This window comes from Ovis canadensis, chromosome 8 (genome assembly GCF_042477335.2).
Source record: "Ovis canadensis isolate MfBH-ARS-UI-01 breed Bighorn chromosome 8, ARS-UI_OviCan_v2, whole genome shotgun sequence".
Classification (NCBI taxonomy): Eukaryota; Metazoa; Chordata; class Mammalia; order Artiodactyla; family Bovidae; genus Ovis; species Ovis canadensis.
In genome coordinates, this window is record NC_091252.1 from 1,426,665 (window position 1) to 1,497,634 (window position 70,970).

Here is a 70,970-nt window from a genome sequence, read left to right on the forward strand (position 1 = left end):
TCTGGAGGAAAGCGCAAGTGCATGCCCGCATTCGAGACGAGGACTGACTCCCCTGGGGAGACTCCAGAAGTACCCCAAGATCCATGTCAGCACTGGAGAGGAATCCTCAGGTTCCGGCCCCGACTCCACACAAGGCCTTAGGCCCCGGCATCGACGGGAGAGGAATCCCGAGAGGCCCCCGAGGAGCTCCCATGGGGACTGGCCTTTCCTGAGGCCACCAGAGCGGGTCCCTGAGGTCCCCGTCGTAAGTCGAGAGCACCTGCCGCAACTCGAGAAAATCCATGAGGTTTTGCCCTCCAGGCGAGATGAGGCCCATTTCCGCTGAGGCTTCTCGAGGCTAATCACGTCTAACCACTGGAACTTCCAAAGGGTCCTTCACACCCTTGCTGCAACTCAAGAAGTTACCCGACATACCCGTCTCCACTCGAGAGGAAGCACGTGGGTCCCGCACACATCCAGGGGAGCCCCGTTTCCGCCTCCTAGCTCGAGATGAGGGATCCTTTCCCTGTTTCGTAGGGTAAGAATTCCCGGCGTTCCCGTCGCATCTCAAGAGGAGGCGCTCTCCACAGGAAAGGCGAGAGGAACTCCAGGGTCGTGCCACCATTCCAAGAGTCCCCCAGATGTGTCAGTCCATTCCAGAGGAACCTGTTTTCCCTGCACTGCCTTGACGTTCAAGCCGAGGATCGACTCCCACCACGTGTGCACGTGGGACAGCCCTGTGGGAAAGCCTCGTGGGAAAGACTCGAGGGAAAACCAAACATCCTTTGATCCACGCGGCGGACTGCGTGACACTGCTGCTAACGCTCTGGAGGAAAGCGCAATGCATGCCCGTATTCGAGACGAGGACTGACTCCCCTGGGGAGACTCCAGAAGTACCCCAAGATCCATGTCAGCACTGGAGAGGAATCCTCAGGTTCCTGCCCCGACTCCACACAAGGTCTTAGGCCCCGGCATCGATGGGAGAGGAATCCCGAGAGGCCCCCGAGGAACTCGCATGGGGACTGGCCTTTCCTGAGGCCACCAGAGCGGGTCCCTGAGGTCCCCGTCGTAAGTCGAGAGCACCTGCCGCAACTCGAGAAAATCCAGGAGGTTTTGCCCTCCAGGCGAGATGAGACCCATTTCCGCTGAGGCTTCTCGAGGCCAATCACATCTAACCACTGGAACTTCCAAAGGGTTCTTCACACCATTGCTGCAACTCAAGAAGTTCCCCGAGATACCAGTCTGCACTCGAGAGGAAGCACGTGGGTTCCCGCACACATCCAGGGGAGCCCCGTTTCCGCCTCCTAGCTCGAGATGAGGGATCCTTTCCCTGTTTCGTAGGGAAAGAATTCCCGGCGTTCGCGTCGCATCTCAAGAGGAGGCGCTCTCCACAGGAAAGGCGAGAGGAACTCCAGGGTCGTGCCACCATTCCAAGAGTCCGCCAGATGTGTCAGTCCATTCCAGAGGAACCTGTTTTCCCTGCACTGCCTTGACGTTCAAGCCGAGGATCGACTCCCACCACGTGTGCACGTGGGACAGCCCTGTGGGAAAGCCTCGTGGGAAAGACTCGAGGGAAAACCATAGATCCTTTGATCCACGCGGCGGACTGCGTGACACTGATGCTACCGCTCTGGAGGAAAGCGCAAGTGCATGCCCGCATTCGAGACGAGGACTGACTCCCCTGGGGAGACTCCAAACGTACCCCAAGATCCATGTCAGCACTGGAGAGGAATCCTCAGGTTCCGGCCCCGACTCCACACAAGGTCTTAGGCCCCGGCATCGACGGGAGAGGAATCCCGGGAGGCCCCCGAGGAACTGGCATGGGGACTGGCCTTTCCTGAGGCCAACAGAGCGGGTCCCTGAGGTCCCCGTCGTAAGTCGAGAGCACCTGCCGCAACTCGAGAAAATCCAGGAGGTTTTGCCCTCCAGGCGAGATGAGGCCCATTTCCGCTGAGGCTTCTCGAGGCTAATCACGTCTAACAACTGGAACTTCCAAAGGGTCCTTCACACCCTTGCTGCAACTCAAGAAGTTCCCCGACATACCCGTCTCCACTCGAGAGGAAGCACGTGGTGTCCCGCACACATCCAGGGGAGCCCCGTTTCCGCCTCCTAGCTCGAGATGAGGGATCCTTTCCCTGTTTCGTAGGGAAAGAATTCCCGGCGTTCCCGTCGCATCTCAAGAGGAGGCGCTCTCCACAGGAAAGGCGAGAGGAACTCCAGGGTCGTGCCACCATTCCAAGAGTCCCCCAGATGTGTCAGTCCATTCCAGAGGAACCTGTTTTCCCTGCACTGCCTTGACGTTCAAGCCGAAGATCGACTCCCACCACGTGTGCACGTGGGACAGCCCTGTGGGAAAGCCTCGTGGGAAAGCCTCGTGGGAAAGACTCGAGGGAAAACCATAGATCCTTTGATCCACGCGGCGGACTGCGTGACACTGATGCTACCGCTCTGGAGGAAAGCGCAAGTGCATGCCCGCATTCGAGACGAGGACTGACTCCCCTGGGGAGACTCCAGAAGTAACCCAAGATCCATGTCAGCACTGGAGAGAAATCCTCAGGTTCCGGCCCCGACTCCACACAATGTCTTAGGCCCCGGTATCGACGGGAGAGGAATCCCGAGACGCCCCCGAGGAACTCGCATGGGGACTGGCCTTTCCTGAGGCCACCAGAGCGGTTCCCTGAGGTCCCCGTCGTAAGTCGAGAGCACCTGCCGCAATTCGAGAAAATCCAGGAGGTTTTGCCCTCCAGGCGAGATGAGGCCCATTTCCGCTGAGGCTTCTCGAGGCCAATCACGTCTAACCACTGGAACTTCCAAAGGGTCCTTCACACCCTTGCTGCAACTCAAGAAGTTCCCTGACATACCCGTCTGCACTCGAGAGGAAGCACGTGGTGTCCCGCACACATCCAGGGGAGACCCGCTTCCGCCTCCTAGCTCGAGATGAGGGATCCTTTCCCTGTTTCGTAGGGAAAGAATTCCCGGCGTTCCCGTCGCATCTCAAGAGGAGGCGCTCTCCACAGGAAAGGCGAGAGGAACTCCAGGGTCATGCCACCATTCCAAGAGTCCACCAGATGTGTCAGTCCATTTCAGAGGAACCTGTTTTCCCTGCACTGCCTTGACGTTCAAGCCGAGGATCGACTCCCACCACGTGTGCACGTGGGACAGCCCTGTGGGAAAGCCTCGTGGGAAAGCCTCGTGGGAAAGACTCGAGGGAAAACCATAGATCTTTTGATCCACGCGGCGGACTGCGTGCCACTGCTGCTACCTCTCTGGAGGAAAGCGCAAGTGCATGCCCGCATTCGAGACGAGGACTGACTCCCCTGGGGAGACTCCAGAAGTACCCCAAGATCGATGTCAGCACTGGAGAGGAATCCTCAGGTTCCGGCCCCGACTCCACACAAGGCCTTAGGCCCCGGCATCGACGGGAGAGGAATCCCGAGAGGCCCCCGAGGAACTCGCATGGGGACTGGCCTTTCCTGAGGCCACCAGAGCGGGTCCCTGAGGTCCCGGTCGTAAGTCGAGAGCACCTGCCGCAACTCGAGAAAATCCAGGAGGTTTTGCCCTCCAGGCGAGATGAGGCCCATTTCCGCTGAGGCTTCTCGAGGCTAATCACGTCTAACCACTGGAACTTCCAAAGGGTCCTTCCACCCTTGCTGCAACTCAAGAAGTTCCCCGACATACCCGTCTCCACTCGAGAGGAAGCACGTGGGTCCCGCACACATCCAGGGGAGCCCCGTTTCCGCCTCCTAGCTCGAGATGAGGGATCCTTTCCCTGTTTCGTAGGGAAAGAATTCCCGGCGTTCCCGTCGCATCTCAAGAGGAGGCGCTCTCCACAGGAAAGGCGAGAGGAACTCCAGGGTCGTGCCACCATTCCAAGAGTCCCCCAGATGTGTCAGTCCATTCCAGACGAACATGTTTTCCCTGCACTGCCTTGACGTTCAAGCCGAGGATCGACTCCCACCACGTGTGCACGTGGGACAGCCCTGTGGGAAAGCCTCGTGGGAAAGCCTCGTGGGAAAGACTCGAGGGAAAAACATAGATCCTTTGATCCACGCGGCGGACTGCGTGACACTGATGCTACCGCTCTGGAGGAAAGCGCAAGTGCATGCCCGCATTCGAGACGAGGACTGACTCCCCTGGGGAGACTCCAGAAGTACCCCAAGATCCATGTCAGCACTGGAGAGAAATCCTCAGGTTCCGGCCCCGACTCCACACAAGGTCTTAGGCCCCGGCATCGACGGGAGAGGAATCCCGAGACGCCCCCGAGGAACTCGCATGGGGACTGGCCTTTCCTGAGGCCACCAAAGCGGTTCCCTGAGGTCCCCGTCGTAAGTCGAGAGCACCTGCCGCAACTCGAGAAAATCCAGGAGGTTTTGCCCTCCAGGCGAGATGAGGCCCATTTCCGCTGAGGCTTCTCGAGGCCAATCACGTCTAACCACTGGAACTACCAAAGGGTCCTTCACACCCTTGCTGCAACTCAAGAAGTTCCCCGACATACCCGTCTCCACTCGAGAGGAAGCACGTGGGTCCCGCACACATCGAGGGGAGCCCCGTTTCCGCCTCCTAGCTCGAGATGAGGGATCCTTTCCCTGTTTCGTAGGGAAAGAATTCCCGGCGTTCCCGTCGCATCTCAAGAGGAGGCGCTCTCCACAGGAAAGGCGAGAGGAACTCCAGGGTCGTGCCACCATTCCAAGAGTCCCCCAGATGTGTCAGTCCATTCCAGAGGAACCTGTTTTCCCTGCACTGCCTTGACGTTCAAGCCGAGGATCGACTCCCACCACGTGTGCACGTGGGACAGCCCTGTGGGAAAGCCTCGTGGGAAAGCCTCGTGGGAAAGACTCGAGGGAAAACCATAGATCCTTTGATCCACGCGGCGGACTGCGTGACACTGATGCTACCGCTCTGGAGGAAAGCGCAAGTGCATGCCCGCATTCGAGACGAGGACTGACTCCCCTGGGGAGACTCCAGAAGTACCCCAAGATCCATGTCAGCACTGGAGAGGAATCCTCAGGTTCCGGCCCCGACTCCACACAAGGCCTTAGGCCCCGGCATCGACGGGAGAGGAATCCCGAGAGGCCCCCGAGGAGCTCCCATGGGGACTGGCCTTTCCTGAGGCCACCAGAGCGGGTCCCTGAGGTCCCCGTCGTAAGTCGAGAGCACCTGCCGCAACTCGAGAAAATCCAGGAGGTTTTGCCCTCCAGGCGAGATGAGGCCCATTTCCGCTGAGGCTTCTCGAGGCTAATCACGTCTAACCACTGGAACTTCCAAAGGGTCCTTCACACCCTTGCTGCAACTCAAGAAGTTACCCGACATACCCGTCTCCACTCGAGAGGAAGCACGTGGGTCCCGCACACATCCAGGGGAGCCCCGTTTCCGCCTCCTAGCTCGAGATGAGGGATCCTTTCCCTGTTTCGTAGGGTAAGAATTCCCGGCGTTCCCGTCGCATCTCAAGAGGAGGCGCTCTCCACAGGAAAGGCGAGAGGAACTCCAGGGTCGTGCCACCATTCCAAGAGTCCCCCAGATGTGTCAGTCCATTCCAGAGGAACCTGTTTTCCCTGCACTGCCTTGACGTTCAAGCCGAGGATCGACTCCCACCACGTGTGCACGTGGGACAGCCCTGTGGGAAAGCCTCGTGGGAAAGACTCGAGGGAAAACCAAACATCCTTTGATCCACGCGGCGGACTGCGTGACACTGCTGCTAACGCTCTGGAGGAAAGCGCAATGCATGCCCGTATTCGAGACGAGGACTGACTCCCCTGGGGAGACTCCAGAAGTACCCCAAGATCCATGTCAGCACTGGAGAGGAATCCTCAGGTTCCTGCCCCGACTCCACACAAGGTCTTAGGCCCCGGCATCGATGGGAGAGGAATCCCGAGAGGCCCCCGAGGAACTCGCATGGGGACTGGCCTTTCCTGAGGCCACCAGAGCGGGTCCCTGAGGTCCCCGTCGTAAGTCGAGAGCACCTGCCGCAACTCGAGAAAATCCAGGAGGTTTTGCCCTCCAGGCGAGATGAGACCCATTTCCGCTGAGGCTTCTCGAGGCCAATCACATCTAACCACTGGAACTTCCAAAGGGTCCTTCACACCATTGCTGCAACTCAAGAAGTTCCCCGAGATACCAGTCTGCACTCGAGAGGAAGCACGTGGGTTCCCGCACACATCCAGGGGAGCCCCGTTTCCGCCTCCTAGCTCGAGATGAGGGATCCTTTCCCTGTTTCGTAGGGAAAGAATTCCCGGCGTTCGCGTCGCATCTCAAGAGGAGGCGCTCTCCACAGGAAAGGCGAGAGGAACTCCAGGGTCGTGCCACCATTCCAAGAGTCCGCCAGATGTGTCAGTCCATTCCAGAGGAACCTGTTTTCCCTGCACTGCCTTGACGTTCAAGCCGAGGATCGACTCCCACCACGTGTGCACGTGGGACAGCCCTGTGGGAAAGCCTCGTGGGAAAGACTCGAGGGAAAACCATAGATCCTTTGATCCACGCGGCGGACTGCGTGACACTGATGCTACCGCTCTGGAGGAAAGCGCAAGTGCATGCCCGCATTCGAGACGAGGACTGACTCCCCTGGGGAGACTCCAGAAGTACCCCAAGATCCATGTCAGCACTGGAGAGAAATCCTCAGGTTCCGGCCTCGACTCCACACAAGGTCTTAGGCCCCGGCATCGACGGGAGAGGAATCCCGAGACGCCCCCGAGGAACTCGCATGGGGACTGGCCTTTCCTGAGGCCACCAGAGCGGTTCCCTGAGGTCCCCGTCGTAAGTCGAGAGCACCTGCCGCAACTCGAGAAAATCCAGGAGGTTTTGCCCTCCAGGCGAGATGAGGCCCATTTCCGCTGAGGCTTCTCGAGGCCAATCACGTCTAACCACTGGAACTTCCAAAGGGTCCTTCACACCCTTGCTGCAACTCAAGAAGTTCCCCGACATACCCGTCTGCACTCGAGAGGAAGCACGTGGTGTCCCGCACACATCCAGGGGAGCCCCGCTTCCGCCTCCTAGCTCGAGATGAGGGATCCTTTCCCTGTTTCGTAGGGAAAGAATTCCCGGCGTTCCCGTCGCATCTCAAGAGGAGGCGCTCTCCACAGGAAAGGCGAGAGGAACTCCAGGGTCATGCCACCATTCCAAGAGTCCCCCAGATGTGTCAGTCCATTCCAGAGGAACCTGTTTTCCCTGCACTGCCTTGACGTTCAAGCCGAGGATCGACTCCCACCACGTGTGCACGTGGGACAGCCCTGTGGGAAAGCCTCGTGGGAAAGCCTCATGGGAAAGACTCGAGGGAAAACCATAGATCTTTTGATCAACGCGGCGGACTGCGTGCCACTGCTGCTACCTCTCTGGAGGAAAGCGCAAGTGCATGCCCGCATTCGAGACGAGGACTGACTCCCCTGGGGAGACTCCAGAAGTACCCCAAGATCCATGTCAGCACTGGAGAGGAATCCTCAGGTTCCGGCCCCGACTCCACACAAGGCCTTAGGCCCAGGCATCGACGGGAGAGGAATCCCGAGAGGCCCCCGAGGAACTCGCATGGGGACTGGCCTTTCCTGAGGCCACCAGAGCGGGTCCCTGAGGTCCCCGTCGTAAGTCGAGAGCACCTGCCGCAACTCGAGAAAATCCAGGAGGTTTTGCCCTCCAGGCGAGATGAGGCCCATTTCCGCTGAGGCTTCTCGAGGCTAATCACGTCTAACCACTGGAACTTCCAAAGGGTCCTTCACACCCTTGCTGCAACTCAAGAAGTTCCCCGACATACCCGTCTCCACTCGAGAGGAAGCACGTGGGGTCCCGCACACATCCAGGGGAGCCCCGTTTCCGCCTCCTAGCTCGAGATGAGGGATCCTTTCCCTGTTTCGTAGGGAAAGAATTCCCGGCGTTCCCGTCGCATCTCAAGAGGAGGCGCTCTCCACAGGAAAGTCGAGAGGAACTCCAGGATCGTGCCACCATTCCAAGAGTCCCCCAGATGTGTCAGTCCATTCCAGAGGAACCTGTTTTCCCTGCACTGCCTTGACGTTCAAGCCGAGGATCGACTCCCACCACGTGTGCACGTGGGACTGCCCTGTGGGAAAGCCTCGTGGGAAAGCCTCGTGGGAAAGTCTCGAGGGAAAACCATAGATCCTTTGATCCACGCGGCAGACTGCGTGACACTGCTGCTACCGCTCTGGAGGAAAGCGCAAGTGCATGCCCGCATTCGAGACGAGGACTGACTCCCCTGGGGAGACTCCATAAGTACCCCTAGATCCATGTCAGCACTGGAGAGGAATCCTCAGGTTCCGGCCCCAACTCCACACAAGGTCTTAGGCCCCGGTATCGAAGGGAGAGGAATCCCGAGAGGCCCCCGAGGAACTCGCATGGGGACTGGCCTTTCCTGAGGCCACCAGAGCGGTTCCCTGAGGTCCCCGTCGTAAGTCGAGATCACCTGCCGCAACTCGAGAAAATCCAGGAGGTTTTGCCCTCCAGGCGAGATGAGGCTAATTTCCGCTGATGCTTCTCGAGGCTAATCACGTCTAAACACTGGAACTTCCAAAGGGTCCTTCACACCCTTGCTGCAACTCAAGAAGTTCCCCGACATACCTGTCTCCACTCGAGAGGAAGCACGTGGTGTCCCGCACACATCCAGGGGAGCCCCGTTTCCACCTCCCAGCTCGAGATGAGGGATCCTTTACCTGTTTCGTAGGGAAAGAATCCCCGGCGTTCCCGTCGCATCTCAAGAGGAGGCGCTCTCCACAGGAAAGGCGAGAGGAACTCCAGGGTCGTGCCACCATTCCAAGAGTCCCCCAGATGTGTCAGTCCATTCCAGAGGAACCTGTTTTCCCTGCACTGCCTTGACGTTCAAGCCAAGGATCGACTCCCACCCGTGTGCACGTGGGACAGCCCTGTGGGAAAGCCTCGTGGAAAGCCTCGTGGGAAAGACTCGAGGGAAAACCTTAGATCATTTGATCCATGCGGCGGACTGCGTGACACTGCTGCTACCGCTCTGGAGGAAAGCGCAAGTGCATGCCCGCATTCGAGACGAGGACTGACTGCCCTGGGGAGACTCCAGAAGTACCCCAAGATCCATGGCAGCACTGGAGAGGAATCCTCAGGTTCCGGCCCCGACTCCACACAAGGTCTTAGGCCCCGGCATCGACGGGAGAAGAATCCCGAGAGGCCCCCGAGGAACTCGCATGGGGACTGGCCTTTCCTGAGGCCACCAGAGCGGGTCCCTGAGGTCCCCGTCGTAAGTCGAGAGCACCTGCCGCAACTCGAGAAAATCCAGGAGGTTTTGCCCTCCAGGCGAGATGAGGCCCATTTCCGCTGAGGCTTCTCGAGGCCAATCACGTCTAACCACTGGAACTTCCAAAGGGTCCTTCACACCCTTCCTGCAACTCAAGAAGTTCCCCGACATACCCGTCTCCACTCGAGAGGAAGCACGTGGTGTCCCGCACACATCCAGGGGAGCCCCGTTTCCGCCTCCTATCTCGAGATGAGGGATCCTTTCCCTGTTTCGTAGGGAAAGAATTCCCGGCGTTCCCGTCGCATCTCAAGAGGAGGCGCTCTCCACAGGAAAGGCGAGAGGAACTCCAGGGTCATGCCACCATTCCAAGAGTCCCCCAGATGTGTCAGTCCATTCCAGACGAACCTGTTTTCCCTGCACTGCCTTGACGTTCAAGCCGAGGATCGACTCCCACCACGTGTGCACGTGGGACAGCCCTGTGGGAAAGCCTCGTGGGAAAGACTCGAGGGAAAACCATAGATCCTTTGATCCACGCGGCGGACTGCGTGACACTGCTGCTACCGCTCTGGAGGAAAGCGCAAGTGCATGCCCGCATTCGAGACGAGGACTGACTCCCCTGGGGAGACTCCAGAAGTACCCCAAGATCCATGTCAGCACTGGAGAGGAATCCTCAGGTTCCGGCCCCGACTCCACACAAGGTCTTAGGCCCCGGCATCGACGGGAGAGGAATCCCGAGAGGCCCCCGAGGAACTCGCATGGGGACTGGCCTTTCCTGAGGCCACCAGAGCGGGTCCCTGAGGTCCCCGTCGTAAGTCGAGAGCACCTGCCGCAACTCGAGAAAATCCAGGAGGTTTTGCCCTCCAGGCGATATGAGGCCCATTTCCGCTGAGGCTTCTCGAGGCCAATCACGTCTAACCACTGGAACTTCCAAAGGGTCCTTCACACCCTTGCTGCAACTCAAGAAGTTCCCCGACATACCCGTCTCCACTCGAGAGGAAGCTCGTGGTGTCCCGCACACATCCAGGGGAGCCCCGTTTCCGCCTCCTAGCTCGAGATGAGGGATCCTTTCCCTGTTTCGTAGGGAAAGAATTCCCGGCGTTCCCGTCGCATCTCAAGAGGAGGCGCTCTCCACAGGAAAGGCGAGAGGAACTCCAGGGTCATGCCACCATTCCAAGAGTCCCCCAGATGTGTCAGTCCATTCCAGTGGAACCTGTTTTCCCTGCACTGCCTTGACGTTCAAGCCAAGGATCGACTCCCACCCGTGTGCACGTGGGACAGCCCTGTGGGAAAGCCTCGTGGAAAGCCTCGTGGGAAAGACTCGAGGGAAAACCTTAGATCATTTGATCCACGCGGCGGACTGCGTGACACTGCTGCTACCGCTCTGGAGGAAAGCGCAAGTGCATGCCCGCATTCGAGACGAGGACTGACTCCCCTGGGGAGACTCCAGAAGTACCCCAAGATCCACGTCAGCACTGGAGAGGAATCCTCAGGTTCCGGCCCTGACTCCACACAAGGTCTTAGGCCCCGGCATCGACGGGAGAGGGATCCCGAGAGGCCCCCGAGGAACTCGCATGGGGACTGGCTTTTCCTGAAGCCACCAGAGCGGGTCCCTGAGGTCCCCGTCGTAAGTCGAAATCACCTGCCGCAACTCGAGAAAATCCAGGAGCTTTTGCCCTCCAGGCTAGATGAGGCTCATTTCCGCTGAGGCTTCTCGAGGCTAATCACGTCTAAACACTGGAACTTCCAAAGGGTCCTTCACACCCTTGCTGCAACTCAAGAAGTTCCCCGACATACCCGTCTGCACTCGAGAGGAAGCACGTAGGGTCCCGCACACATCCAGGGGAGCCCCGTTTCCGCCTCCTAGCTCGAGATGAGGGATCCTTTCCCTGTTTCGTAGGGAAAAAATTCCCGGCGTTCCCGTCGCATCTCAAGAGGAGGCGCTCTCCACAGGAAAGGCGAGAGGAACTCCAGGGTCGTGCCACCATTCCAAGAGTCCCCCAGATGTGTCAGTCCATTCCAGAGGAACCTGTTTTCCCTGCACTGCCTTGACGTTCAAGCCGAGGATCGACTCCCACCACGTGTGCACGTGGGACAGCCCTGTGGAAAAGCCTCTTGGGAAAGCCTCGTGGGAAAGACTCGAGGGAAAACCATAGATCCTTTGATCCACGCGGCGGACTGCGTGACACTGCTGCTACCGCTCTGGAGGAAAGCGCAAGTGCATGCCCGCATTCGAGACGAGGACTGACTCCCCTGGGGAGACTCCAGAAGTACCCCAAGATCCATGTCAGCACTGGAGAGGAATCCTCAGGTTCCGGCCCCGACTCCACACAAGGTCTTAGGCCCCGGCATCGACGGGAGAGGAATCCCGATATTCCCCCGAGGAACTCGCATGGGGACTGGCCTTTCCTGAGGCCACCAGAGCGGGTCCCTGAGGTCCCCGTCGTAAGTCGAGAGCACCTGCCGCAACTCGAGAAAATCCAGGAGGTTTTGCCCTCCAGGCGATATGAGGCCCATTTCCGCTGAGGCTTCTCGAGGCCAATCACGTCTAACCACTGGAACTTCCAAAGGGTCCTTCACACCCTTGCTGCAACTCAAGAAGTTCCCCGACATACCCGTCTCCACTCGAGAGGAAGCTCGTGGTGTCCCGCACACATCCAGGGGAGCCCCGTTTCCGCCTCCTAGCTCGAGATGAGGGATCCTTTCCCTGTTTCGTAGGGAAAGAATTCCCGGCGTTCCCGTCGCATCTCAAGAGGAGGCGCTCTCCACAGGAAAGGCGAGAGGAACTCCAGGGTCATGCCACCATGCCAAGAGTCCCCCAGATGTGTCAGTCCATTCCAGAGGAACCTGTTTTCCCTGCACTGCCTTGACGTTCAAGCCGAGGATCGACTCCCACCACGTGTGCACGTGGGACAGCCCTGTGGGAAAGCCTCGTGGGAAAGACTCGAGGGAAAACCATAGATCCTTTGATCCACGCGGCGGACTGCGTGACACTGCTGCTACCGCTCTGGAGGAAAGCGCAAGTGCATGCCCGCATTCGAAACGAGGACTGACTCCCTTGGGGAGACTCCAGAAGTACCCCAAGATCCACGTCAGCACTGGAGAGGAATCCTCAGGTTCCGGCCCCGACTCCACACAAAGTCTTAGGCCCCGGCATCGACGGGAGAGGGATCCCGAGAGGCCCCCGAGGAACTCGCATGGGGACTGGCTTTTCCTGAGGCCACCAGAGCGGGTCCCTGAGGTCCCCGTCGTAAGTCGAGATCACCTGCCGCAACTCGAGAAAATCCAGGAGCTTTTGCCCTCCAGGCGAGATGAGGCTCATTTCCGCTGAGGCTTCTCGAGGCTAATCACGTCTAAACACTGGAACTTCCAAAGGGTCCTTCACACCCTTGCTGCAACTCAAGAAGTTCCCCGACATACCCGTCTGCACTCGAGAGGAAGCACTTAGGGTCCCGCACACATCCAGGGGAGCCCCGTTTCCGCCTCCTAGCTCGAGATGAGGGATCCTTTCCCTGTTTCGTAGGGAAAAAATTCCCGGCGTTCCCGTCGCATCTCAAGAGGAGGCGCTCTCCACAGGAAAGGCGAGAGGAACTCCAGGGTCGTGCCACCATTCCAAGAGTCCCCCAGATGTATCAGTCCATTCCAGAGGAACCTGTTTTCCCTGCACTGCCTTGACGTTCAAGCCGAGGATCGACTCCCACCACGTGTGCACGTGGGACAGCCCTGTGGGAAAGCCTCGTGGGAAAGCCTCGTGGGAAAGACTCGAGGGAGAACCATAGATCCTTTGATCCACGCGGCGGACTGAGTGACACTGCTGCTACCGCTCTGGAGGAAAGCGCAAGTGCATGCATGCATTCGAGACGAGGACTGACTCCCCTGGGGAGACTCCAGAAGTACCCCAAGATCCATGTCAGCACTGGAGAGGAATCCTCAGGTTCCGGCCCTGACTCCACACAAGGTCTTAGGCCCTGGCATCGACGGGAGAGGAATCCCGAGAGGCCCCCGAGGAACTCGCATGGGGACTGGCCTTTCCTGAGGCCACCAGAGCGGTTCCCTGAGGTCCCCGTCGTAAGTCGAGAGCACCTGCCGCAACTCGAGAAAATCCAGGAGGTTTTGCCCTCCAGGCGAGATGAGGCCCATTTCCGCTGAGGCTTCTCGAGGCCAATCACATCTAACCACTGGAACTTCCAAAGGGTCCTTCACACCCTTGCTGCAACTCAAGAAGTTCCCCGACATACCCGTCTCCACTCGAGAGGAAGCATGTGCGGTCCCGCACACATCCAGGGGAGCCCCGTTTCCACCTCCTAGCTCGAGATGAGGGATCCTTTCCCTGTTTCGTAGGGAAAGAATTCCCGGCGTTCCCGTCGCATCTCAAGAGGAGGCGCTCTCCACAGGAAAGGCGAGAGGAACTCCAGGGTCGAGACAGCATTCCAAGAGTCCACAAGATGTGTCAGTCCTTTCCAGAGGAACCTGTTTTCCCTGCACTGCCTTGACGTTCAAGCCAAGGATCGACTCCCACCCGTGTGCACGTGGGACAGCCCTGTGGGAAAGCCTCGTGGGAAAGACTCGAGGGAAAACCTTAGATCCTTTGATCCACGCGGCGGACTGCGTGACACTGCTGCTACCGCTCTGGAGGAAAGCGCAAGTGCATGCCCGCATTCGAGACGAGGACTGACTCCCCTGGGGAGACTCCAGAAGTACCCCAAGATCCATGGCAGCACTGGAGAGGAATCCTCAGGTTCCGGCCCCGACTCCACACAAGGTCTTAGGCCCCGGCATCGACGGGAGAAGAATCCCGAGAGGTCCCCGAGGAACTCGCATGGGGACTGGCCTTTCCTGAGGCCACCAGAGCGGGTCCCTGAGGTCCCCGTCGTAAGTCGAGAGCACCTGCCGCAACTCGAGAAAATCCAGGAGGTTTTGCCCTCCAGGCGAGATGAGGCCCATTTCCGCTGAGGCTTCTCGAGGCCAATCACGTCTAACCACTGGAACTTCCAAAGGGTCCTTCACACCCTTGCTGCAACTCAAGAAGTTCCCCGACATACCCGTCTCCACTCGAGCGGAAGCACGTGGGTTCCCGCACACATCCAGGGGAGCCCCGTTTCCGCCTCCTAGCTCGAGATGAGGGATCCTTTCCCTGTTTCGTAGGGAAAGAATTCCCGGCGTTCCCGTCGCATCTCAAGAGGAGGCGCTCTCCACAGGAAAGGCGAGAGGAACTCCAGGGTCATGCCACCATTCCAAGAGTCCCCCAGATGTGTCAGTCCATTCCAGACGAACCTGTTTTCCCTGCACTGCCTTGACGTTCAAGCCGAGGATCGACTCCCACCACGTGTGCACGTGGGACAGCCCTGTGGGAAAGCCTCGTGGGAAAGACTGGAGGGAAAACCATAGATCCTTTGATCCACGCGGCGGACTGCGTGACACTGCTGCTACCGCTCTGGAGGAAAGCGCAAGTGCATGCCCGCATTCGAGACGAGGACTGACTCCCCTGGGGAGACTCCAGAAGTACCCCAAGATCCACGTCAGCACTGGAGAGGAATCCTCAGGTTATGGCCCTGACTCCACACAAGGTCTTAGGCCCCGGCATCGACGGGAGAGGGATCCCGAGAGGCCCCCGAGGAACTCGCATGGGGACTGGCTTTTCCTGAAGCCACCAGAGCGGGTCCCTGAGGTCCCCGTCGTAAGTCGAGATCACCTGCCGCAACTCGAGAAAATCCAGGAGCTTTTGCCCTCCAGGCGAGATGAGGCTCATTTCCGCTGAGGCTTCTCGAGGCTAATCACGTCTAAACACTGGAACTTCCAAAGGGTCCTTCACACCCTTGCTGCAACTCAAGAAGTTCCCCGACATACCCGTCTGCACTCGAGAGGAAGCACGTAGGGTCCCGCACACATCCAGGGGAGCCCCGTTTCCGCCTCCTAGCTCGAGATGAGGGATCCTTTCCCTGTTTCGTAGGGAAAAAATTCCCGGCGTTCCCGTCGCATCTCAAGAGGAGGCGCTCTCCACAGGAAAGGCGAGAGGAACTCCAGGGTCGTGCCACCATTCCAAGAGTCCCCCAGATGTGTCAGTCCATTCCAGAGGAACCTGTTTTCCCTGCACTGCCTTGACGTTCAAGCCGAGGATCGAGTCCCACCACGTGTGCACGTGGGACAGCCCTGTGGGAAAGCCTCTTGGGAAAGCCTCGTGGGAAAGACTCGAGGGAAAACCATAGATCCTTTGATCCACGCGGCGGACTGCGTGACACTGCTGCTACCGCTCTGGAGGAAAGCGCAAGTGCATGCCCGCATTCGAGACGAGGACTGACTCCCCTGGGGAGACTCCAGAAGTACCCCAAGATCCATGTCAGCACTGGAGAGGAATCCTCAGGTTCCGGCCCCGACTCCACACAAGGTCTTAGGCCCCGGCATCGACGGGAGAGGAATCCCGAGAAGCCCCCGAGGAACTCGCATGGGGACTGGCCTTTCCTGAGGCCACCAGAGCGGGTCCCTGAGGTCCCCGTCGTAAGTCGAGAGCACCTGCCGCAACTCGAGTAAATCCAGGAGGTTTTGCCCTCCAGGCGAGATGAGGCCCATTTCCGCTGAGGCTTCTCGAGGCCAATCACATCTAACCACTGGAACTTCCAAAGGGTCCTTCACACCCTTGCTGCAACTCAAGAAGTTCCCCGACATACCCGTCTCCACTCGAGGGGAAGCACGTGGGGTCCCGCACACATCGAGGGGAGCCCCGTTTCCGCCTCCTAGCTCGAGATGAGGGATCCTTTCCCTGTTTCATAGGGAAAGAATTCCCGGCGTTCCCGTCGCATCTCAAGAGGAGGCGCTCTCCACAGGAAAGGCGAGAGGAACTCCAGGGTCATGCCACCATTCCAAGAGTCCCCCAGATGTGTCAGTCCATTCCAGAGGAACCTGTTTTCCCTGCACTGCCTTGACGTTCAAGCCGAGGATCGACTCCCACCACGTGTGCACGTGGGACAGCCCTGTGGGAAAGCCTCGTGGGAAAGACTCGAGGGAAAACCATAGATCCTTTGATCCATGCGGCGGACTGCGTGACACTGCTGCTACCGCTCTGGAGGAAAGCGCAAGTGCATGCCCGCATTCGAGACGAGGACTGACTCCCCTGGGGAGACTCCAGAAGTACCCCAAGATCCATGGCAGCACTGGAGAGGAATCCTCAGGTTCCGGCCCCGACTCCACACAAGGTCTTAGGCCCCGGCATCGACGGGAGAAGAATCCCGAGAGGCCCCCGAGGAACTCGCATGGGGACTGGCCTTTCCTGAGGCCACCAGAGCGGGTCCCTGAGGTCCCCGTCGTAAGTCGAGAGCACCTGCCGCAACTCGAGAAAATCCAGGAGGTTTTGCCCTCCAGGCGAGATGAGGCCCATTTCCGCGGAGGCTTCTCGAGGCCAATCACTTCTAACCACTGGAACTTCCAAAGGGTCCTTCACACCCTTGCTGCAACTCAAGAAGTTCCCCGACATACCCGTCTCCACTCGAGAGGAAGCACGTGGGTTCCCGCACACATCCAGGGGAGCCCCGTTTCCGCCTCCTAGCTCGAGATGAGGGATCCTTTCCCTGTTTCGTAGGGAAAGAATTCCCGGCGTTCCCGTCGCATCTCAAGAGGAGGCGCTCTCCACAGGAAAGGCGAGAGGAACTCCAGGGTCATGCCACCATTCCAAGAGTCCCCCAGATGTGTCAGTCCATTCCAGACGAACCTGTTTTCCCTGCACTGCCTTGACGTTCAAGCCGAGGATCGACTCCCACCACGTGTGCACGTGGGACAGCCCTGTGGGAAAGCCTCGTGGGAAAGACTCGAGGGAAAACCATAGATCCTTTGATCCACGCGGCGGACTGCGTGACACTGCTGCTACCGCTCTGGAGGAAAGCGCAAGTGCATGCCCGCATTCGAGACGAGGACTGACTCCCCTGGGGAGACTCCAGAAGTACCCCAAGATCCATGTCAGCACTGGAGAGGAATCCTCAGGTTCCGGCCCCGACTCCACACAAGGTCTTAGGCCCCGGCATCGACGGGAGAGGAATCCCGAGACGCCCCCGAGGAACTCGCATGGGGACTGGCCTTTCCTGAGGCCACCAGAGCGGGTCCCTGAGGTCCCCGTCGTAAGTCGAGAGCACCTGCCGCAACTCGAGAAAATCCAGGAGGTTTTGCCCTCCAGGCGAGATGAGGCCCATTTCCGCTTAGGCTTCTCGAGGCCAATCACATCTAACCACTGGAACTTCCAAAGGGTCCTTCACACCCTTGCTGCAACTCAAGAAGTTCCCCGACATACCCGTCTCCACTCGAGGGGAAGCACGTGGGGTCCCGCACACATCCAGGGGAGCCCCGTTTCCGCCTCCTAGCTCGAGATGAGGGATCCTTTCCCTGTTTCATAGGGAAAGAATTCCCGGCGTTCCCGTCGCATCTCAAGAGGAGGCGCTCTCCACAGGAAAGGCGAGAGGAACTCCAGGGTCATGCCACCATTCCAAGAGTCCCCCAGATGTGTCAGTCCATTCCAGAGGAACCTGTTTTCCCTGCACTGCCTTGACGTTCAAGCCGAGGATCTACTCCCACCACGTGTGCACGTGGGACAGCCCTGTGGGAAAGCCTCGTGGGAAAGCCTCGTGGGAAAGACTCGAGGGAAAACCATAGATCCTTTGATCCACGCGGCGGACTGCGTGACACTGCTGCTACCGCTCTGGAGGAAAGCGCAAGTGCATGCCCGCATTCGAGACGAGGACTGACTCCCCTGGGGAGACTCCAGAAGTACCCCAAGATCCATGTCAGCACTGGAGAGGAATCCTCAGGTTCCGGCCCCGACTCCACACAAGGTCTTAGGCCCCGGCATCGACGGGAGAGGAATCCCGAGAGGCCCCCGAGGAACTCGCATGGGGACTGGCCTTTCCTGAGGCCACCAGAGCGGGTCCCTGAGGTCCCCGTCGTAAGTCGAGAGCACCTGCCGCAACTCGAGAAAATCCAGGAGGTTTTGCCCTCCAGGCGAGATGAGGCCCATTTCCGCTGAGGCTTCTCGAGGCCAATCACGTCTAACCATTGGAACTTCCAAAGGGTCCTTCACACCCTTGCTGCAACTCAAGAAGTTCCCCGACATACCCGTCTCCACTCGAGAGGAAGCACGTGGTGTCCCGCACACATCCAGGGGAGCCCCGTTTCCGCCTCCTAGCTCGAGATGAGGGATCCTTTCCCTGTTTCGTAGGGAAAGAATTCCCGGCGTTCCCGTCGCATCTCAAGAGGAGGCGCTCTCCACAGGAAAGGCGAGAGGAACTCCAGGGTCATGCCACCGTTCCAAGAGTCCCCCAGATGTGTCAGTCCATTCCAGACGAACCTGTTTTCCCTGCACTGCCTTGACGTTCAAGCCGAGGATCGACTCCCACCACGTGTGCACGTGGGACAGCCCTGTGGGAAAGCCTCGTGGGAAAGACTCGAGGGAAAACCATAGATCCTTTGATCCACGCGGCGGACTGCGTGACACTGCTGCTACCGCTCTGGAGGAAAGCGCAAGTGCATGCCCGCATTCGAGACGAGGACTGACTCCCCTGGGGAGACTCCAGAAGTACCCCAAGATCCACGTCAGCACTGGAGAGGAATCCTCAGGTTCCGGCCCCGACTCCACACAAGGTCTTAGGCCCCGTCATCGACGGGAGAGGGATCCCGAGTGGCCCCCGAGGTACTCGCATGGGGACTGGCTTTTCCTGAGGCCACCAGAGCGGGTCCCTGAGGTCCCCGTCGTAAGTCGAGATCACCTGCCGCAACTCGAGAAAATCCAGGAGCTTTTGCCCTCCAGGCGAGATGAGGCTCATTTCCGCTGAGGCTTCTCGAGGCTAATCACGTCTAAACCCTGGAACTTCCGAAGCGTCCTTCACACCCTTGCTGCAACTCAAGAAGTTCCCCGACATACCCGTCTGCACTCGAGAGGAAGCACGTAGGGTCCCGCACACATCCAGGGGAGCCCCGTTTCCGCCTCCTAGCTCGAGATGAGGGATCCTTTCCCTGTTTCGTAGGGAAAAAATTCCCGGCGTTCCCGTCGCATCTCAAGAGGAGGCGCTCTCCACAGGAAAGGCGAGAGGAACTCCAGGGTCGTGCCACCATTCCAAGAGGCCCCAGATGTGTCAGTCCATTCCAGAGGAACCTGTTTTCCATGAACTGCCTTGACGTTCAAGCCGAGGATCGACTCCCACCACGTGTGCACGTGGGACAGCCCTGTGGGAAAGCCTCTTGGGAAAGCCTCGTGGGAAAGACTCGAGGGAAAACCATAGATCCTTTGATCCACGCGGCGGACTGCGTGACACTGCTGCTACCGCTCTGGAGGAAAGCGCAAGTGCATGCCCGCATTCGAGACGAGGACTGACTCCCCTGGGGAGACTCCAGAAGTACCCCAAGATCCATGTCAGCACTGGAGAGGAATCCTCAGGTTCCGGCCCCGACTCCACACAAGGTCTTAGGCCCCGGCATCGACGGGAGAGGAATCCCGAGACGCCCCCGAGGAACTCGCATGGGGACTGGCCTTTCCTGAGGCCACCAGAGCGGGTCCTTGAGGTCCCCGTCGTAAGTCGAGAGCACCTGCCGCAACTCGAGAAAATCCAGGAGGTTTTGCCCTCCATTCGAGATGAGGCCCATTTCCGCTGAGGCTTCTCGAGGCCAATCACATCTAACCACTGGAACTTCCAAAGGGTCCTTCACACCCTTGCTGCAACTCAAGAAGTTCCCCGACATACCCGTCTCCACTCGAGGGGAAGCACGTGGGGTCCCGCACACATCCAGGGGAGCCCCGTTTCCGCCTCCTAGCTCGAGATGAGGGATCCTTTCCCTGTTTCATAGGGAAAGAATTCCCGGCGTTCCCGTCGCATCTCAAGAGGAGGCGCTCTCCACAGGAAAGGCGAGAGGAACTCCAGGGTCATGCCACCATTCCAAGAGTCCCCCAGATGTGTCAGTCCATTCCAGAGGAACCTGTTTTCCCTGCACTGCCTTGACGTTCAAGCCGAGGATCTACTCCCACCACGTGTGCACGTGGGACAGCCCTGTGGGAAAGCCTCGTGGGAAAGCCTCGTGGGAAAGACTCGAGGGAAAACCATAGATCCTTTGATCCACGCGGCGGACTGCGTGACACTGCTGCTACCGCTCTGGAGGAAAGCGCAAGTGCATGCCCGCATTCGAGACGAGGACTGACTCCCCTGGGGAGACTCCAGAAGTACCCCAAGATCCATGTCAGCACTGGAGAGGAATCCTCAGGTTCCGGCCCCGACTCCACACAAGGTCTTAGGCCCCGGCATCGACGGGAGAGGAATCCCGAGAGGCCCCCGAGGAACTCGCATGGGGACTGGCCTTTCCTGAGGCCACCAGAGCGGGTCCCTGAGGTCCCCGTCGTAAGTCGAGAGCACCTGCCGCAACTCGAGAAAATCCAGGAGGTTTTGCCCTCCAGGCGAGATGAGGCCCATTTCCGCGGAGGCTTCTCGAGGCCAATCACGTCTAACCACTGGAACTTCCAAAGGGTCCTTCACACCCTTGCTGCAACTCAAGAAGTTCCCCGACATACCCGTCTCCACTCGAGAGGAAGCACGTGGTGTCCCGCACACATCCAGGGGAGCCCCGTTTCCGCCTCCTAGCTCGAGATGAGGGATCCTTTCCCTGTTTCGTAGGGAAAGAATTCCCGGCGTTCCCGTCGCATCTCAAGAGGAGGCGCTCTCCACAGGAAAGGCGAGAGGAACTCCAGGGTCATGCCACCGTTCCAAGAGTCCCCCAGATGTGTCAGTCCATTCCAGACGAACCTGTTTTCCCTGCACTGCCTTGACGTTCAAGCCGAGGATCGACTCCCACCACGTGTGCACGTGGGACAGCCCTGTGGGAAAGCCTCGTGGGAAAGACTCGAGGGAAAACCATAGATCCTTTGATCCACGCGGCGGACTGCGTGACACTGCTGCTACCGCTCTGGAGGAAAGCGCAAGTGCATGCCCGCATTCGAGACGAGGACTGACTCCCCTGGGGAGACTCCAGAAGTACCCCAAGATCCACGTCAGCACTGGAGAGGAATCCTCAGGTTCCGGCCCCGACTCCACACAAGGTCTTAGGCCCCGGCATCGACGGGAGAGGGATCCCGAGTGGCCCCCGAGGTACTCGCATGGGGACTGGCTTTTCTTGAGGCCACCAGAGCGGGTCCCTGAGGTCCCCGTCGTAAGTCGAGATCACCTGCCGCAACTCGAGAAAATCCAGGAGCTTTTGCCCTCCAGGCGAGATGAGGCTCATTTCCGCTGAGGCTTCTCGAGGCTAATCACGTCTAAACCCTGGAACTTCCAAAGCGTCCTTCACACCCTTGCTGCAACTCAAGAAGTTCCCCGACATACCCGTCTGCACTCGAGAGGAAGCACGTAGGGTCCCGCACACATCCAGGGGAGCCCCGTTTCCGCCTCCTAGCTCGAGATGAGGGATCCGTTCCCTGTTTCGTAGGGAAAAAATTCCCGGCGTTCCCGTCGCATCTCAAGAGGAGGCGCTCTCCACAGGAAAGGCGAGAGGAACTCCAGGGTCGTGCCACCATTCCAAGAGGCCCCAGATGTGTCAGTCCATTCCAGAGGAACCTGTTTTCCCTGCACTGCCTTGACGTTCAAGCCGAGGATCGACTCCCACCACGTGTGCACGTGGGACAGCCCTGTGGGAAAGCCTCTTGGGAAAGCCTCGTGGGAAAGACTCGAGGGAAAACCATAGATCCTTTGATCCACGCGGCGGACTGCGTGACACTGCTGCTACCGCTCTGGAGGAAAGCGCAAGTGCATGCCCGCATTCGAGACGAGGACTGACTCCCCTGGGGAGACTCCAGAAGTACCCCAAGATCCATGTCAGCACTGGAGAGGAATCCTCAGGTTCCGGCCCCGACTCCACACAAGGTCTTAGGCCCCGGCATCGACGGGAGAGGAATCCCGAGACGCCCCCGAGGAACTCGCATGGGGACTGGCCTTTCCTGAGGCCACCAGAGCGGGTCCCTGAGGTCCCCGTCGTAAGTCGAGAGCACCTGCCGCAACTCGAGAAAATCCAGGAGGTTTTGCCCTCCAGGCGAGATGAGGCCCATTTCCGCTGAGGCTTCTCGAGGCCAATCACATCTAACCACTGGAACTTCCAAAGGGTCCTTCACACCCTTGCTGCAACTCAAGAAGTTCCCCGACATACCCGTCTCCACTCGAGGGGAAGCACGTGGGGTCCCGCACACATCCAGGGGAGCCCCGTTTCCGCCTCCTAGCTCGAGATGAGGGATCCTTTCCCTGTTTCATAGGGAAAGAATTCCCGGCGTTCCCGTCGCATCTCAAGAGGAGGCGCTCTCCACAGGAAAGGCGAGAGGAACTCCAGGGTCATGCCACCATTCCAAGAGTCCCCCAGATGTGTCAGTCCATTCCAGAGGAACCTGTTTTCCCTGCACTGCCTTGACGTTCAAGCCGAGGATCGACTCCCACCACGTGTGCACGTGGGACAGCCCTGTGGGAAAGCCTCGTGGGAAAGACTCGAGGGAAAACCTTAGATCCTTTGATCCACGCGGCGGACTGCATGACACTGCTGCTACCGCTCTGGAGGAAAGCGCAAGTGCATGCCCGCATTCGAGACGAGGACTGACTCCCCTGGGGTGACTCCAGAAGTACCCCAAGATCCATGTCAGCACTGGAGAGGAATCCTCAGGTTCCGGCCCCGACTCCACACAAGGTCTTAGGCCCCGGCATCGACGGGAGAGGAATCCCGAGACGCCCCCGAGGAACTCGCATGGGGACTGGCCTTTCCTGAGGCCACCAGAGCGGGTCCCTGAGGTCCCCGTCGTAAGTCGAGAGCACCTGCCGCAACTCGAGAAAATCCAGGAGGTTTTGCCCTCCAGGCGAGATGAGGCCCATTTCCGCTGAGGCATCTCGAGGCCAATCATATCTAACCACTGGAACTTCCAAAGGGTCCTTCACACCATTGCTGCAACTCAAGAAGTTCCCCGACATACCCGTCTCCACTCGAGAGGAAGCACGTGGGGTCCCGCACACATCCAGGGGAGCCCCGTTTCCGCCTCCTAACTCGAGATGAGGGATCCTTTCCCTGTTTCGTAGGGAAAGAATTCCCGGCATTCCCATCGCATCTCAAGAGGAGGCGATCTCCACAGGAAAGGCGAGAGGAACTCCAGGGTCGTGACACCATTCCAAGAGTCCCCCAGATGTGTCAGTCCATTCCAGAGGAACCTGTTTTCCCTGCACTGCCTTGACGTTCAAGCCGAGGATCGACTCCCACCCCGTGTGCACGTGGGACAGCCCTGTGGGAAAGCCTCGTGGGAAAGCCTCGTGGGAAAGACTCGAGGGAAAACCATAGATCCTTTGAACCACGCGGCGGACTCCGTGACACTATTGCTACCGCTCTGGAGGAAAGCGCAAGTGCATGCCCGCATTCGAGACGAGGACTGACTCCCCTGGGGAGACTCCAGAAGTACCCCAAGATCCATGTCAGCACTGGAGAGGAATCCTCAGGTTCCGGCCCCGACTCCACAAAAGGTCTTAGGCCCCGGCATCGATGGGAGAGGAATACTGAGACGCCCCCGAGGAACTCGCATGGGGACTGGCCTTTCCTGAGGCCACCAGAGCGGTTCCCTGAGGTCCCCGTCGTAAGTCGAGAGCACCTGCCGCAACTCGAGAAAATCCAGGAGGTTTTGCCCTCCAGGCGAGATGAGGCCCATTTCCGCTGAGGCTTCTCGAGGCTAATCACATCTAACCACTGGAACTTCCAAAGGGTCCTTCACACCCTTGCTGCAACTCAAGAATTCCCCGACATAACCGTCTCAACTCGAGGGGAAGCTCGTGGTGTCCCGCACACATCCAGGGGAGCCCGGTTTCCGCCTCCTAGCTCGAGATGAGGGATCCTTTCCCTGTTTCGTAGGGAAAGAATTCCCGGCGTTCCCGTCGCATCTCAAGAGGAGGCGCTCTCCACAGGAAAGGCGAGAGGAACTCCAGGGTCATGCCACCATGCCAAGAGTCCCCCAGATGTGTCAGTCCATTCCAGAGGAACCTGTTTTCCCTGCACTGCCTTGACGTTCAAGCCGAGGATCGACTCCCACCACGCGTGCACGTGGGACAGCCCTGTGGGAAAGCCTCGTGGGAAAGACTCGAGGGAAAACCTTAGATCCTTTGATCCACGCGGCGGACTGCGTGACACTGCTGCTACCGCTCTGGAGGAAAGCGCAAGTGCATGCCCGCATTCGAGACGAGGACTGACTCCCCTGGGGAGACTCCAGAAGTACCCCAAGATCCATGTCAGCACTGGAGAGGAATCCTCAGGTTCCGGCCCCGACTCCACACAAGGTCTTAGGCCCCGGCATCGACGGGAGAGGAATCCCGAGACGCCCCCGAGGAACTCGCATGGGGACTGGCCTTTCCTGAGGCCACCAGAGCGGTTCCCTGAGGTCCCCGTCGTAAGTCGAGAGCACCTGCCGCAACTCGAGAAAATCCAGGAGGTTTTGCCCTCCAGGCGAGATGAGGCCCATTTCCGCTGAGGCATCTCGAGGCCAATCACATCTAACCACTGGAACTTCCAAAGGGTCCTTCACACCGTTGCTGCAACTCAAGAAGTTCCCCGACATACCCGTCTCCACTCGAGAGGAAGCACGTGGGGTCCCGCACACATCCAGGGGAGCCCCGTTTCCGCCTCCTAACTCGAGATGAGGGATCCTTTCCCTGTTTCGTAGGGAAAGAATTCCCGGCATTCCCATCGCATCTCAAGAGGAGGTGCTCTCCACAGGAAAGGCGACAGGAACTCCAGGGTCGTGACACCATTCCAAGATTCCCCCATATGTGTCAGTCCATTCCAGAGGAACCTGTTTTCCCTGCACTGCCTTGACGTTCAAGCCGAGGATCGACTCCCACCCCGTGTGCACGTGGGACAGCCCTGTGGGAAAGCCTCGTGGGAAAGCCTCGTGGGAAAGACTCGAGGGAAAACCATAGATCCTTTGATCCACGCGGCGGACTGCGTGACACTATTGCTACCGCTCTGGAGGAAAGCGCAAGTGCATGCCCGCATTCGAGACGAGGACTGACTCCCCTGGGGAGACTCCAGAAGTACCCCAAGATCCATGTCAGCACTGGAGAGGAATCCTCAGGTTCCGGCCCCGACTCCACAAAAGGTCTTAGGCCCCGGCATCGATGGGAGAGGAATCCCGAGAGGCCCCCGAGGAACTCGCATGGGGACTGGCCTTTCCTGAGGCCACCAGAGCGGTTCCCTGAGGTCCCCGTCGTAAGTCGAGAGCACCTGCCGCAACTCGAGAAAATCCAGGAGGTTTTGCCCTCCAGGCGAGATGAGGCCCATTTCCGCTGAGGCTTCTCGAGGCCAATCACATCTAACCACTGGAACTTCCAAAGGGTCCTTCACACCCTTGCTGCAACTCAAGAATTCCCCGACATACCCGTCTCCACTCGAGGGGAAGCACGTGGGGTCCCGCACACATCCAGGGGAGCCCGGTTTCCGGCTCCTAGCTCGAGATGAGGGATCCTTTCCCTGTTTCGTAGGGAAAGAATTCCCGGCGTTCCCGTCGCATCTCAAAAGGAGGCACTCTCCACAGGAAAGGCGAGAGGAACTCCAGGGTCATGCCACCATTCCAAGAGTCCCACAGATGTGTCAGTCCATTCCAGAGGAACCTGTTTTCCCTGCACTGCCTTGATGTTCAAGCCGAGGATCGACTTCCACCACGTGTTCACGTGGGACAGCCCTGTGGGAAAGCCTCGTGGGAAAGCCTCGTGGGAAAGACTCGAGGGAAAACCATAGATCCTTTGATCCACGCGGCGGACTGCGTGACACTGCTGCTACCGCTCTGGAGGAAAGCGCAAGTGCATGCCCGCATTTGAGACGAGGACTGACTCCCCTGGGGAGACTCCAGAAGTACCCCAAGATCCATGTCAGCACTGGAGAGGAATCCTCAGGTTCCGGCCCCGACTCCACACAAGGTCTTAGGCCCCGGCATCGACGGGAGAGGGATCCCGAGAGGCCCCCGAGGAACTCGCATGGGGACTGGCTTTTCCTGAGGCCACCAGAGCGGGTCCCTGAGGTCCCCGTCGTAAGTCGAGATCATCTGCCGCAACTCGAGAAAATCCAGGAGCTTTTGCCCTCCAGGCGAGATGAGGCTCATTTCGGCTGAGGCTTCTCGAGGCTGATCACGTCTAAACACTGGAACTTCCAAAGGGTCCTTCACACCCTTGCTGCAACTCAAGAAGTTCCCCGACATACCCGTCTGCACTCGAGAGGAAGCACGTGGGGTCCCGCACACATCCAGGGGAGCCCCGTTTCCGCCTCCTAGCTCGAGATGAGGGATCCTTTCCCTGTTTCGTAGGGAAACAATTCCCGGCGTTCCCGTCGCCTCTCAAGAGGAGGCGCTCTCCACAGGAAAGGCGAGAGGAACTCCAGGGTCATGCCACCATTCCAAGAGTCCCCCAGATGTGTCAGTCCATTCCAGACGAACCTGTTTTCCCTGCACTGCCTTGACGTTCAAGCCGAGGATCGACTCCCACCACGTGTGCACGTGGGACAGCCCTGTGGGAAAGCCTCGTGGGAAAGCCTCGTGGGAAAGACTCGAGGGAAAACCATAGATCCTTTGATCCACGCGGCGGACTGCGTGACACTGCTGCTACCGCTCTGGAGGAAAGCGCAAGTGCATGCCCGCATTCGAGACGAGGACTGACTCCCCTGGGGAGACTCCAGAAGTACCCCAAGATCCATGTCAGCACTGGAGAGGAATCCTCAGGTTCCGGCCCCGACTCCACACAAGGACTTAGGCCCTGGCATCGACGGGAGAGGAATCCCCAGAGGCCCCCGAGGAACTCGCATGGGGACTGGCCTTTCCTGAGGCCACCAGAGCGGGTCCCTGAGGTCCCCGTCGTAAGTCGAGAGCACCTGCCGCAACTCGAGAAAATCCAGGAGGTTTTGCCCTCCAGGTGAGATGAGGCCCATTTCCGCTGAGGCTTCTCTAGGCCAATCACGTCTAACCACTGGAACTTCCAAAGGGTCCTTCACACCCTTGCTGCAACTCAAGAAGTTCCCCGACATACCCGTCTGCACTCGAGAGGAAGCACTTGGGGTCCGGCACACATCCAGGGGAGCCCCGTTTCCGCCTCCTAGCTCGAGATGAGGGATCCTTTCCCTGTTTCGTAGGGAAAGAATTCCCGGCGTTCCCGTCGCATCTCAAGAGGAGGCGCTCTCTACAGGAAAGGGGAGAGGAACTCCAGGGTCGTGCCACCATTCCAAGAGACCCCCAGATGTGTCAGTCCATTACAGAGGAACCTTTTTTCCCTGCACTGCCTTGACGTTCAAGCCGAGGATCGACTCCCACCACGTGTGCACGTGGGACAGCCCTGTGGGAAAGCCTCGTGGGAAAGCCTCGTGGGAAAGACTCGAGGGAAAACCATAGATCCTTTGATCCACGCTGCGGACTGCGTGACACTGCTGCTACCGCTCTGGAGGAAAGCGCAAGTGCATGACCGCATTCGAGACGAGGACTGACTCCCCTGGGGAGACTCCAGAAGTACCCCAACATCCATGTCAGCACTGGAGAGGAATCCTCAGGTTCCGGCCCCGACTCCACACAAGGTCTTAGGCCCCGGCATCGACGGGAGAGGGATCCCGAGACGCCCCCGAGGAACTCGCATGGAGACTGGCTTTTCCTGAGGCCACCAGAGCGGGTCCCTGAGGTCCCCGTCGTAAGTCGAGATCACCTGCCGCAACTCGAGAAAATCCAGGAGCTTTTGCCCTCCAGGCGAGATGAGGTTCATTTCCGCTGAGGCTTCTGGAGGCTAATCACGTCTAAACACTGGAACTTCCAAAGGGTCCTTCACACCCTTGCTGCAACTCAAGAAGTTCCCCGACATACCCGTCTGCACTCGAGAGGAAGCACGTGGGGTCCCGCACACATCCAGGGGAGCTCCGTTTCCGCCTCCTAGCTCGAGATGAGGGATCCTTTCCCTGTTTCGTAGGGAAAGAATTCCCGGCGTTCCCGTCGCATCTCAAGAGGAGGCGCTCTCCACAGGAAAGGCGAGAGGAACTCCAGGGTCATGCCACCGTTCCAAGAGTCCCCCAGATGTGTCAGTCCATTCCAGACGAACCTGTTTTCCCTGCACTGCCTTGACGTTCAAGCCGAGGATCGACTCCCACCACGTGTGCACGTGGGACAGCCCTGTGGGAAAGCCTCGTGGGAAAGACTCGAGGGAAAACCATAGATCCTTTGATCCACGCGGCGGACTGCGTGACACTGCTGCTACCGCTCTGGAGGAAAGCGCAAGTGCATGCCCGCATTCGAGACGAGGACTGACTCCCCTGGGGAGACTCCAGAAGTACCCCAAGATCCACGTCAGCACTGGAGAGGAATCCTCAGGTTCCGGCCCCGACTCCACACAAGGTCTTAGGCCCCGTCATCGACGGGAGAGGGATCCCGAGTGGCCCCCGAGGTACTCGCATGGGGACTGGCTTTTCCTGAGGCCACCAGAGCGGGTCCCTGAGGTCCCCGTCGTAAGTCGAGATCACCTGCCGCAACTCGAGAAAATCCAGGAGCTTTTGCCCTCCAGGCGAGATGAGGCTCATTTCCGCTGAGGCTTCTCGAGGCTAATCACGTCTAAACCCTGGAACTTCCAAAGCGTCCTTCACACCCTTGCTGCAACTCAAGAAGTTCCCCGACATACCCGTCTGCACTCGAGAGGAAGCACGTAGGGTCCCGCACACATCCAGGGGAGCCCCGTTTCCGCCTCCTAGCTCGAGATGAGGGATCCTTTCCCTGTTTCGTAGGGAAAAAATTCCCGGCGTTCCCGTCGCATCTCAAGAGGAGGCGCTCTCCACAGGAAAGGCGAGAGGAACTCCAGGGTCGTGCCACCATTCCAAGAGGCCCCAGATGTGTCAGTCCATTCCAGAGGAACCTGTTTTCCCTGCACTGCCTTGACGTTCAAGCCGAGGATCGACTCCCACCACGTGTGCACGTGGGACAGCCCTGTGGGAAAGCCTCTTGGGAAAGCCTCGTGGGAAAGACTCGAGGGAAAACCATAGATCCTTTGATCCACGCGGCGGACTGCGTGACACTGCTGCTACCGCTCTGGAGGAAAGCGCAAGTGCATGCCCGCATTCGAGACGAGGACTGACTCCCCTGGGGAGACTCCAGAAGTACCCCAAGATCCATGTCAGCACTGGAGAGGAATCCTCAGGTTCCGGCCCCGACTCCACACAAGGTCTTAGGCCCCGGCATCGACGGGAGAGGAATCCCGAGACGCCCCCGAGGAACTCGCATGGGGACTGGCCTTTCCTGAGGCCACCAGAGCGGGTCCCTGAGGTCCCCGTCGTAAGTCGAGAGCACCTGCCGCAACTCGAGAAAATCCAGGAGGTTTTGCCCTCCAGGCGAGATGAGGCCCATTTCCGCTGAGGCTTCTCGAGGCCAATCACATCTAACCACTGGAACTTCCAAAGGGTCCTTCACACCCTTGCTGCAACTCAAGAAGTTCCCCGACATACCCGTCTCCACTCGAGGGGAAGCACGTGGGGTCCCGCACACATCCAGGGGAGCCCCGTTTCCGCCTCCTAGCTCGAGATGAGGGATCCTTTCCCTGTTTCATAGGGAAAGAATTCCCGGCGTTCCCGTCGCATCTCAAGAGGAGGCGCTCTCCACAGGAAAGGCGAGAGGAACTCCAGGGTCATGCCACCATTCCAAGAGTCCCCCAGATGTGTCAGTCCATTCCAGAGGAACCTGTTTTCCCTGCACTGCCTTGACGTTCAAGCCGAGGATCTACTCCCACCACGTGTGCACGTGGGACAGCCCTGTGGGAAAGCCTCGTGGGAAAGCCTCGTGGGAAAGACTCGAGGGAAAACCATAGATCCTTTGATCCACGCGGCGGACTGCGTGACACTGCTGCTACCGCTCTGGAGGAAAGCGCAAGTGCATGCCCGCATTCGAGACGAGGACTGACTCCCCTGGGGAGACTCCAGAAGTACCCCAAGATCCATGTCAGCACTGGAGAGGAATCCTCAGGTTCCGGCCCCGACTCCACACAAGGTCTTAGGCCCCGGCATCGACGGGAGAGGAATCCCGAGAGGCCCCCGAGGAACTCGCATGGGGACTGGCCTTTCCTGAGGCCACCAGAGCGGGTCCCTGAGGTCCCCGTCGTAAGTCGAGAGCACCTGCCGCAACTCGAGAAAATCCAGGAGGTTTTGCCCTCCAGGCGAGATGAGGCCCATTTCCGCGGAGGCTTCTCGAGGCCAATCACGTCTAACCACTGGAACTTCCAAAGGGTCCTTCACACCCTTGCTGCAACTCAAGAAGTTCCCCGACATACCCGTCTCCACTCGAGAGGAAGCACGTGGTGTCCCGCACACATCCAGGGGAGCCCCGTTTCCGCCTCCTAGCTCGAGATGAGGGATCCTTTCCCTGTTTCGTAGGGAAAGAATTCCCGGCGTTCCCGTCGCATCTCAAGAGGAGGCGCTCTCCACAGGAAAGGCGAGAGGAACTCCAGGGTCATGCCACCGTTCCAAGAGTCCCCCAGATGTGTCAGTCCATTCCAGACGAACCTGTTTTCCCTGCACTGCCTTGACGTTCAAGCCGAGGATCGACTCCCACCACGTGTGCACGTGGGACAGCCCTGTGGGAAAGCCTCGTGGGAAAGACTCGAGGGAAAACCATAGATCCTTTGATCCACGCGGCGGACTGCGTGACACTGCTGCTACCGCTCTGGAGGAAAGCGCAAGTGCATGCCCGCATTCGAGACGAGGACTGACTCCCCTGGGGAGACTCCAGAAGGACCCCAAGATCCACGTCAGCACTGGAGAGGAATCCTCAGGTTCCGGCCCCGACTCCACACAAGGTCTTAGGCCCCGGCATCGACGGGAGAGGGATCCCGAGTGGCCCCCGAGGTACTCGCATGGGGACTGGCTTTTCTTGAGGCCACCAGAGCGGGTCCCTGAGGTCCCCGTCGTAAGTCGAGATCACCTGCCGCAACTCGAGAAAATCCAGGAGCTTTTGCCCTCCAGGCGAGATGAGGCTCATTTCCGCTGAGGCTTCTCGAGGCTAATCACGTCTAAACCCTGGAACTTCCAAAGCGTCCTTCACACCCTTGCTGCAACTCAAGAAGTTCCCCGACATACCCGTCTGCACTCGAGAGGAAGCACGTAGGGTCCCGCACACATCCAGGGGAGCCCCGTTTCCGCCTCCTAGCTCGAGATGAGGGATCCTTTCCCTGTTTCGTAGGGAAAAAATTCCCGGCGTTCCCGTCGCATCTCAAGAGGAGGCGCTCTCCACAGGAAAGGCGAGAGGAACTCCAGGGTCGTGCCACCATTCCAAGAGGCCCCAGATGTGTCAGTCCATTCCAGAGGAACCTGTTTTCCCTGCACTGCCTTGACGTTCAAGCCGAGGATCGACTCCCACCACGTGTGCACGTGGGACAGCCCTGTGGGAAAGCCTCTTGGGAAAGCCTCGTGGGAAAGACTCGAGGGAAAACCATAGATCCTTTGATCCACGCGGCGGACTGCGTGACACTGCTGCTACCGCTCTGGAGGAAAGCGCAAGTGCATGCCCGCATTCGAGACGAGGACTGACTCCCCTGGGGAGACTCCAGAAGTACCCCAAGATCCATGTCAGCACTGGAGAGGAATCCTCAGGTTCCGGCCCCGACTCCACACAAGGTCTTAGGCCCCGGCATCGACGGGAGAGGAATCCCGAGACGCCCCCGAGGAACTCGCATGGGGACTGGCCTTTCCTGAGGCCACCAGAGCGGGTCCCTGAGGTCCCCGTCGTAAGTCGAGAGCACCTGCCGCAACTCGAGAAAATCCAGGAGGTTTTGCCCTCCAGGCGAGATGAGGCCCATTTCCGCTGAGGCTTCTCGAGGCCAATCACATCTAACCACTGGAACTTCCAAAGGGTCCTTCACACCCTTGCTGCAACTCAAGAAGTTCCCCGACATACCCGTCTCCACTCGAGGGGAAGCACGTGGGGTCCCGCACACATCCAGGGGAGCCCCGTTTCCGCCTCCTAGCTCGAGATGAGGGATCCTTTCCCTGTTTCATAGGGAAAGAATTCCCGGCGTTCCCGTCGCATCTCAAGAGGAGGCGCTCTCCACAGGAAAGGCGAGAGGAACTCCAGGGTCATGCCACCATTCCAAGAGTCCCCCAGATGTGTCAGTCCATTCCAGAGGAACCTGTTTTCCCTGCACTGCCTTGACGTTCAAGCCGAGGATCGACTCCCACCACGTGTGCACGTGGGACAGCCCTGTGGGAAAGCCTCGTGGGAAAGACTCGAGGGAAAACCTTAGATCCTTTGATCCACGCGGCGGACTGCATGACACTGCTGCTACCGCTCTGGAGGAAAGCGCAAGTGCATGCCCGCATTCGAGACGAGGACTGACTCCCCTGGGGTGACTCCAGAAGTACCCCAAGATCCATGTCAGCACTGGAGAGGAATCCTCAGGTTCCGGCCCCGACTCCACACAAGGTCTTAGGCCCCGGCATCGACGGGAGAGGAATCCCGAGACGCCCCCGAGGAACTCGCATGGGGACTGGCCTTTCCTGAGGCCACCAGAGCGGGTCCCTGAGGTCCCCGTCGTAAGTCGAGAGCACCTGCCGCAACTCGAGAAAATCCAGGAGGTTTTGCCCTCCAGGCGAGATGAGGCCCATTTCCGCTGAGGCATCTCGAGGCCAATCATATCTAACCACTGGAACTTCCAAAGGGTCCTTCACACCATTGCTGCAACTCAAGAAGTTCCCCGACATACCCGTCTCCACTCGAGAGGAAGCACGTGGGGTCCCGCACACATCCAGGGGAGCCCCGTTTCCGCCTCCTAACTCGAGATGAGGGATCCTTTCCCTGTTTCGTAGGGAAAGAATTCCCGGCATTCCCATCGCATCTCAAGAGGAGGCGATCTCCACAGGAAAGGCGAGAGGAACTCCAGGGTCGTGACACCATTCCAAGAGTCCCCCAGATGTGTCAGTCCATTCCAGAGGAACCTGTTTTCCCTGCACTGCCTTGACGTTCAAGCCGAGGATCGACTCCCACCCCGTGTGCACGTGGGACAGCCCTGTGGGAAAGCCTCGTGGGAAAGCCTCGTGGGAAAGACTCGAGGGAAAACCATAGATCCTTTGAACCACGCGGCGGACTCCGTGACACTATTGCTACCGCTCTGGAGGAAAGCGCAAGTGCATGCCCGCATTCGAGACGAGGACTGACTCCCCTGGGGAGACTCCAGAAGTACCCCAAGATCCATGTCAGCACTGGAGAGGAATCCTCAGGTTCCGGCCCCGACTCCACAAAAGGTCTTAGGCCCCGGCATCGATGGGAGAGGAATACTGAGACGCCCCCGAGGAACTCGCATGGGGACTGGCCTTTCCTGAGGCCACCAGAGCGGTTCCCTGAGGTCCCCGTCGTAAGTCGAGAGCACCTGCCGCAACTCGAGAAAATCCAGGAGGTTTTGCCCTCCAGGCGAGATGAGGCCCATTTCCGCTGAGGCTTCTCGAGGCTAATCACATCTAACCACTGGAACTTCCAAAGGGTCCTTCACACCCTTGCTGCAACTCAAGAATTCCCCGACATAACCGTCTCAACTCGAGGGGAAGCTCGTGGTGTCCCGCACACATCCAGCGGAGCCCGGTTTCCGCCTCCTAGCTCGAGATGAGGGATCCTTTCCCTGTTTCGTAGGGAAAGAATTCCCGGCGTTCCCGTCGCATCTCAAGAGGAGGCGCTCTCCACAGGAAAGGCGAGAGGAACTCCAGGGTCATGCCACCATGCCAAGAGTCCCCCAGATGTGTCAGTCCATTCCAGAGGAACCTGTTTTCCCTGCACTGCCTTGACGTTCAAGCCGAGGATCGACTCCCACCACGCGTGCACGTGGGACAGCCCTGTGGGAAAGCCTCGTGGGAAAGACTCGAGGGAAAACCTTAGATCCTTTGATCCACGTGGCGGACTGCGTGACACTGCTGCTACCGCTCTGGAGGAAAGCGCAAGTGCATGCCCGCATTCGAGACGAGGACTGACTCCCCTGGGGAGACTCCAGAAGTACCCCAAGATCCATGTCAGCACTGGAGAGGAATCCTCAGGTTCCGGCCCCGACTCCACACAAGGTCTTAGGCCCCGGCATCGACGGGAGAGGAATCCCGAGACGCCCCCGAGGAACTCGCATGGGGACTGGCCTTTCCTGAGGCCACCAGAGCGGTTCCCTGAGGTCCCCGTCGTAAGTCGAGAGCACCTGCCGCAACTCGAGAAAATCCAGGAGGTTTTGCCCTCCAGGCGAGATGAGGCCCATTTCCGCTGAGGCATCTCGAGGCCAATCACATCTAACCACTGGAACTTCCAAAGGGTCCTTCACACCGTTGCTGCAACTCAAGAAGTTCCCCGACATACCCGTCTCCACTCGAGAGGAAGCACGTGGGGTCCCGCACACATCCAGGGGAGCCCCGTTTCCGCCTCCTAACTCGAGATGAGGGATCCTTTCCCTGTTTCGTAGGGAAAGAATTCCCGGCATTCCCATCGCATCTCAAGAGGAGGTGCTCTCCACAGGAAAGGCGACAGGAACTCCAGGGTCGTGACACCATTCCAAGATTCCCCCATATGTGTCAGTCCATTCCAGAGGAACCTGTTTTCCCTGCACTGCCTTGACGTTCAAGCCGAGGATCGACTCCCACCCCGTGTGCACGTGGGACAGCCCTGTGGGAAAGCCTCGTGGGAAAGCCTCGTGGGAAAGACTCGAGGGAAAACCATAGATCCTTTGATCCACGCGGCGGACTGCGTGACACTATTGCTACCGCTCTGGAGGAAAGCGCAAGTGCATGCCCGCATTCGAGACGAGGACTGACTCCCCTGGGGAGACTCCAGAAGTACCCCAAGATCCATGTCAGCACTGGAGAGGAATCCTCAGGTTCCGGCCCCGACTCCACAAAAGGTCTTAGGCCCCGGCATCGATGGGAGAGGAATCCCGAGAGGCCCCCGAGGAACTCGCATGGGGACTGGCCTTTCCTGAGGCCACCAGAGCGGTTCCCTGAGGTCCCCGTCGTAAGTCGAGAGCACCTGCCGCAACTCGAGAAAATCCAGGAGGTTTTGCCCTCCAGGCGAGATGAGGCCCATTTCCGCTGAGGCTTCTCGAGGCCAATCACATCTAACCACTGGAACTTCCAAAGGGTCCTTCACACCCTTGCTGCAACTCAAGAATTCCCCGACATACCCGTCTCCACTCGAGGGGAAGCACGTGGGGTCCCGCACACATCCAGGGGAGCCCGGTTTCCGGCTCCTAGCTCGAGATGAGGGATCCTTTCCCTGTTTCGTAGGGAAAGAATTCCCGGCGTTCCCGTCGCATCTCAAAAGGAGGCGCTCTCCACAGGAAAGGCGAGAGGAACTCCAGGGTCATGCCACCATTCCAAGAGTCCCACAGATGTGTCAGTCCATTCCAGAGGAACCTGTTTTCCCTGCACTGCCTTGACGTTCAAGCCGAGGATCGACTTCCACCACGTGTGCACGTGGGACAGCCCTGTGGGAAAGCCTCGTGGGAAAGCCTCGTGGGAAAGACTCGAGGGAAAAACATAGATCCTTTGATCCACGCGGCGGACTGCGTGACACTGCTGCTACCGCTCTGGAGGAAAGCGCAAGTGCATGCCCGCATTCGAGACGAGGACTGACTCCCCTGGGGAGACTCCAGAAGTACCCCAAGATCCATGTCAGCACTGGAGAGGAATCCTCAGGTTCCGGCCCCGACTCCACACAAGGTCTTAGGCCCCGGCATCGACGGGAGAGGGATCCCGAGAGGCCCCCGAGGAACTCGCATGGGGACTGGCTTTTCCTGAGGCCACCAGAGCGGGTCCCTGAGGTCCCCGTCGTAAGTCGAGATCATCTGCCGCAACTCGAGAAAATCCAGGAGCTTTTGCCCTCCAGGCGAGATGAGGCTCATTTCGGCTGAGGCTTCTCGAGGCTAATCACGTCTAAACACTGGAACTTCCAAAGGGTCCTTCACACCCTTGCTGCAACTCAAGAAGTTCCCCGACATACCCGTCTGCACTCGAGAGGAAGCACGTGGGGTCCCGCACACATCCAGGGGAGCCCCGTTTCCGCCTCCTAGCTCGAGATGAGGGATCCTTTCCCTGTTTCGTAGGGAAACAATTCCCGGCGTTCCCGTCGCCTCTCAAGAGGAGGCGCTCTCCACAGGAAAGGCGAGAGGAACTCCAGGGTCATGCCACCATTCCAAGAGTCCCCCAGATGTGTCAGTCCATTCCAGACGAACCTGTTTTCCCTGCACTGCCTTGACGTTCAAGCCGAGGATCGACTCCCACCACGTGTGCACGTGGGACAGCCCTGTGGGAAAGCCTCGTGGGAAAGCCTCGTGGGAAAGAATCGAGGGAAAACCATAGATCCTTTGATCCACGCGGCGGACTGCGTGACACTGCTGCTACCGCTCTGGAGGAAAGCGCAAGTGCATGCCCGCATTCGAGACGAGGACTGACTCCCCTGGGGAGACTCCAGAAGTACCCCAAGATCCATGTCAGCACTGGAGAGGAATCCTCAGGTTCCGGCCCCGACTCCACACAAAGTCTTAGGCCCCGGAATCGACGGGAGAGAAATCCCGAGAGGCCCCCGAGGAACTCGCATGGGGACTGGCCTTTCCTGAGGCCACCAGATCGGGTCCCTGAGGTCCCCGTCGTAAGTCGAGAGCACCTGCCGCAACTCGAGAAAATCCAGGAGGTTTTGCCCTCCAGGCGAGATGAGGCCCATTTCCGCTGAGGCTTCTCGAGGCCAATCACATCTAACCACTGGAAATTCCAAAGGGTCCTTCACACCCTTGCTGCAACTCAAGAATTCCCCGACATACCCGTCTCCACTCGAGGGGAAGCACGTGGGGTCCCGCACACATCCAGGGGAGCCCGGTTTCCGCCTCCTAGCTCGAGATGAGGGATCCTTTCCCTGTTTCGTAGGGAAAGAATTCCCGGCGTTCCCGTCGCATCTCAAGAGGAGGCGCTCTCCACAGGAAAGGCGAGAGGAACTCCAGGGTCATGCCACCATTCCAAGAGTCCCCCAGATGTGTCAGTCCATTCCAGAGGAACCTGTTTTCCCTGCACTGCCTTGACGTTCAAGCCGAGGATCGACTTCCACCACGTGTGCACGTGGGACAGCCCTGTGGGAAAGCCTCGTGGGAAAGCCTCGTGGGAAAGACTCGAGGGAAAACCATAGATCCTTTGATCCATGCGGCGGACTGCGTGACACTGCTGCTACCGCTCTGGAGGAAAGCGCAAGTGCATGCCCACATTCGAGACGAGGACTGACTCCCCTGGGGAGACTCCAGAAGTACCCCAAGATCCATGTCAGCACTGGAGAGGAATCCTCAGGTTCCGGCCCGGACTCCACACAAGGTCTTAGGCCCCGGCATCGACGGGAGAGGGATCCCGAGAGGCCCCCGAGGAACTCGCATGGGGACTGGCTTTTCCTGAGGCCACCAGAGCGGGTCCCTGAGGTCCCCGTCATAAGTCGAGATCACCTGCCGCAACTCGAGAAAATCCAGGAGCTTTTGCCCTCCAGGCGAGATGAGGCTCATTTCCGCTGAGGCTTCTCGAGGCTAATCACGTCTAAACACTGGAACTTCCAAAGGGTCCTTCACACCCTTGCTGCAACTCAAGAAGTTCCCCGACATACCCGTCTGCACTCGAGAGGAAGCACGTGGGGTCCGGCACACATCCAGGGGAGCCCCGTTTCCGCCTCCTAGCTCGAGATGAGGGATCCTTTCCCTGTTTCGTAGGGAAAGAATTCCCGGCGTTCCCGTCGCATCTCAAGAGGAGGCGCTCTCCACAGGAAAGGCGAGAGGAACTCCAGGGTCGTGCCACCATTCCAAGAGTCCCCCAGGTGTGTCAGTCCATTCCAGAGGAACCTGTTTTCCCTGCACTGCCTTGACGTTCAAGCCGAGGATCGACTCCCACCACGTGTGCACGTGGGACAGCCCTGTGGGAAAGCCTCGTGGGAAAGCCTCGTGGGAAAGAATCGAGGGAAAATCATAGATCCTTTGATCCACGCGGCGGACTGCGTGACACTGCTGCTACCGCTCTGGAGGAAAGCGCAAGTGCATGCCCGCATTCGAGACGAGGACTGACTCCCCTGGGGAGACTCCAGAAGTACCCCAAGATCCATGTCAGCACTGGAGAGGAATCCTCAGGTTCCGGCCCCGACTCCACACAAGGTCTTAGGCCCCGGCATCGACGGGAGAGAAATCCCGAGAGGCCCCCGAGGAACTCGCATGGGGACTGGCCTTTCCTGAGGCCACCAGATCGGGTCCTTGAGGTCCCCGTCGTAAGTCGAGAGCACCTGCCGCAACTCGAGAAAATCCAGGAGGTTTTGCCCTTCAGGAGAGATGAGGCCCATTTCCGCTGAGGCTTCTCGAGGCTAATCACGTCTAAACACTGGAACTTCCAAAGGGTCCTTCACACCCTTGCTGCAACTCAAGAAGTTCCCCGACATACCCGTCTGCACTCGAGAGGAAGCACGTGGGGTCCGGCACACATCCAGGGGAGCCCCGTTTCCGCCTCCTAGCTCGAGATGAGGGATCCTTTCCCTGTTTCGTAGGGAAAGAATTCCCGGCGTTCCCGTCGCATCTCAAGAGGAGACGCTCTCCACAGGAAAGGCGAGAGGAACTCCAGGGTCATGCCACCATTCCAAGAGTCCCCCAGATGTGTCAGTCCATTCCAGAGGAACCTGTTTTCCCTGCACTGCCTTGACGTTCAAGCCGAGGATCGACTCCCACCACGTGTGCACGTGGGACAGCCCTGTGGGAAAGCCTCGTGGGAAAGCCTCGTGGGAAAGAATCGACTGAAAATCATAGATCCTTTGATCCACGCGGCGGACTGCGTGACACTGCTGCTACCGCTCTGGAGGAAAGCGCAAGTGCATGCCCGCATTCGAGACGAGGACTGACTCCCCTGGGGAGACTCCAGAAGTACCCCAAGATCCATGTCAGCACTGGAGAGGAATCCTCAGGTTCCGGCCCCGACTCCACACAAGGTCTTAGGCCCCGGCATCGACGGGAGAGGAATCCCGATATTCCCCCGAGGAACTCGCATGGGGACTGGCCTTTCCTGAGGCCACCAGAGCGGGTCCCTGAGGTCCCCGTCGTAAGTCGAGAGCACCTGCCGCAACTCGAGAAAATCCAGGAGGAATTGCCCTCCAGGCGAGATGAGGCCCATTTCCGCTGAGGCATCTCGAGGCCAATCACATCTAACCACTGGAACTTCCAAAGGGTCCTTCACACCCTTGCTGCAACTCAAGAAGTTCCCCGACATACCCGTCTGCACTCGAGAGGAAGCACGTGGGGTCCCGCACACATCCAGGGGAGCCCCGTTTCCGCCTCCTAGCTCGAGATGAGGGATCCTTTCCCTGTTTCGTAGGGAAAGAATTCCCGGCGTTCCCGTCGCATCTCAAGAGGAGGCGCTCTCCACAGGAAAGGCGAGAGGAACTCCAGGGTCATGCCACCATTCCAAGAGTCCCCCAGATGTGTCAGTCCATTCCAGACGAACCTGTTTTCGCTGCACTGCCTTGACGTTCAAGCCGAGGATCGACTCCCACCACGTGTGCACGTGGGACAGCCCTGTGGGAAAGCCTCGTCGGAAAGCCTCGTGGGAAAGACTCGAGGGAAAACCATAGATCCTTTGATCCACGCGGCGGACTGCGTGACACTGCTGCTACCGCTCTGGAGGAAAGCGCAAGTGCATGCCCGCATTCGAGACGAGGACTGACTCCCCTGGGGAGACTCCAGAAGTACCCCAAGATCCATGTCAGCACTGGAGAGGAATCCTCAGGTTCCGGCCCCGACTCCACACAAGGTCTTAGGCCCCGGCATCGACGGGAGAGGAATCCCGAGAGGCCCCCGAGGAACTCGCATGGGGACTGGCCTTTCCTGAGGCCACCAGAGCGGGTCCCTGAGGTCCCCGTCGTAAGTCGAGAGCACCTGCCGCAACTCGAGAAAATCCAGGAGGTTTTGCCCTCCAGGCGAGATGAGGCCCATTTCCGCTGAGGCTTCTCGAGGCCAATCACGTCTAACCACTGGAACTTCCAAAGGGTCCTTCACACCCTTGCTGCAACTCAAGAAGTTCCCCGACATACCCGTCTGCACTCGAGAGGAAGCTCGTGGTGTCCCGCACACATCCAGGGGAGCCCCGTCTCCGCCTCCTAGCTCGAGATGAGGAATCCTTTCCCTGTTTCGTAGGGAAAGAATTCCCGGCGTTCCCGTCGCATCTCAAGAGGAGGCGCTCTCCACAGGAAAGGCGAGAGGAACTCCAGGGTCATGCCACCATTCCAAGAGTCCCCCAGATGTGTCAGTCCATTCCAGACGAACCTGTTTTCCCTGCACTGCCTTGACGTTCAAGCCGAGGATCGACTCCCACCACGTGTGCACGTGGGACAGCCCTGTGGGAAAGCCTCGTGGGAAAGCCTCGTGGGAAAGACTCGAGGGAAAACCATAGATCCTTTGATCCACGCGGCGGACTGCGTGACACTGCTGCTACCGCTCTGGAGGAAAGCGCAAGTGCATGCCCGCATTCGAGACGAGGACTGACTCCCCTGGGGAGACTCCAGATGTACCCCAAGATCCATGTCAGCACTGGAGAGGAATCCTCAGGTTCCGGCCCCGACTCCACACAAAGTCTTAGGCCCCGGAATCGACGGGAGAGAAATCCCGTGAGGCCCCCGAGGAACTCGCATGGGGACTGGCCTTTCCTGAGGCCACCAGATCGGGTCCCTGAGGTCCCCGTCGTATGTCGAGAGCACCTGCCGCAACTCGAGAAAATCCAGGAGGTTTTGCCCTCCAGGCGAGATGAGGCCCATTTCCGCTGAGGCTTCTCGAGGCCAATCACATCTAACCACTGGAAATTCCAAAGGGTCCTTCACACCCTTGCTGCAACTCAAGAATTCCCCGACATACCCGTCTCCACTCGAGGGGAAGCACGTGGGGTCCCGCACACATCCAGGGGAGCCCGGTTTCCGCCTCCTAGCTCGAGATGAGGGATCCTTTCCCTGTTTCGTAGGGAAAGAATTCCCGGCGTTCCCGTCGCATCTCAAGAGGAGGCGCTCTCCACAGGAAAGGCGAGAGGAACTCCAGGGTCATGCCACCATTCCAAGAGTCCCCCAGATGTGTCAGTCCATTCCAGAGGAACCTGTTTTCCCTGCACTGCCTTGACGTTCAAGCCGAGGATCGACTTCCACCACGTGTGCACGTGGGACAGCCCTGTGGGAAAGCCTCGTGGGAAAGCCTCGTGGGAAAGACTCGAGGGAAAACCATAGATCCTTTGATCCATGCGGCGGACTGCGTGACACTGCTGCTACCGCTCTGGAGGAAAGCGCAAGTGCATGCCCGCATTCGAGACGAGGACTGACTCCCCTGGGGAGACTCCAGAAGTACCCCAAGATCCATGTCAGCACTGGAGAGGAATCCTCAGGTTCCGGCCCGGACTCCACACAAGGTCTTAGGCCCCGGCATCGACGGGAGAGTGATCCCGAGAGGCCCCCGAGGAACTCGCATGGGGACTGGCTTTTCCTGAGGCCACCAGAGCGGGTCCCTGAGGTCCCCGTCATAAGTCGAGATCACCTGCCGCAACTCGAGAAAATCCAGGAGCTTTTGCCCTCCAGGCGAGATGAGGCTCATTTCCGCTGAGGCTTCTCGAAGCTAATCACGTCTAAACACTGGAACTTCCAAAGGGTCCTTCACACCCTTGCTGCAACTCAAGAAGTTCCCCGACATACCCGTCTGCACTCGAGAGGAAGCACGTGGGGTCCCGCACACATCCAGGGGAGCCCCGTTTCCGCCTCCTAGCTCGAGATGAGGGATCCTTTCCCTGTTTCGTAGGGAAAGAATTCCCGGCGTTCGCGTCGCATCTCAAGAGGAGGCGCTCTCCACAGGAAAGGCGAGAGGAACTCCAGGGTCGTGCCACCATTCCAAGAGTCCCCCAGATGTGTCAGTCCATTCCAGAGGAACCTGTTTTCCCTGCACTGCCTTGACGTTCAAGCCGAGGATCGAGTCCCACCACGTGTGCACGTGGGACAGCCCTGTGGGAAAGCCTCGTGGGAAAGCCTCGTGGGAAAGACTCGAGGGAAAACCATAGATCCTTTGATCCACGCGGTGGACTGCGTTACACTGCTGCTACCGCTCTGGAGGAAAGCGCAAGTGCATGCCCGCATTCGAGACGAGGACTGACTCCCCTGGGGAGACTCCAGAAGTACCCCAAGATCCATGTCAGCACTGGAGAGGAATCCTCAGGTTCCGGCCCCGACTCCACACAAGGTCTTAGGCCCCGGCATCGACGGGAGAGGAATCCCGAGACGCCCCCGAGGAACTCGCATGGGGACTGGCCTTTCCTGAGGCCACCAGAGCGGTTCCCTGAGGTCCCCGTCGTAAGTCGAGAGCACCTGCCGCAACTCGAGAAAATCCAGGAGGTTTTGCCCTCCAGGCGAGATGAGGCCCATTTCCGCTGAGGCTTCTCGAGGCCAATCACATCTAACCACTGGAACTTCCAAAGGGTCCTTCACACCCTTGCTGCAACTCAAGAAGTTCCCCGACATACCTGTCTGCACTCGAGAGGAAGCACGTGGGGTCCCGCACACATCCAGGGGAGCCCCGTTTCCGCCTCCTAGCTCGAGATGAGGGATCCTTTCCCTGTTTCGTAGGGAAAGAATTCCCGGCGTTCCCGTCGCATCTCAAGAGGAGGCGCTCTCCACAGGAAAGGCGAGAGGAACTCCAGGGTCATGCCACCATTCCAAGAGTCCCCCAGATGTGTCAGTCCATTCCAGAGGAACCTGTTTTCCCTGCACTGCCTTGACGTTCAAGCCGAGGATCGACTCCCACCACGTGTGCACGTGGGACAGCCCTGTGGGAAAGCCTCGATGGAAAGTCTCGTGGGAAAGACTCGAGGGAAAACCATAGATCCTTTGATCCACGCCGCGGACTGCGTGAAACTACTGCTACCGCTCTGGAGGAAAGCGCAAGTGCATGCCCGCATTCGAGACGAGGACTGACTCCCCTGGGGAGACTCCAGAAGTACCCCAAGATCCATGTCAGCACTGGAGAGGAATCCTCAGGTTCCGGCCCCGACTCCACACAAGGTCTTAGGCCCCGGCATCGACGGGAGAGGAATCCCGATATTCCCCCTAGGAACTCGCATGGGGACTGGCCTTTCCTGAGGCCACCAGAGCGGGTCCCTGAGGTCCCCGTCGTAAGTCGAGAGCACCTGCCGCAACTCGAGAAAATCCAGGAGGTTTTGCCCTCCAGGCGAGATGAGGCCCATTTCCGCTGAGGCTTCTCGAGGCCAATCACATCTAACCACTGGAACTTCCAAAGGGTCCTTCACACCCTTGCTGCAACTCAAGAAGTTCCCCGACATACCTGTCTGCACTCGAGAGGAAGCACGTGGGGTCCCGCACACATCCAGGGGAGCCCCGTTTCCGCCTCCTAGCTCGAGATGAGGGATCCTTTCCCTGTTTCGTAGGGAAAGAATTCCCGGCGTTCCCGTCGCATCTCAAGAGGAGGCGCTCTCCACAGGAAAGGCGAGAGGAACTCCAGGGTCATGCCACCATTCCAAGAGTCCCCCAGATGTGTCAGTCCATTCCAGAGGAACCTGTTTTCCCTGCACTGCCTTGACGTTCAAGCCGAGGATCGACTCCCACCACGTGTGCACGTGGGACAGCCCTGTGGGAAAGCCTCGATGGAAAGTCTCGTGGGAAAGACTCGAGGGAAAACCATAGATCCTTTGATCCACGCCGCGGACTGCGTGAAACTACTGCTACCGCTCTGGAGGAAAGCGCAAGTGCATGCCCGCATTCGAGACGAGGACTGACTCCCCTGGGGAGACTCCAGAAGTACCCCAAGATCCATGTCAGCACTGGAGAGGAATCCTCAGGTTCCGGCCCCGACTCCACACAAGGTCTTAGGCCCCGGCATCGACGGGAGAGGAATCCCGATATTCCCCCTAGGAACTCGCATGGGGACTGGCCTTTCCTGAGGCCACCAGAGCGGGTCCCTGAGGTCCCCGTCGTAAGTCGAGAGCACCTGCCGCAACTCGAGAAAATCCAGGAGGTTTTGCCCTTCAGGCGAGATGAGGCCCATTTCCGCTGAGGCTTCTCGAGGCCAATCACGTCTAACCACTGGAACTTCCAAAGGGTCCTTCACACCCTTGCTGCAACTCAAGCAGTTCCCCGACATAACCGTCTGCACTCGAGAGTAATCACGTGGGGTCCCGCACACATCCAGGGGAGCCCCGTTTCCGCCTCCTAGCTCGAGATGAGGGATCCTTTCCCTGTTTCGTAGGAAAGAATTCCCGGCGTTCCCGTCGCATCTCAAGAGGAGGCGCTCTCCACAGGAAAGGCGAGAGGAACTCCAGGGTCATGCCACCATTCCAAGAGTCCCCCAGATGTGTCAGTCCATTCCAGAGGAACCTGTTTTCCCTGCACTGCCTTGACGTTCAAGCCGAGGATCGACTCCCACCACGTGTGCACGTGGGACAGCCCTGTGGGAAAGCCTCGTGGGAAAGCCTCGTGGGAAAGACTCGAGGGAAAACCATAGATCCTTTGATCCACGCGGCGGACTGCGTGACACTGCTGCTACCGCTCTGGAGGAAAGCGCAAGTGCATGCCCGCATTCGAGACGAGGACTGACTCCCCTGGGGAGACTCCAGAAGTACCCCAAGATCCATGTCAGCACTGGAGAGGAATCCTCAGGTTCCGGCCCCGACTCCACAAAAGGTCTTAGGCCCCGGCATCGACGGGAGAGGAATCCCGAGAGGCCCCCGAGAAACTCGCATGGGGACTGGCCTTTCCTGAGGCCACCAGAGCGGGTCCCTGAGGTCCCCGTCGTAAGTCGAGAGCACCTGCCGCAACTCGAGAAAATCCAGGAGGTTTTGCCCTCCAGGCGAGATGAGGCCCATTTCCGCTGAGGCTTCTCGAGGCCAATCACATCTAACCACTGGAACGTCCAAAGGGTCCTTCACACCCTTGCTGCAACTCAAGGAGTTCCCCGACATACCCGTCTGCACTCGAGAGGAAGCACGAGGTGTCCCGCACACATCCAGGGGAGCCCCGTTTCCGCCTCCTAGCTCGAGATGAGGGATCATTTCCCTGTTTCGTAGGGAAAGAATTCCCGGCATTCCCGTCGCATCTCAAGAGGAGGGGCTCTCCACAGGAAAGGCGAGAGGAACACCAGGGTCGTGACACCATTCCAAGAGTCCCCCAGATGTGTCAGTCCATTCCAGAGGAACCTGTTTTCCCTGCACTGCCTTGACGTTCAAGCCGAGGATCGACTCCCACCACGTGTGCACGTGGGACAGCCCTGTGGGAAAGCCTCGTGGGAAAGCCTCGTGGGAAAGACTCGAGGGAAAACCATAGATCCTTTGATCCACGCGGCGGACTGCGTGACACTGCTGCTACCGCTCTGGAGGAAAGCGCAAGTGCATGCCCGCATTCGAGACGAGGACTGACTCCCCTGGGGAGACTCCAGAAGTACCCCAAGATCCATGTCAGCACTGGAGAGGAATCCTCAGGTTCCGGCCCCGACTCCACACAAGGTCTTAGGCCCCGGCATCGACGGGAGAGGAATCCCGATATTCCCCCTAGGAACTCTCATGGGGACTGGCCTTTCCTGAGGCCACCAGAGCGGGTCCCTGAGGTCCCCGTCGTAAGTCGAGAGCACCTGCCGCAACTCGAGAAAATCCAGGAGGTTTTGCCCTTCAGGCGAGATGAGGCCCATTTCCGCTGAGGCTTCTCGAGGCCAATCACGTCTAACCACTGGAACTTCCAAAGGGTCCTTCACACCCTTGCTGCAACTCAAGAAGTTCCCCGACATACCCGTCTGCACTCGAGAGGAAGCACGTGGTGTCCCGCACACATCCAGGGGAGCCCCGTTTCCGCCTCCTAGCTCGAGATGAGGGATCCTTTCCCTGTTTCGTAGGGAAAGAATTCCCGGCGTTCCCGTCGCATCTCAAGAGGAGGCGCTCTCCACAGGAAAGGCGAGAGGAACTCCAGGGTCGTGCCACCATTCCAAGAGTCCCCCAGATGTGTCAGTCTATTCCAGAGGAACCTGTTTTCCCTGTACTGCCTTGACGTTCAAGCTGAGGATCGACTCCCACGACGTGTGCACGTGGGACAGCCCTGTGGGAAAGCCTCGTGGGAAAGCCTCGAGGGAAAACCATAGATCGTTTGATCCACGCGGCGGACTGCGTGACACTGCTGCTACCGCTCTGGAGGAAAGCGCAAGTGCATGCCCGCATTCGAGACGAGGACTGACTCCTCTGGGGAGACTCCAGAAGTACCCCAAGATCCATGTCAGCACTGGAGAGGAATCCTCAGGTTCCGGCCCCGACTTCACACAAGGTCTTAGGCCCCGGCATCGACGGGAGAGGAATCCCGAGACGCCCCCGTGGAACTCGCAGGGGACTGGCCTTTCCTGAGGCCACCAGAGCGGTTCCCTGAGGTCCCCGTCGTAAGTCGAGAGCACCTGCCGCAACTCGAGAAAATCCAGGAGGTTTTGCCCTCCAGGCGAGATGAGGCCCATTTCCGCTGAGGCTTCTCGAGGCCAATCACATCAAACCACTGGAACTTCCAAAGGGTCCTTCACACCCTTGCTGCAACTCAAGAAGTTCCCCGACATACCCGTCTCCACTCGAGAGGAAGCACTTGGGGTCCCGCACACATCCAGGGGAGCCCCGTTTCCGCCTCCTAGCTCGAGATAAGGGATCCTTTCCCTGTTTCGTAGGGAAAGAATTCCCGGCGTTCCCGTCGCATCTCAAGAGGAGGCGCTCTCTACAGGAAAGGGGAGAGGAACTCCAGGGTCGTGCCACCATTCCAAGAGACCCCCAGATGTGTCAGTCCATTACAGAGGAACCTTTTTTCCCTGCACTGCCTTGACGTTCAAGCCGAGGATCGACTCCCACCACGTGTGCACGTGGGACAGCCCTGTGGGAAAGCCTCGTGGGAAAGCCTCGTGGGAAAGACTCGAGGGAAAACCATAGATCCTTTGATCCACGCTGCGGACTGCGTGACACTGCTGCTACCGCTCTGGAGGAAAGCGCAAGTGCATGCCCGCATTCGAGACGAGGACTGACTCCCCTGGGGAGACTCCAGAAGTACCCCAACATCCATGTCAGCACTGGAGAGGAATCCTCAGGTTCCGGCCCCGACTCCACACAAGGTCTTAGGCCCCGGCATCGACGGGAGAGGGATCCCGAGACGCCCCCGAGGAACTCGCATGGAGACTGGCTTTTCCTGAGGCCACCAGAGCGGGTCCCTGAGGTCCCCGTCGTAAGTCGAGATCACCTGCCGCAACTCGAGAAAATCCAGGAGCTTTTGCCCTCCAGGCGAGATGAGGTTCATTTCCGCTGAGGCTTCTCGAGGCTAATCACGTCTAAACACTGGAACTTCCAAAGGGTCCTTCACACCCTTGCTGCAACTCAAGAAGTTCCCCGACATACCCGTCTGCACTCGAGAGGAAGCACGTGGGGTCCCGCACACATCCAGGGGAGCTCCGTTTCCGCCTCCTAGCTCGAGATGAGGGATCCTTTCCCTGTTTCGTAGGGAAAGAATTCCCGGCGTTCCCGTCGCATCTCAAGAGGAGGCGCTCTCCACAGGAAAGGCGAGAGGAACTCCAGGGTCGTGCCACCATTCCAAGAGTCCCCCAGGTGTGTCAGTCCATTCCAGAGGAACCTGTTTTCCCTGCACTGCCTTGACGTTCAAGCCGAGGATCGACTCCCACCACGTGTGCACGTGGGACAGCCCTGTGGGAAAGACTCGTGGGAAAGCCTCGTGGGAAAGAATCGAGGGAAAACCATAGATCCTTTGATCCACGCGGCGGACTGCGTGACACTGCTGCTACCGCTCTGGAGGAAAGCGCAAGTGCATGCCCGCATTCGAGACGAGGACTGACTCCCCTGGGGAGACTCCAGAAGTACCCCAAGATCCATGTCAGCACTGGAGAGGAATCCTCAGGTTCCGGCCCCGACTCCTCACAAAGTCTTAGGCCCCGGAATCGACGGGAGAGAAATCCCGAGAGGCCCCCGAGGAACTCGCATGGGGACTGGCCTTTCCTGAGGCCACCAGATCGGGTCCCTGAGGTCCCCGTCGTAAGTCGAGAGCACCTGCCGCAACTCGAGAAAATCCAGGAGGTTTTGCCCTCCAGGCGAGATGAGGCCCATTTCCGCTGAGGCTTCTCGAGGCCAATCACATCTAACCACTGGAAATTCCAAAGGGTCCTTCACACCCTTGCTGCAACTCAAGAATTCCCCGACATACCCGTCTCCACTCGAGGGGAAGCACGTGGGGTCCCGCACACATCCAGGGGAGCCCGGTTTCCGCCTCCTAGCTCGAGATGAGGGATCCTTTCCCTGTTTCGTAGGGAAAGAATTCCCGGCGTTCCCGTCGCATCTCAAGAGGAGGCGCTCTCCACAGGAAAGGCGAGAGGAACTCCAGGGTCATGCCACCATTCCAAGAGTCCCCCAGATGTGTCAGTCCATTCCAGAGGAACCTGTTTTCCCTGCACTGCCTTGACGTTCAAGCCGAGGATCGACTTCCACCACGTGTGCACGTGGGACAGCCTTGTGGGAAAGCCTCGTGGGAAAGCCTCGTGGGAAAGACTCGAGGGAAAACCATAGATCCTTTGATCCATGCGGCGGACTGCGTGACACTGCTGCTACCGCTCTGGAGGAAAGCGCAAGTGCATGCCCACATTCGAGACGAGGACTGACTCCCCTGGGGAGACTCCAGAAGTACCCCAAGATCCATGTCAGCACTGGAGAGGAATCCTCAGGTTCCGGCCCGGACTCCACACAAGGTCTTAGGCCCCGGCATCGACGGGAGAGGGATCCCGAGAGGCCCCCGAGGAACTCGCATGGGGACTGGCTTTTCCTGAGGCCACCAGAGCGGGTCCCTGAGGTCCCCGTCATAAGTCGAGATCACCTGCCGCAACTCGAGAAAATCCAGGAGCTTTTGCCCTCCAGGCGAGATGAGGCTCATTTCCGCTGAGGCTTCTCGAGGCTAATCACGTCTAAACACTGGAACTTCCAAAGGGTCCTTCACACCCTTGCTGCAACTCAAGAAGTTCCCCGACATACCCGTCTGCACTCGAGAGGAAGCACGTGGGGTCCGGCACACATCCAGGGGAGCCCCGTTTCCGCCTCCTAGCTCGAGATGAGGGATCCTTTCCCTGTTTCGTAGGGAAAGAATTCCCGGCGTTCCCGTCGCATCTCAAGAGGAGGCGCTCTCCACAGGAAAGGCGAGAGGAACTCCAGGGTCGTGCCACCATTCCAAGAGTCCCCCAGGTGTGTCAGTCCATTCCAGAGGAACCTGTTTTCCCTGCACTGCCTTGACGTTCAAGCCGAGGATCGACTCCCACCACGTGTGCACGTGGGACAGCCCTGTGGGAAAGCCTCGTGGGAAAGCCTCGTGGGAAAGAATCGAGGGAAAATCATAGATCCTTTGATCCACGCGGCGGACTGCGTGACACTGCTGCTACCGCTCTGGAGGAAAGCGCAAGTGCATGCCCGCATTCGAGACGAGGACTGACTCCCCTGGGGAGACTCCAGAAGTACCCCAAGATCCATGTCAGCACTGGAGAGGAATCCTCAGGTTCCGGCCCCGACTCCACACAAGGTCTTAGGCCCCGGCATCGACGGGAGAGAAATCCCGAGAGGCCCCCGAGGAACTCGCATGGGGACTGGCCTTTCCTGAGGCCACCAGATCGGGTCCTTGAGGTCCCCGTCGTAAGTCGAGAGCACCTGCCGCAACTCGAGAAAATCCAGGAGGTTTTGCCCTTCAGGAGAGATGAGGCCCATTTCCGCTGAGGCTTCTCGAGGCTAATCACGTCTAAACACTGGAACTTCCAAAGGGTCCTTCACACCCTTGCTGCAACTCAAGAAGTTCCCCGACATACCCGTCTGCACTCGAGAGGAAGCACGTGGGGTCCGGCACACATCCAGGGGAGCCCCGTTTCCGCCTCCTAGCTCGAGATGAGGGATCCTTTCCCTGTTTCGTAGGGAAAGAATTCCCGGCGTTCCCGTCGCATCTCAAGAGGAGACGCTCTCCACAGGAAAGGCGAGAGGAACTCCAGGGTCATGCCACCATTCCAAGAGTCCCCCAGATGTGTCAGTCCATTCCAGAGGAACCTGTTTTCCCTGCACTGCCTTGACGTTCAAGCCGAGGATCGACTCCCACCACGTGTGCACGTGGGACAGCCCTGTGGGAAAGCCTCGTGGGAAAGCCTCGTGGGAAAGAATCGACTGAAAATCATAGATCCTTTGATCCACGCGGCGGACTGCGTGACACTGCTGCTACCGCTCTGGAGGAAAGCGCAAGTGCATGCCTGCATTCGAGACGAGGACTGACTCCCCTGGGGAGACTCCAGAAGTACCCCAAGATCCATGTCAGCACTGGAGAGGAATCCTCAGGTTCCGGCCCCGACTCCACACAAGGTCTTAGGCCCCGGCATCGACGGGAGAGGAATCCCGATATTCCCCCGAGGAACTCGCATGGGGACTGGCCTTTCCTGAGGCCACCAGAGCGGGTCCCTGAGGTCCCCGTCGTAAGTCGAGAGCACCTGCCGCAACTCGAGAAAATCCAGGAGGAATTGCCCTCCAGGCGAGATGAGGCCCATTTCCGCTGAGGCATCTCGAGGCCAATCACATCTAACCACTGGAACTTCCAAAGGGTCCTTCACACCCTTGCTGCAACTCAAGAAGTTCCCCGACATACCCGTCTGCACTCGAGAGGAAGCACGTGGGGTCCCGCACACATCCAGGGGAGCCCCGTTTCCGCCTCCTAGCTCGAGATGAGGGATCCTTTCCCTGTTTCGTAGGGAAAGAATTCCCGGCGTTCCCGTCGCATCTCAAGAGGAGGCGCTCTCCACAGGAAAGGCGAGAGGAACTCCAGGGTCATGCCACCATTCCAAGAGTCCCCCAGATGTGTCAGTCCATTCCAGACGAACCTGTTTTCGCTGCACTGCCTTGACGTTCAAGCCGAGGATCGACTCCCACCACGTGTGCACGTGGGACAGCCCTGTGGGAAAGCCTCGTCGGAAAGCCTCGTGGGAAAGACTCGAGGGAAAACCATAGATCCTTTGATCCACGCGGCGGACTGCGTGACACTGCTGCTACCGCTCTGGAGGAAAGCGCAAGTGCATGCCCGCATTCGAGACGAGGACTGACTCCCCTGGGGAGACTCCAGAAGTACCCCAAGATCCATGTCAGCACTGGAGAGGAATCCTCAGGTTCCGGCCCCGACTCCACACAAGGTCTTAGGCCCCGGCATCGACGGGAGAGGAATCCCGAGAGGCCCCCGAGGAACTCGCATGGGGACTGGCCTTTCCTGAGGCCACCAGAGCGGGTCCCTGAGGTCCCCGTCGTAAGTCGAGAGCACCTGCCGCAACTCGAGAAAATCCAGGAGGTTTTGCCCTCCAGGCGAGATGAGGCCCATTTCCGCTGAGGCTTCTCGAGGCCAATCACGTCTAACCACTGGAACTTCCAAAGGGTCCTTCACACCCTTGCTGCAACTCAAGAAGTTCCCCGACATACCCGTCTCCACTCGAGAGGAAGCTCGTGGTGTCCCGCACACATCCAGGGGAGCCCCGTCTCCGCCTCCTAGCTCGAGATGAGGAATCCTTTCCCTGTTTCGTAGGGAAAGAATTCCCGGCGTTCCCGTCGCATCTCAAGAGGAGGCGCTCTCCACAGGAAAGGCGAGAGGAACTCCAGGGTCATGCCACCATGCCAAGAGTCCCCCAGATGTGTCAGTCCATTCCAGAGGAACCTGTTTTCCCTGCACTGCCTTGACGTTCAAGCCGAGGATCGACTCCCACCACGTGTGCACGTGGGACAGACCTGTGGGAAAGCCTCGTGGGAAAGACTCGAGGGAAAACCTTAGATCCTTTGATCCACGCGGCGGACTGCATGACACTGCTGCTACCGCTCTGGAGGAAAGCGCAAGTGCATGCCCGCATTCGAGACGAGGACTGACTCCCCTGGGGAGACTCCAGAAGTACCCCAAGATCCATGTCAGCACTGGAGAGGAATCCTCAGGTTCCGGCCCCGACTCCACACAAGGTCTTAGGCCCCGGCATCGACGGGAGAGGAATCCCGAGACGCCCCCGAGGAACTCGCATGGGGACTGGCCTTTCCTGAGGCCACCAGAGCGGGTCCCTGAGGTCCCCGTCGTAAGTCGAGAGCACCTGCCGCAACTCGAGAAAATCTAGGAGGAATTGCCCTCCAGGCGAGATGAAGCCCATTTCCGCTGAGGCATCTCGAGGCCAATCACATCTAACCACTGGAACTTCCAAAGGGTCCTTCACACCATTGCTGCAACTCAAGAAGTTCCCCGACATACCCGTCTGCACTCGAGAGGAAGCACGTGGTGTCCCGCACACATCCAGGGGAGCCCCGTTTCCGCCTCCTAGCTCGAGATGAGGGATCCTTTCCCTGTTTCGTAGGGAAAGAATTCCCGGCGTTCCCGTCGCATCTCAAGAGGAGGCGCTCTCCACAGGAAAGGCGAGAGGAACTCCAGGGTCATGCCACCATTCCAAGAGTCCCCCAGATGTGTCAGTCCATTCCAGACGAACCTGTTTTCCCTGCACTGCCTTGACGTTCAAGCCGAGGATCGACTCCCACCACGTGTGCACGTGGAACAGCCCTGTGGGAAAGCCTCGTGGGAAAGCCTCGTGGGAAAGACTCGAGGGAAAACCATAGATCCTTTGAACCACGCGGCGGACTGCGTGACACTGCTGCTACCGCTCTGGAGGAAAGCGCAAGTGCATGCCCGCATTCGAGACGAGGACTGACTCCCCTGGGGAGACTCCAGAAGTACCCCAAGATCCATGTCAGCACTGGAGAGGAATCCTCAGGTTCCGGCCCCGACTCCACACAAGGTCTTAGGCCCCGGCATCGACGGGAGAGGAATCCCGAGATGCCCCCGAGGAACTTGCATGGGGACTGGCCTTTCCTGAGGCCACCAGAGCGGTTCCCTGAGGTCCCCGTCGTAAGTCGAGAGCACCTGCCGCAACTCGAGAAAATCCAGGAGGTTTTGCCCTCCAGGCGAGATGAGGCCCATTTCCGCTGAGGCTTCTCGAGGCTAATCACATCTAACCACTGGAACTTCCAAAGGGTCCTTCACACCCTTGCTGCAACTCAAGAATTCCCCGACATACCCGTCTCAACTCGAGGGGAAGCACGTGGGGTCCCGCACACATCCAGGGGAGCCCGGTTTCCGCCTCCTAGCTCGAGATGAGGGATCCTTTCCCTGTTTCGTAGGGAAAGAATTCCCGGCGTTCCCGTCGCATCTCAAGAGGAGGCGCTCTCCACAGGAAAGGCGAGAGGAACTCCAGGGTCATGCCACCATGCCATGAGTCCCCCAGATGTGTCAGTCCATTCCAGAGGAACCTTTTTTCCCTGCACTGCCTTGACGTTCAAGCCGAGGATCGACTCCCACCACGCGTGCACGTGGGACAGCCCTGTGGGAAAGCCTCGTGGGAAAGACTCGAGGGAAAACCTTAGATTCTTTGATCCACGCGGCGGACTGCGTGACACTGCTGCTACCGCTCTGGAGGAAAGCGCAAGTGCATGCCCGCATTCGAGACGAGGACTGACTCCCCTGGGGAGACTCCAGAAGTACCCCAAGATCCATGTCAGCACTGGAGAGGAATCCTCAGGTTCCGGCCCCGACTCCACACAAGGTCTTAGGCCCCGGCATCGACGGGAGAGGAATCCCGAGACGCCCCCGAGGAACTCGCATGGGGACTGGCCTTTCCTGAGGCCACCAGAGCGGTTCCCTGAGGTCCCCGTCGTAAGTCGAGAGCACCTGCCGCAACTCGAGAAAATCCAGGAGGTTTTGCCCTCCAGGCGAGATGAGGCCCATTTCCGCTGAGGCATCTCTAGGCCAATCACATCTAACCACTGGAACTTCCAAAGGGTCCTTCACACCGTTGCTGCAACTCAAGAAGTTCCCCGACATACCCGTCTCCACTCGAGAGGAAGAACGTGGGGTCCCGCACACATCCAGGGGAGCCCCGTTTCCGCCTCCTAACTCGAGATGAGGGATCCTTTCCCTGTTTCGTAGGGAAAGAATTCCCGGCATTCCCATCGCATCTCAAGAGGAGGTGCTCTCCACAGGAAAGGCGACAGGAACTCCAGGGTCATGACACCATTCCAAGATTCCCCCATATGTGTCAGTCCATTCCAGAGGAACCTGTTTTCCCTGCACTGCCTTGACGTTCAAGCCGAGGATCGACTCCCACCCCGTGTGCACGTGGGACAGCCCTGTGGGAAAGCCTCGTGGGAAAGCCTCGTGGGAAAGACTCGAGGGAAAACCATAGATCCTTTGATCCACGCGGCGGACTGCGTGACACTATTGCTACCGCTCTGGAGGAAAGCGCAAGTGCATGCCCGCATTCGAGACGAGGACTGACTCCCCTGGGGAGACTCCAGAAGTACCCCAAGATCCATGTCAGCACTGGAGAGGAATCCTCAGGTTCCGGCCCCGACTCCACAAAAGGTCTTAGGCCCCGGCATCGATGGGAGAGGAATCCCGAGAGGCCCCCGAGGAACTCGCATGGGGACTGGCCTTTCCTGAGGCCACCAGAGCGGTTCCCTGAGGTCCCCGTCGTAAGTCGAGAGCACCTGCCGCAACTCGAGAAAATCCAGGAGGTTTTGCCCTCCAGGCGAGATGAGGCCCATTTCCGCTGAGGCTTCTCGAGGCCAATCACATCTAACCACTGGAACTTAAAAAGGGTCGTTCACACCCTTGCTGCAACTCAAGAATTCCCCGACATACCCGTCTCCACTCGAGGGGAAGCACGTGGGGTCCCGCACACCTCCAGGGGAGCCCGGTTTCCGCCTCCTAGCTCGAGATGAGGGATCCTTTCCCTGTTTCGTAGGGAAAGAATTCCCGGCGTTCCCGTCGCATCTCAAAAGGAGGCGCTCTCCACAGGAAAGGCGAGAGGAACTCCAGGGTCATGCCACCATTCCAAGAGTCCCACAGATGTGTCAGTCCATTCCAGAGGAACCTGTTTTCCCTGCACTGCCTTGACGTTCAAGCCGAGGATCGACTTCCACCACGTGTTCACGTGGGACCGCCCTGTGGGAAAGCCTCGTGGGAAAGCCTCGTGGGAAAGACTCGAGGGAAAACCATAGATACTTTGATCCACGCGGCGGACTGCGTGACACTGCTGCTACCGCTCTGGAAGAAAGCGCAAGTGCATGCCCGCATTCGAGACGAGGACTGACTCCCCTGGGGAGACTCCAGAAGTACCCCAAGATCCATGTCAGCACTGGAGAGGAATCCTCAGGTTCCGGCCCCGACTCCACACAAGGTCTTAGGCCCCGGCATCGACGGGAGAGGGATCCCGAGACGCCCCCGAGGAACTCGCATGGGGACTGGCTTTTCCTGAGGCCACCAGAGCGGGTCCCTGAGGTCCCCGTCGTAAGTCGAGATCATCTGCCGCAACTCGAGAAAATCCAGGAGCTTTTGCCCTCCAGGCGAGATGAGGCTCATTTCCGCTGAGGCTTCTCGAGGCTAATCACGTCTAAACACTGGAACTTCCAAAGGGTCCTTCACACCCTTGCTGCAACTCAAGAAGTTCCCCGACATACCCGTCTGCACTCGAGAGGAAGCACGTGGGGTCCCGCACACATCCAGGGGAGCCCCGTTTCCGCCTCCGAGCTCGAGATGAGGGATCCTTTCCCTGTTTCGTAGGGAAAGAATTCCCGGCGTTCCCGTCGCCTCTCAAGAGGAGGAGCTCTCCACAGGAAAGGCGAGAGGAACTCCAGGGTCATGCCACCATTCCAAGAGTCCCCCAGATGTGTCAGTCCATTCCAGACGAACCTGTTTTCCCTGCACTGCCTTGACGTTCAAGCCGAGGATCGACTCCCACCACGTGTGCACGTGGGACAGCCCTGTGGGAAAGCCTCGTGGGAAAGCCTCGTGGGAAAGACTCGAGGGAAAACCATAGATCCTTTGATCCACGCGGCGGACTGCGTGACACTGCTGCTACCGCTCTGGAGGAAAGCGCAAGTGCATGCCCGCATTCGAGACGAGGACTGACTCCCCTGGGGAGACTCCAGAAGTACCCCAAGATCCATGTCAGCACTGGAGAGGAATCCTCAGGTTCCGGCCCCGACTCCACACAAGGACTTAGGCCCTGGCATCGACGGGAGAGGAATCCCCAGAGGCCCCCGAGGAACTCGCATGGGGACTGGCCTTTCCTGAGGCCACCAGAGCGGGTCCCTGAGGTCCCCGTCGTAAGTCGAGAGCACCTGCCGCAACTCGAGAAAATCCAGGAGGTTTTGCCCTCCAGGTGAGATGAGGCCCATTTCCGCTGAGGCTTCTCTAGGCCAATCACGTCTAACCACTGGAACTTCCAAAGGGTCCTTCACACCCTTGCTGCAACTCAAGAAGTTCCCCGACATACCCGTCTCCACTCGAGAGGAAGCACGTGGGGTCCCGCACACATCCAGGGGAGCCCCGTTTCCGCCTCCTAGCTCGAGATGAGGGATCCTTTCCCTGTTTCGTAGGGAAAGAATTCCCGGCGTTCCCGTCGCATCTCAAGAGGAGGCGCTCTCCACAGGAAAGGGGAGAGGAACTCCAGGGTCGTGCCACCATTCCAAGAGACCCCCAGATGTGTCAGTCCATTACAGAGGAACCTTTTTTCCCTGCACTGCCTTGACGTTCAAGCCGAGGATCGACTCCCACCACGTGTGCACGTGGGACAGCCCTGTGGGAAAGCCTCGTGGGAAAGCCTCGTGGGAAAGACTCGAGGGAAAACCATAGATCCTTTGATCCACGCTGCGGACTGCGTGACACTGCTGCTACCGCTCTGGAGGAAAGCGCAAGTGCATGCCCGCATTCGAGACGAGGACTGACTCCCCTGGGGAGACTCCAGAAGTACCCCAACATCCATGTCAGCACTGGAGAGGAATCCTCAGGTTCCGGCCCCGACTCCACACAAGGTCTTAGGCCCCGGCATCGACGGGAGAGGGATCCCGAGACGCCCCCGAGGAACTCGCATGGGGACTGGCTTTTCCTGAGGCCACCAGAGCGGGTCCCTGAGGTCCCCGTCGTAAGTCGAGATCACCTGCCGCAACTCGAGAAAATCCAGGAGCTTTTGCCCTCCAGGCGAGATGAGGCTCATTTCCGCTGAGGCTTCTCGAGGCTAATCACGTCTAAACACTGGAACTTCCAAAGGGTCCTTCACACCCTTGCTGCAACTCAAGAAGTTCCCCGACATACCCGTCTGCACTCGAGAGGAAGCACGTGGGGTCCCGCACACATCCAGGGGAGCTCCGTTTCCGCCTCCTAGCTCGAGATGAGGGATCCTTTCCCTGTTTCGTAGGGAAAGAATTCCCGGCGTTCCCGTCGCATCTCAAGAGGAGGCGCTCTCCACAGGAAAGGCGAGAGGAACTCCAGGGTCGTGCCACCATTCCAAGAGTCCCCCAGGTGTGTCAGTCCATTCCAGAGGAACCTGTTTTCCCTGCACTGCCTTGACGTTCAAGCCGAGGATCGACTCCCACCACGTGTGCACTTGGGACAGCCCTGTGGGAAAGACTCGTGGGAAAGCCTCGTGGGAAAGAATCGAGGGAAAACCATAGATCCTTTGATCCACGCGGCGGACTGCGTGACACTGCTGCTACCGCTCTGGAGGAAAGCGCAAGTGCATGCCCGCATTCGAGACGAGGACTGACTCCCCTGGGGAGACTCCAGAAGTACCCCAAGATCCATGTCAGCACTGGAGAGGAATCCTCAGGTTCCGGCCCCGACTCCACACAAAGTCTTAGGCCCCGGAATCGACGGGAGAGAAATCCCGTGAGGCCCCCGAGGAACTCGCATGGGGACTGGCCTTTCCTGAGGCCACCAGATCGGGTCCCTGAGGTCACCGTCGTAAGTCGAGAGCACCTGCCGCAACTCGAGAAAATCCAGGAGGTTTTGCCCTCCAGGCGAGATGAGGCCCATTTCCGCTGAGGCTTCTCGAGGCCAATCACATCTAACCACTGGAAATTCCAAAGGGTCCTTCACACCCTTGCTGCAACTCAAGAATTCCCCGACATACCCGTCTCCACTCGAGGGGAAGCACGTGGGGTCCCGCACACATCCAGGGGAGCCCGGTTTCCGCCTCCTAGCTCGAGATGAGGGATCCTTTCCCTGTTTCGTAGGGAAAGAATTCCCGGCGATCCCGTCTCATCTCAAGAGGAGGCGCTCTCCACAGGAAAGGCGAGAGGAACTCCAGGGTCATGCCACCATTCCAAGAGTCCCCCAGATGTGTCAGTCCATTCCAGAGGAACCTGTTTTCCCTGCACTGCCTTGACGTTCAAGCCGAGGATCGACTTCCACCACGTGTGCACGTGGGACAGCCCTGTGGGAAAGCCTCGTGGGAAAGCCTCGTGGGAAAGACTCGAGGGAAAACCATAGATCCTTTGATCCATGCGGCGGACTGCGTGACACTGCTGCTACCGCTCTGGAGGAAAGCGCAAGTGCATGCCCGCATTCGAGACGAGGACTGACTCCCCTGGGGAGACTCCAGAAGTACCCCAAGATCCATGTCAGCACTGGAGAGGAATCCTCAGGTTCCGGCCCGGACTCCACACAAGGTCTTAGGCCCCGGCATCGACGGGAGAGTGATCCCGAGAGGCCCCCGAGGAACTCGCATGGGGACTGGCTTTTCCTGAGGCCACCAGAGCGGGTCCCTGAGGTCCCCGTCATAAGTCGAGATCACCTGCCGCAACTCGAGAAAATCCAGGAGCTTTTGCCCTCCAGGCGAGATGAGGCTCATTTCCGCTGAGGCTTCTCGAGGCTAATCACGTCTAAACACTGGAACTTCCAAAGGGTCCTTCACACCCTTGCTGCAACTCAAGAAGTTCCCCGACATACCCGTCTGCACTCGAGAGGAAGCACGTGGGGTCCCGCACACATCCAGGGGAGCCCCGTTTCCGCCTCCTAGCTCGAGATGAGGGATCCTTTCCCTGTTTCGTAGGGAAAGAATTCCCGGCGTTCCCGTCGCATCTCAAGAGGAGGCGCTCTCCACAGGAAAGGCGAGAGGAACTCCAGGGTCGTGCCACCATTCCAAGAGTCCCCCAGGTGTGTCAGTCCATTCCAGAGGAACCTGTTTTCCCTGCACTGCCTTGACGTTCAAGCCGAGGATCGACTCCCACCACGTGTGCACGTGGGACAGCCCTGTGGGAAAGCCTCGTGGGAAAGCCTCGTGGGAAAGAATCGAGGGAAAACCATAGATCCTTTGATCCACGCGGCGGACTGCGTGACACTGCTGCTACCGCTCTGGAGGAAAGCGCAAGTGCATGCCCGCATTCGAGACGAGGACTGACTCCCCTGGGGAGACTCCAGAAGTACCCCAAGATCCATGTCAGCACTGGAGAGGAATCCTCAGGTTCCGGCCCCGACTCCACACAAGGTCTTAGGCCCCGGCATCGACGGGAGAGAAATCCCGAGAGGCCCCCGAGGAACTCGCATGGGGACTGGCCTTTCCTGAGGCCACCAGATCGGGTCCTTGAGGTCCCCGTCGTAAGTCGAGAGCACCTGCCGCAACTCGAGAAAATCCAGGAGGTTTTGCCCTCCAGGCGAGATGAGGCCCATTTCCGCTGAGGCTTCTCGAGGCCAATCACATCTAACCACTGGAACTTCCAAAGGGTCCTTCACACCCTTGCTGCAACTCAAGAAGTTCCCCGACATACCCGTCTCCACTCGAGAGGAAGCACGTGGGGTCCCGCACACATCCAGGGGAGCCCCGTTTCCGCCTCCTAGCTCGAGATGAGGGATCCTTTCCCTGTTTCGTAGGGAAAGAATTCCCGGCGTTCCCGTCGCATCTCAAGAGGAGGCGCTCTCCACAGGAAAGGGGAGAGGAACTCCAGGGTCGTGCCACCATTCCAAGAGACCCCCAGATGTGTCAGTCCATTACAGAGGAACCTTTTTTCCCTGCACTGCCTTGACGTTCAAGCCGAGGATCGACTCCCACCACGTGTGCACGTGGGACAGCCCTGTGGGAAAGCCTCGTGGGAAAGCCTCGTGGGAAAGACTCGAGGGAAAACCATAGATCCTTTGATCCACGCTGCGGACTGCGTGACACTGCTGCTACCGCTCTGGAGGAAAGCGCAAGTGCATGCCCGCATTCGAGACGAGGACTGACTCCCCTGGGGAGACTCCAGAAGTACCCCAACATCCATGTCAGCACTGGAGAGGAATCCTCAGGTTCCGGCCCCGACTCCACACAAGGTCTTAGGCCCCGGCATCGACGGGAGAGGGATCCCGAGACGCCCCCGAGGAACTCGCATGGGGACTGGCTTTTCCTGAGGCCACCAGAGCGGGTCCCTGAGGTCCCCGTCGTAAGTCGAGATCACCTGCCGCAACTCGAGAAAATCCAGGAGCTTTTGCCCTCCAGGCGAGATGAGGCTCATTTCCGCTGAGGCTTCTCGAGGCTAATCACGTCTAAACACTGGAACTTCCAAAGGGTCCTTCACACCCTTGCTGCAACTCAAGAAGTTCCCCGACATACACGTCTGCACTCGAGAGGAAGCACGTGGGGTCCCGCACACATCCAGGGGAGCCCCGTTTCCGCCTCCTAGCTCGAGATGAGGGATCCTTTCCCTGTTTCGTAGGGAAAGAATTCCCGGCGTTCCCGTCGCATCTCAAGAGGTGGCGCTCTCCACAGGAAAGGCGAGAGGAACTCCAGGGTCGTGCCACCATTCCAAGAGTCCCCCAGGTGTGTCAGTCCATTCCAGAGGAACCTGTTTTCCCTGCACTGCCTTGACGTTCAAGCCGAGGATCGACTCCCACCACGTGTGCACGTGGGACAGCCCTGTGGGAAAGCCTCGTGGGAAAGAATCGAGGGAAAACCATAGATCCTTTGATCCACGCGGCGGACTGCGTGACACTGCTGCTACCGCTCTGGAGGAAAGCGCAAGTGCATGCCCGCATTCGAGACGAGGACTGACTCCCCTGGGGAGACTCCAGAAGTACCCCAAGATCCATGTCAGCACTGGAGAGGAATCCTCAGGTTCCGGCCCCGACTCCACACAAAGTCTTAGGCCCCGGAATCGACGGGAGAGGAATCCCGAGAGGCCCCCGAGGAACTCGCATGGGGACTGGCCTTTCCTGAGGCCACCAGAGCGGGTCCCTGAGGTCCCCGTCGTAAGTCGAGAGCACCTGCCGCAACTCGAGAAAATCCAGGAGGTTTTGCCCTCCAGGCGAGATGAGGCCCATTTCCGCTGAGGCTTCTCGAGGCCAATCACGTCTAACGACTGGAACTTCCAAAGGGTCCTTCACACCCTTGCTGCAACTCAAGAAGTTCCCCGACATACCCGTCTCCACTCGAGAGGAAGCACGTGGGGTCCCGCACACATCCAGGGGAGCCCCGTTTCCGCCTCCATCTCGAGATGAGGGATCCTTTCCCTGCTTCGTAGGGAAAGAATTCCCGGCGTTCCCGTCGCATCTCAAGAGGAGGCGCTCTCCACAGGAAATGCGAGAGGAACTCCAGGGTCGTGACACCATTCCAAGAGACCCCCAGATGTGTCAGTCCATTCCAGAGGAACCGGTTTTCCCTGCACTGCCTTGACGTTCAAGCCGAGGATCGACTCCCACCACGTGTGCACGCGGGACAGCCCTGTGGGAAAGCCTCGTCGGAAAGCCTCGTGGGAAAGACTCGAGGGAAAACCATAGATCCTTTGATCCACGCGGCGGACTGCGTGACACTGCTGCTACCGCTCTGGAGGAAAGCGCAAGTGCATGCCCGCATTCGAGATGAGGACTGACTCCCCTGGGAAGACTCCAGAAGTACCCCAAGATCCATGTCAGCACTGGAGAGGAATCCTCAGGTTCCGGCCCCGACTCCACACAAGGTCTTAGGATCTGGCATCGACGGGAGAGGAATCCCGAGAGGCCCCCGAGGAACTCGCATGGGGACTGGCCTTTCCTGAGGCCACCAGAGCGGGTCCCTGAGGTCCCCGTCGTAAGTCGAGAGCACCTGCCGCAACTCGAGAAAATCCAGGAGGTTTTGCCCTCCAGGCGAGATGAGGCCCATTTCCGCTGAGGCTTCTCGAGGCCAATCACGTCTAACCACTGGAACTTCCAAAGGGTCCTTCACACCCTTGCTGCAACTCAAGAAGTTCCCCGACATACCCGTCTCCACTCGAGAGGAAGCACTTGGGGTCCCGCACACATCCAGGGGAGCCCCGTTTCCGCCTCCTAGCTCGAGATGAGGGATCCTTTCCCTGTTTCGTAGGGAAAGAATTCTCGGCGTTCCCGTCGCATCTCAAGAGGAGGCGCTCTCCACAGATAAGGCGAGAGGAACTCCAGGGTCGTGCCACCATTCCAAGAGTCCCCCAGATGTGTCAGTCCATTCCAGAGGAACCTGTTTTCCCTGCACTGCCTTGACGTTCAAGCCGAGGATCGACTCCCACCTCGTGTGCACGTGGGACAGCCCTGTGGGAAAGCCTCGTGGGAAAGCTTCGTGGGAAAGACTCGAGGGAAAACCATAGATCCTTTGATCCACGCGGCGGACTGCGTGACACTGCTGCTACCGCTCTGGAGGAAAGCGCAAGTGCATGCCCGCATTCGAGACGAGGACTGACTCCCCTGGGGAGACTCCAGAAGTACCCCAAGATCCATGTCAGCCCTGGAGAGGAATCCTCAGGTTCCGGCCCCGACTCCACACAAGGTCTTAGGCCCCGGCATCGACGGGAGAGGAATCCCGAGAGGCCCCCGAGGAACTCGCATGGGGACTGGCCTTTCCTGAAGCCACCAGAGCGGGTCCCTGAGGTCCCCGTCGTAAGTCGAGAGCACCTGCCGCAACTCGAGAAAATCCAGGAGGTTTTGCCCTCCAGGCGAGATGAGGCACATTTCCGCTGAGGCTTCTCGAGGCCAATCACGTCTAACCACTGGAACTTCCAAAGGGTCCTTCACACCCTTGCTGCAACTCAAGCAGTTCCCCGAAATACCCGTCTGCACTCGAGAGGAAGCATGTGGTGTCCCGCACACATCCAGGGGAGCCCCGTTTCCGCCTCCTAGCTCGAGATGAGGGATCCTTTCCCTGTTTCGTAGGGAAAGAATTCCCGGGGTTACAGTCGCATCTCAAGAGGAGGCGCTCTCCACAGGAAAGGCGAGAGGAACTCCAGGGTCGTGCCACCATTCCAAGAGTCCCCCAGATGTGTCAGTCCATTCCAGAGGAACCTGTTTTCCCTGCACTGCCTTCACGTTCAAGCCGTGGATCGACTCCCACCATGTGTGCACTTGGGACAGCCCTGTGGGAAAGCCTCGTGGGAAAGCCTCGTGGGAAAGACTCGAGGGAAAAACATAGATCCTTTGATCCACGCGGCGGACAGCGTGACACTGCTGCTACCGCTCTGGAGGAAAGCTCAAGTGCATGCCCGCATTCGAGACGAGGACTGACTCCCCCGGGGAGACTCCAGAAGTACCCCAAGATCCATGTCAGCACTGGAGAGGAATCCTCAGGTTCCGGCCCCGACTCCACACAAGGTCTTAGGCCCCGGCATCGACGGGAGAGGAATCCCGAGACGCCCCCGAGGAACTCGCATGGGGACTGGCCTTTCCTGAGGCCACCAGAGCGGGTCCCTGAGGTCCCCGTCGTAAGTCGAGAGCACCTGCCGCAACTCGAGAAAATCCAGGAGGTTTTGCCCTCCAGGCGAGATGAGGCCCATTTCCGCTGAGGCTTTTCGAGGCCAATCACATCTAACCACTGGAACTTCCAAAGGGTCCTTCACACCATTGCTGCAACTCAAGAAGTTCCCCGACATACCCGTCTCCACTCGAGAGGAAGCACGTGGGGTCCCGCACACATCCAGGGGAGCCCCGTTTCCGCCTCCTAGCTCGAGATGAGGGATCCTTTCCCTGTTTCGTAGGGAAAGAATTCCCGGCGTTCCCGTCGCATCTCAAGAGGAGGCGCTCTCCACAGGAAAGGCGAGAGGAACTCCAGGGTCGTGGCACAATTCCAAGAGTCCCCCAGATGTGTCAGTCCATTCCAGAGGAACCTGTTTTCCCTGCACTGCCTTGACGTTCAAGCCGAGGATCGACTCCCACCACGTGTGCACGTGGGACAGCCCTGTGGGAAAGCCTCGTGGGAAAGCCTCGTGGGAAAGACTCGAGGGAAAACCATAGATCCTTTGATCCACGCGGCGGACTGCGTGACACTGCTGCTACCGCTCTGGAGGAAAGCGCAAGTGCATGCCCGCATTCGAGACGAGGACTGACTCCCCTGGGGAGACTCCAGAAGTACCCCAAGATCCATGTCAGCACTGGAGAGGAATCCTCAGGTTCCGGCCCCGACTCCACACAAGGTCTTAGGCCCCGGCATCGACGGGAGAGGAATCCCTAGAGGCCCCCGAGGAACTCGCATGGGGACTGGCCTTTCCTGAGGCCACCAGAGCGGTTCCCTGAGGTCCCCGTCGTAAGTCGAGAGCACCTGCCGCAACTCGGGAAAATCCAGGAGGTTTTGCCCTCCAGGCGAGATGAGGCCCATTTCCGCTGAGGCTTCTCGAGGCCTATCACATCTAACCACTGGAACTTCCAAAGGGTCCTTCACACCCTTGCTGCAACTCAAGAAGTTCCCCGACATACCCGTCTCCACTCGAGAGGAAGCACGTGGGGTCCCGCACACATCCAGGGGAGCCCCGTTTCCGCCTCCTAGCTCGAGATGAGGGATCCTTTCCCTGTTTCGTAGGGAAAGAATTCCCGGCGTTCCCGTCGCATCTCAAGAGGAGGCGCTCTCCACAGGAAAGGCGAGAGGAACTCCAGGGTCGTGGCACCATTCCAAGAGTCCCCCAGATGTGTCAGTCCATTCCAGAGGAACCTGTTTTCCCTGCACTGCCTTGACGTTCAAGCCGAGGATCGACTGCCACCACGTGTGCACGTGGGACAGCCCTGTGGGAAAGCCTCGTGGGAAAGCCTCGTGGGAAAGACTCGAGGGAAAACCATAGATCCTTTGATCCACGCGGTGGACTGCGTGACACTGCTGCTACCGCTCTGGAGGAAAGCGCAAGTGCATGCCCGCATTCGAGACGAGGACTGACTCCCCTGGGGAGACTCCAGAAGTACCCCAAGATCCATGTCAGCACTGGAGAGGAATCCTCAGGTTCCGGCCCCGACTCCACACAAGGTCTTAGGCCCCGGCATCGACGGGAGAGGAATCCCGAGAGGCCCCCGAGGAACTCGCATGGGGACTGGCCTTTCCTGAGGCCACCAGAGCGGTTTCCTGAGGTCCCCTTCGTAAGTCGAGAGCACCTGCCGCAACTCGAGAAAATCCAGGAGGTTTTGCCCTCCAGGCGAGATGAGGCCCATTTCCGCTGAGGCTTCTCGAGGCTAATCACGTCTAACCACTGGAACTTCCAAAGGGTCCTTCACACCCTTGCTGCAAATCTAGAAGTTCCCCGACATACCCGTCTCCACTCGAGAGGAAGCACGTGGGGTCCCGCACACATCCAGGGGAGCCCCGTTTCCGCCTCCTAGCTCGAGATGAGGGATCCTTTCCCTTTTTCGTAAGGAAAAAATTCCCGGCGTTCCCGTCGCATCTCAAGAGGAGGCGCTCTCCACAGGAAAGGCGAGAGAAACTCCAGGGTCGTGGCACCATTCCAAGAGTCCCCCAGATGTGTCAGTCCATTCCAGAGGAATCTGTTTTCCCTGCACTGCCTTGACGTTCAAGCCGAGGATCGACTCCCACCACGTGTGCACGTGGGACAGCCCTGTGGGAAAGCCTCGTCGGAAAGCCTCGTGGGAAAGACTCGAGGGAAAACCATAGATCCTTTGATCCACGCGGCGGACTGCGTGACACTGCTGCTACCGCTCTGGAGGAAAGCGCAAGTCCATGCCCGCATTCGAGACGAGGACTGACTCCCCTGGGGAGACACCAGAAGTACCCCAAGATCCATGGCAGCACTGGAGAGGAATCCTCAGGTTCCGGCCCCGACTCCACACAAGGTCTTAGGCCCCGGCATCGACGGGAGAGGAATCCCGAGAGGCCCCCGAGGAACTCGCATGGGGACTGGCCTTTCCTGAGGCCACCAGAGCGGGTCCCTGAGGTCCCCGTCGTAAGTCGAGAGCACCTGCCGCAACTCGAGAAAATCCAGGAGGTTTTGCCCTCCAGGCGAGATGAGGCCCATTTCCGCTGAGGCTTCTCGAGGCTAATCACGTCTAACCACTTTAACTTCCAAAGGGTCCTTCACACCCTTGCTGCAACTCTAGAAGTTCCCCGACATACCCGTCTCCACTCGAGAGGAAGCACGTGGGGTCCCGCACACATCCAGGGGAGCCCCGTTTCCGCCTCCTAGCTCGAGATGAGGGATCCTTTCCCTGTTTCGTAGGGAAAGAATTCCCGGCGTTCCCGTCGCATCTCAAGAGGAGGCGCTCTCCACAGGAAAGGCGAGGGGAACTCCAGGGTCATGCCACCATTCCAAGAGACCCCCAGATGTGTCAGTCCATTCCAGAGGAACCTGTTTTCCCTGCACTGCCTTGACGTTCAAGCCGAGGATCGACTCCCACCAAGTGTGCACGTGGGACAGCCCTGTGGGAAAGCCTCGTGGGAAAGCCTCGTTGGAAAGACTCGAGGGAAAAACATAGATCCTTTGATCCACGCGGCGGACTGCGTGACACTGCTGCTACCGCTCTGGAGGAAAGCGCAAGTGCATGCCCGCATTCGAGACGAGGACTGACTCCCCTGGGGAGACTCCAGAAGTACCCCAAGATCCATGGCAGCACTGGAGAGGAATCCTCAGGTTCCGGCCCCGACTCCACACAAGGTCTTAGGCCCCGGCATCGACGGGAGAGGAATCCCGAGAGGCCCCCGAGGAACTCGCATGGGGACTGGCCTTTCCTGAGGCCACCAGAGTGGGTCCCTGAGGTCCCCGTCGTAAGTCGAGAGCACCTGCCACAACTCGAGAAAATCCAGGAGGTTTTGCCCTCCAGGCGAGATGAGGCCCATTTCCGCTGAGGCGTCTCGAGGCTAATCACGTCTAACCACTGGAACTTCCAAAGGGTCCTTCACACCCTTGCTGCAACTCAAGAAGTTCCCCGACATACCCGTCTCCAGTCGAGAGGAAGCACGTGGGGTCCCGCACACATCCAGGGGAGCCCCGTTTCCGCCTCCTAGCTCGAGATGAGGGATCCTTTCCCTGTTTCGTAGGGAAAGAATTCCCGGCGTTCCCGGCGCATCTCAAGAGGAGGCGCTCTCCACAGGAAAGGCGAGAAACTCCAGGGTCGTGGCACCATTCCAAGAGACCCCCAGATGTGTCAGTCCATTCCAGAGAAATCTGTTTTCCCTGCACTGCCTTGACGTTCAAGCCGAGGATTGACTCCCACCACGTGTGCACGTGGGACAGCCCTGTGGCAAAGCCTCGTGGGAAAGCCTCGTGGGAAAGACTCGAGGGAAAACCATAGATCCTTTGATCCACGCGGCGGACTGCGTGACACTGCTGCTACCGCTCTGGAGGAAAGCGCAAGTGCATGCCCGCATTCGAGACGAGGACTGACTCCCCTGGGGAGACTCCAGAAGTACCCCAAGATCCATGTCAGCACTGGAGAGGAATCCTCAGGTTCCGGCCCCGACTCCACACAAGGTCTTAGGCCCCGGCATCGATGGGAGAGGAATCCCGAGCGGCCCCCGAGGAACTCGCATGGGGACTGGCCTTTCCTGAGGCCACCAGAGCGGGTCCCCGAGGTCCCCGTCGTAAGTCGAGAGCACCTGCCGCAACTCGAGAAAATCCAGGAGGTTTTGCCCTCCAGGCGAGATGAGGCCCATTTCCGCTGAGGCTTCTCGAGGCTAATCACGTCTAACCACTGGAACTTCCAAAGGGTCCTTCACACCCTTGCTGCAAATCTAGAAGTTCCCCGACATACCCGTCTCCACTCGAGAGGAAGCACGTGGGGTCCCGCACACATCCAGGGGAGCCCCGTTTCCGCCTCCTAGCTCGAGATGAGGGATCCTTTCCCTTTTTCGTAAGGAAAAAATTCCCGGCGTTCCCGTCGCATCTCAAGAGGAGGCGCTCTCCACAGGAAAGGCGAGAGAAACTCCAGGGTCGTGGCACCATTCCAAGAGTCCCCCAGATGTGTCAGTCCATTCCAGAGGAATCTGTTTTCCCTGCACTGCCTTGACGTTCAAGCCGAGGATCGACTCCCACCACGTGTGCACGTGGGACAGCCCTGTGGGAAAGCCTCGTGGGAAAGCCTCGTGGGAAAGACTCGAGGGAAAACCATAGATCCTTTGATCCACGCGGCGGACTGCGTGACACTGCTGCTACCGCTCTGGAGGAAAGCGCAAGTCCATGCCCGCATTCGAGACGAGGACTGACTCCCCTGGGGAGACACCAGAAGTACCCCAAGATCCATGGCAGCACTGGAGAGGAATCCTCAGGTTCCGGCCCCGACTCCACACAAGGTCTTAGGCCCCGGCATCGACGGGAGAGGAATCCCGAGAGGCCCCCGAGGAACTCGCATGGGGACTGGCCTTTCCTGAGGCCACCAGAGTGGGTCCCTGAGGTCCCCGTCGTAAGTCGAGAGCACCTGCCACAACTCGAGAAAATCCAGGAGGTTTTGCCCTCCAGGCGAGATGAGGCCCATTTCCGCTGAGGCTTCTCGAGGCTAATCACGTCTAACCACTGGAACTTCCAAAGGGTCCTTCACACCCTTGCTGCAACTCAAGAAGTTCCCCGACATACCCGTCTCCACTCGAGAGGAAGCACGTGGGGTCCCGCACACATCCAGGGGAGCCCCGTTTCCGCCTCCTAGCTCGAGATGAGGGATCCTTTCCCTGTTTCGTAAGGAAAGAATTCCCGGCGTTCCCGTCGCATCTCAAGAGGAGGCGCTCTCCACAGGAAAGGCGAGAGGAACTCCAGGGTCGTGCCACCATTCCAAGAGACCCCCAGATGTGTCAGTCCATTCCAGAGGAACCTGTTTTCCCTTCACTGCCTTGACGTTCAAGCCGAGGATCCACTCCCACCACGTGTGCACGTGGGACAGCCCTGTGGGAAAGCCTCGTCGGAAAGCCTCGTGGGAAAGACTCGAGGGAAAACCATAGATCCTTTGATCCACGCGGCGGACTGCGTGACACTGCTGCTACCGCTCTGGAGGAAAGCGCAAGTGCATGCCCGCATTCGAGACGAGGACTGACTCCCCTGGGGAGACTCCAGAAGTACCCCAAGATCCATGTCAGCACTGGAGAGGAATCCTCAGGTTCCGGCCCCGACTCCACACAAGGTCTTAGGCCCCGGCATCGACGGGAGAGGAATCCCGAGAGGCCCCCGAGGAACTCGCATGGGGACTGGCCTTTCCTGAGGCCACCAGAGCGGGTCGCTGACGTCCCCGTCGTAAGTCGTGAGCACCTGCCGCAACTCGAGAAAATCCAGGATGTTTTGACCTCCAGGCGAGATGAGGCCCATTTCCGCTGAGGCGTCTCGAGGCTAATCACGTCTAACCACTGGAACTTCCAAAGGGTCCTTCACACCCTTGCTGCAACTCAAGAAGTTCCCCGACATACCCGTCTCCAGTCGAGAGGAAGCACGTGGGGTCCCGCACACATCCAGGGGAGCCCCGTTTCCGCCTCCTAGCTCGAGATGAGGGATCCTTTCCCTGTTTCGTAGGGAAAGAATTCCCGGCGTTCCCGGCGCATCTCAAGAGGAGGCGCTCTCCACAGGAAAGGCGAGAAACTCCAGGGTCGTGGCACCATTCCAAGAGACCCCCAGATGTGTCAGTCCATTCCAGAGAAATCTGTTTTCCCTGCACTGCCTTGACGTTCAAGCCGAGGATTGACTCCCACCACGTGTGCACGTGGGACAGCCCTGTGGCAAAGCCTCGTGGGAAAGCCTCGTGGGAAAGACTCGAGGGAAAACCATAGATCCTTTGATCCACGCGGCGGACTGCGTGACACTGCTGCTACCGCTCTGGAGGAAAGCGCAAGTGCATGCCCGCATTCGAGACGAGGACTGACTCCCCTGGGGAGACTCCAGAAGTACCCCAAGATCCATGTCAGCACTGGAGAGGAATCCTCAGGTTCCGGCCCCGACTCCACACAAGGTCTTAGGCCCCGGCATCGATGGGAGAGGAATCCCGAGCGGCCCCCGAGGAACTCGCATGGGGACTGGCCTTTCCTGAGGCCACCAGAGCGGGTCCCCGAGGTCCCCGTCGTAAGTCGAGAGCACCTGCCGCAACTCGAGGAAATCCAGGAGGTTTTGCCCTCCAGGCGAGATGAGGCCCATTTCCGCTGAGGCTTCTCGAGGCTAATCACGTCTAACCACTGGAACTTCCAAAGGGTCATTCACACCCTTGCTGCAAATCTAGAAGTTCCCCGACATACCCGTCTCCACTCGAGAGGAAGCACGTGGGGTCCCGCACACATCCAGGGGAGCCCCGTTTCCGCCTCCTAGCTCGAGATGAGGTATCCTTTCCCTTTTTCGTAAGGAAAAAATTCCCGGCGTTCCCGTCGCATCTCAAGAGGAGGCGCTCTCCACAGGAAAGGCGAGAGAAACTCCAGGGTCGTGGCACCATTCCAAGAGTCCCCCAGATGTGTCAGTCCATTCCAGAGGAATCTGTTTTCCCTGCACTGCCTTGACGTTCAAGCCGAGGATCGACTCCCACCACGTGTACACGTGGGACAGCCCTGTGGGAAAGCCTCGTGGGAAAGCCTCGTGGGAAAGACTCGAGGGAAAACCATAGATCCTTTGATCCACGCGGCGGACTGCGTGACACTGCTGCTACCGCTCTGGAGGAAAGCGCAAGTCCATGCCCGCATTCGAGACGAGGACTGACTCCCCTGGGGAGACACCAGAAGTACCCCAAGATCCATGGCAGCACTGGAGAGGAATCCTCAGGTTCCGGCCCCGA